Below are 72,089 nucleotides of genomic sequence, written 5' to 3'. Positions count from 1 at the left end.
CTGACATTGAATAAACGTCAAAAAGCATGTTGTTTCAACGTTGTATTTATGTTGTAGAGTATTGGTTGGGAAATGACCAAATTCAATGGTCAAATCAACGTCAGAACCCGACATTGATTAAACGTCGTCAAAAAGCATGCTGTTTCAACGTTGTATTTGTATTGTAGAATATTGGTTGGAAAATGACCAAATTTCAATGGTCAAATCAACGTCACAACCCAACATTGATTAAACGTCGTCAAAAAGCATGTTGTTTCAACGTTGTATTTATGTTGTAAACTATTGGTTGGGAAATGACCAAATTTCAAAGGTCAAATCAACGTCAGAACCCAACATTAATTAAACGTTGTTAAAAAAGCATGTTGTTTTAACGTTGTATTTGTGTTGTAGAATATTTGTTGGGAAATTACCAAATTTAAATTTCAAATTTCAAATCAACATCAAAACCCGACATTGATTAAACGTTGTCAAAAAGCATGTTGTTTCAACATTGTATTTGTGTTGTAGAATATTGGTTGGGAAATGACCAAATTTCAATGGTCAAATTAACGTCACAACCTGACATTGAATAAACGTCAAAAAGCATGTTGTTTCAACGTTGTATTTGTGTTGTAGAATATTGTTTGGGAAATGACCAAATTTCAATGGTCAAATCAATGTCACAACCCAACATTGATTAAACGTGGTCAAAAATGCATGTTGTTTAAACGTTGTATTTGTGTTGTAGAATATTGTTTGGGAAATGACCAGAATTCAATGGTCAAATCAACATCACAACCTGACATTGAATACACGTGGTAAAAAAGCATGTTGTTTCAATGTTGTATTTGAGTTGTAGAATATTGGTTGCGAAATGACCAAATTTCAACGGTCAAATCACCGTCACAACCTGACATTGATTAAACGTCGTAAAAAAGCATCTTGTTTCAACGTTGTATTTATGCTGTAGAATATTGGTTGGGAAATGACCAAATTTCAATGGTCAAATTAACGTCAGAACCTGACATTGTATAAACCTAGTCAAAAAGCATGTTGTTTCAACGTTGTATTTGTGTTGTAGAATATTTGTTGGAAATGACCAAATTTCAAAGGTCAAATCAACGTCAGAACCCAACATTGATTAAACGTTGTCAAAAATCATGTTGTTTCAACGTCAGGTTTGAGTTGCTCTACGTCAGGACCTAATTCAACAAGTTCTCAACGTTGTTTCAATGTCTTGTGCCTGCAGGGTTGGTTGTGGTTTGATATGAGGAGGATTACTGGCAAGCTGGAAATAACATCAGCAAATCTTGTCGTTTTACAAGAATGAAGAAGAGAAAAATATAAACATTTCCCCAAAAATTGTAATTAATTTTTGCAGGGGGGAAATGTAAATTTTACAGGTAAATAAAGAATGTTATGAGTATAAAGTTGCTAAACATGATAATTTAGGAGAGAATCAAGTCACAGTATTAGGTAAGAATAACGTTTTCATATTGCAACATTTTTTTCCCCACGTTTTACATGAATAAAGTTGAAATACTACAAGCTACAATTTGAAATTAAAGTTAGTATTTAACAAGGGTCAAAGGTAATGTGTAAAAATAATAATTTTACAAGACAAAAGTTATAAAAATGTGAAATCTGATTTTTTTTCTCACAATAAAGTCTGAATATTACGAAAGAAAAGGGAATTTTAAAGACGATACAACTTTTTTTAACTTGCGTAACGATAATAAAAATAACTACAGTGTTTATTTGTTTGTTGTTCCATCCATCCTATTTCTACCGCTTGTCCCTCTCGGGGTCGCGGGGGTTGCTGGAGCCTATCTCAGCTGCATTTGGGCGGAAGGCGGGGTACACCCTGGCCCCCTCATCACAGGGCCAACACAGATAGACAGACACTATTCACACACTAGGGACCATTTAGTGTTTTTGTTTGTTGTTGTTTAATATTTTTAATCACTGTTATTGATGTTATTATTATTATTGATACTAAATTCATTTGTTTGTCCTTTTTGTGTTGTATTTATATTGTCTCTTCAATTGTTCTGTGGATTGCTATTCGCAGTGTTCTTTTATTCATTATTCTTTTATTCAAACGACTAATATTTTGTTTGATTTTTGTAAACACAATTTTTAAAATATTTTTACCAATCCAAACAAAATACATCTAATTTTAAGACACTAAAAGTGCAAAAAAAAAAGTACATTTTACAATAATAAAGCCAAAATATAGTTCTTAATTATTTTTATTAGAAATTATTTTTGGGGGCTTTTTAAGGGCGGTACTTCAGAAATACTATATCCCTTTGGGGAGGAAGCATGCAAGTTTACTTTTGAGAATCAAACATCCATCCATCCATCCATCCATTTTCTACCGCTTGTCCCGTTCGGGGTCGCGGGGGGTGCTGGAGCCAATCTCAGCTGCATTCGGGCGGAAGGCGGGGTACACCCTGGACAAGTCGCCACCTCATCACAGGGCCAACACAGATAGACAGACAACATTAACACTCATATTCAACAAAATATGTGTTATTTTTTACCAGCTAGGTGACGTCTTGGCCTAAGTGAAGATAAGTCCCACTCCCAGCAGATGGCACTGTGATGGGGGCGCCCGTGCCCCGTGAACAGGCGTCTGGTGGCGTCTGTCCAGCGAAGACAGCAGATCTGAAGTCGGAGTCACAACACAAAAAGTCTGCGGGGTATTTTTCACAGCGCTCAGTGCTTGGGTCAACTTTAGAGCACCTGGGAGTTGCTGTCTGCAGAAGTCACACAAGTCGCTGACTCCGTGTCCCAAATCCGAAGCTTCCCGTCTTTCCATCCTCCACCTGTGGCAATCATCTTTCTCTGCCATGGACACCATCCCATTGCCTAAGAATGAACGCAATATTTTACGACATTACGCACATTCACTCTTCCTGTACACTGTTTTGATGGACGCCATCACCTTGACAGCGCTTGGTTGCTGCATTGTGGCGACTGGCTGATGTGACCCTGCGAGGCCCATGATGTCATCCCAAACGTGCAGGAGGCCATCAGGGGACCCACTCGCCAGCCACTCGTCACCCAGTGACCATTCAAGGCTGCACACGCCCCCCTGCTGGACGACAGCGCCCACTGGAAGAGCTGGAGCCCAAGGGTCATGATGATGGATGTTTCCCAGGGCCGATCCACTGCCAAAGCATAAAAACACAAATAATTTAATCAACCCATTAAATCCAATCACAGCTTTACAATACTTTACAAAGCAACTGAGTATACATACTAATACAATACTAAAAAAAAGGAAAACCCCAAAAAAACATTTCAAATAATATTATCAATAGTAGTTAATAAATGCTATTAATCCAAAAATGTATCCTTAAAAAATATATTTCTAATATATGTATACATATATATATATATATATATATATATATATATATATATATATATATATATATATATATATATATATATATATATATATATATATATATATATATATGTGTATATATAAATATTATACTTTTGAAATATTTTAACCCTTAATATAATCTAATAAAGCAACAAATATAAATATTACATTTTAAAATATAAACCTTAATCTAATATTGCAACAATATACTTGTTTTGTTTTTTTAAATCTTTTAAACCTTAATATTATCTAATCATGCAACAAATATATTATTTTTTAAATCTTTTTAAACCTTAATATTATCTAATAATGCAACAAATATAAATATGATATATTTAAAAAAATATTTTAAACCTTAATCTTATCTAATAATGCAGCACATAAATATTTTACTTTTCCATCCATCCATCCATCTTCTTCTGCTTATCCGAGGTCGGGTCGCGGGGGCAGCAGCCTAAGCAGGGAGGCCCAGACTTCCCTCTTCCCAGCCACTTCGTCCAGCTCCTCCCGGGGGATCCCGAGGCGTTCCCAGGCCAGCCGGGAGAGATAATCTTCCCAACGTGTCCTGGGTCTTCCCCGTGGCCTCCTACCAGTCGGACGTGCCCGAAACACCTCCCTCGGGAGGCGTTCGGGTGGCATCCTGACCAGATGCCCGAACCACCTCATCTAGCTCCTCTCGATGTGGAGGAGCTGCGGCTTTACTTTGAGCTCCTCCTGGATGACAGAGCTTCTCACCCTATCTCTAAGGGAGAGCCCCGCCACCCAGCGGAGGAAACTAATTTCGGCCGCTTGTACCCGTGATCTTGTCCTTTCGGTCATAACCCAAAGCTCATGACCATAGGTGAGGATGGGAACAAAGATCGACCGGTAAATCGAGAGCTTTGCCTTCCGGCTCAGCTCCTTCATTAACACAACGGATCGATACAGGGTCCGCATTCCTGAAGACGCCGCACCGATCCGCCTGTCGATCTCACGATCTACTCTTCCCTCACTCGTGAACAAGACTCCGAGGTACTTGAACTCCTCCACTTGGGGAAAGATCCCCTCCCCAACCCGGAGATGGCACTCCACCCTTTTCCGGGCGAGAACCATGGACTCGGACTTGTAGGTGCTGATTCCCATCCCAGTCGCTTCACACTCGGCTGTGAACCGATCCAGTGAGAGCTGAAGATCTTGACCGGATGAAGCCATCAGGACCACATCATCTGCAAATAGCAGAGACCTAATCCTGCAGCGACCAAACCAGATACCCTCAACGCCCTGACTGTGCCTAGAAATTCTGTCCATAAAGGTTATGAACAGAATCGGTTACAAAGGGCAGCCTTGGCGGAGTCCAACCCTCACTGGAAACGGGTCCGACTTACTGCCGGCAATGCGGACCAAGCTCTGACACTGATTATACAGGGTGCGGACCGCCACAATAAGACAGTCCGTTACCCCATACTCTCTGAGCACTCCCCACAGGACTTCCGGGGTACACGGTCGAATGCCTTCTCCAAGTCCACAAAGCACATGTGGACTGGTTGGGCAAACTCCCATGCACCCTTAAGGACCCTGCCGAGAGTATAGAGCTGGTCCACAGTTCCACGACCAGGACGAAAACCACACTGTTCCTCCTGAATCCGAGGTTCGACTATCCGGCGTAGCCTCCTCTCCAGTGCACCTGAATAGACCTTACCGGGAAGGCTGAGGAGTGTAATCCCACGATAGTTGGAACACACCCTCCGGTTCCCCTTCTGAAAGAGAGGAACCACCACCCCGATCTGCCAATCCAGAGGTACCGTCCCCGATGTCCACGCGATGTTGCAGAATCTTGTCAAACAAGACAGCCCCACAGCCTTAAGGAACTCTGGGCGGATCTCATCCACCCCTGGGGCCTTGCCACCAAGGAGCTTTTTAACTACCTCGTCAACCTCAGCCCCAGAAATAGGAGAGCCCACCACAGATTCCCCAGGCCATGCTTCCTCATAGGAAGACGTGCTGGTAGGATTGAGGAGGTCTTCGAAGTATTCCCTCCACCGATCCACAACATCCGCAGTCGAGGTCAGCAGAACACCATCCCCACCATACACGGTGTTGACATTGCACTGCTTTCCCTTCCTGAGGCGTCGGATGGTGGTCCAGAATCGCTTCGAAGCCGTCCGGAAGTCGTTTTCCATGGCTTCCCCGAACTCCTCCCATGTCCGAGTTGTTGCCTTCGCGACCGCTGAAGCCGCACACTGCTTGGCCTATCGGTACCTGTCCGCTGCTTCCGGAGTCCTATGAGCCAAAAGAGCCTGATAGGACTCTTTCTTCAGCTTGACGGCATCCCTTACCGCTGGGTCCACCAGCGGGTTCTAGGATTACCGCCACGACAGGCACCAACCACCTTGCGGCCACAGCTCCAATCGGCCGCCTCGACCAGTGTAACGCCGTTAGTTTCGGCGGTAACTAGTAATCTAACGCGTTATTTTTTATATTCAGTAACTCAGTTACCGTTACTACATGATGCGTTACTGCGTTATTTTAAGTTATTTTTTATGTAGTATCGGCTACAAAAAGAAGATCTGAGTGTGTTTTATTGCAGCGCTGCAGTGTCGTGCTTCTAAATCTCTTGTGTCACAAGAGGCGCGCTGTGTGTGTGTCTGGGTGTGGGGAGGGGGGGTGCGCAGTACAACGTAAACCGTTGGCCAACCAAAAAGTAACCACAGAACACTATACGGTATAGTGTTCTGTGGTTACTTTTTGGTATAGTGTTCTGTGGTTAATTTTTGGTTGGCCAAGCGGATGTGACGACAGGCTGTCCTCACTCAGGTCCATGCGGACCTGGAGGGGGCGTGCCTTAAGTCCAGCTGGAAATCGAGAGAAATTCGGGAGAATGGTTGTCCCGGGAGAGGCACTGCAATTCAGAAGGGTTGGCAAGTATGAGATATTCTCACTTCTTTTCTTTTGTCGAGCACAAAGAAAAGAACATTTTAGTTAAATGTAAGTTGTGTCTTGGATCAAAGATCCCGTCTACTGCCCAAAACAACAATTCAAATCTGCCTGGTTAGGCTTTGTGTATGTCACGTGTGCCTTCCTTAGGTGAAGCCAGGATTACAGCTATGTTGTTATTATGCTGTTTGTTACTTATGTATGTTATGTTGCAGCTATTTAAAATAGTTTTATCAATTTGTTCTGGCCTGAAATAAATTGTCCCTTTGAAACATATATTTGTCTTTGTGTGTTGTATGTAGACCACATTGCTTAGCAGAGTTCAGTGAAGCAAATGCATGTCAAGTTGATCAACAGATTGTATTATTCTCCAGTGCAATAACTGAAATGAAGGCTAAAAGGGCATTAATGGGAGCTTTTAAAAAAAAACTAAAACATTACTTTTCACAGTAACGCATTACTTTTTGGTGTAAGTAACTGAGTTACTTTTGAAATAAAGTAACTAGTAACTTCATCGTCCACTCGGACTCAATGTCCAGCGCCTCCCTCGTGACATGTACGAAGTTCTTCCGGAGGTGGGAATTGAAACTCTTTCTGACAGGAGACTCTGCCAGGCGTTCCCAGCAAACCCTCACAATGCGTTTGGGCCTGCCAGGTCTGTCTGGCATCCTCCCCCACCATCACAGCCAACTCATCACCAGGTGGTGATCGGTAGAAAGCTCCGCCCCTCTCTTCACCCGAGTGTCCAAAACATGAGACCGCAAATGCGATGACACAACTACAAAGTCGATCATGGAACTGCGGCCTAGGGTGTCCTGGTGCCAAGTGCACATATGGACACCTTTATGTTTGAACATGGTGTTTGTTATTGACAATCTGTGACAAGCACAAAAGTCCAATAACAAAACACCACTTGGGTTCAGATCCGGGCGGCCATATATATATATATATATATATATATATATATACACAGTACAGTATGCAGAGATCTTCATGGAATGGGTTTCCATGGCCGAGCAGCTGCATCTAAGCCATACATCACCAAGTCCAATGCAAAGCGTGGGATGCATTGGTGTAAAGCACGTCGCCAATGGACTCTAGAGCAGTGGAGACACATTCTCTAGAGTGATGAATCACGCTTTTCCATCCGGCAATCTGATGGACAAGTCTGGGTTTGGAGGTTGCCAGGAGAACGGTACATTCCGGACTGCATTGTGCCGAGTGTGAAATTTGGTGGAGGAGGAATTATGCTGTGGGGCTGTTTTTCAGGAATTGGGCTTGGCCTCTTAGGTTCAGTAAAAGGAACTTTGAATGCTCCAAGATACCAAAACATTTTGGACAATTCCATGCTCCCAACCTTGTGGGAACAGTTTGGAGCGGGCCCTTTCCTCTTCCAACATGACTGTGCACCAGTGCACAAAACAAGGTCCATAAAGACATGGATGACAGAGTCTGGTGTGGGTGAACTTGACTGGCCTGCACAGAGTCCAGACCTGAACCCGATAGAACACCTTTGGGATGAATTCGAACGGAGACTGAGAGCCAGGCCTTCTCGACCAACATCAGTGTGTGACCTCACCAATGCTCTTTTGGAAGAATGGTCGAAAATTCCTATAAACACACTCCGCAACCTTGTGGACAGCCTTCCCAGAAGAATTGAAGCTGTAGTAGCTGCAAAAGGTGTACCCACATCATATTGAACACTATGAGTTAGGAATGGGATGGCACTTCAAGTTCATATGTAAGTCAAGGCAGCTACTTCCCACCCCAGTGGGTCTGCAACAGACGGCACCATCATCTCCGGTGGGCCAGCAGACGCCGCCACCATGCAGTCCGGTGGGCCAGCAGACGCCGCCACCATGCAGTCCGGTGGGCCAGCAACAGATGGAGCCATCCTCTCCGGTGGGCCGGCAGATGCCACCATCCTCTCCGGTGGGCCGGCAGACGCCACCATCCTCTCCGGTGAGCCGACAGCAGAGGGCGCCACCATCCTCTCTGGTGGGCCAGCAGCAGAGGGCGCCACCACCCTCTCCGGTGGGCCAGCAGCAGAGGGCGCCACCAACCTCTGGTCGTTTCATGGGCGACCGCCTCACTAATTCAATTCAACTCGCCGTCGCCACCTGACTCTTCCTCGCTGATTGCGGGGACACTTGGCCTGGCGGCCCACCACCTTGTCCTCCCTCCACCCTCCCGTGACTTTGGACTGTTTTTTTTGGGGGGGTGGGGGGGGAGTTTCTAGAACGTCTGGTATCCGTTATGGGAAGGGGGGCTATGTCAGGCTTGTCCCTGACAGTTTGGTTATCTTAGTTTTTCCTCTGTGTTTGTCTTAGTTTCCTGTCAGCGCTCTTATTTTGGTTGTTTCCTGCTATTATCCCTGAGTGCTGTTTTCCCTCGGCTGTGGCTGATTGGCACCTGGCCACACCTGGTGTCAATCAGCCAGATGCTATTTAAACCTGCCTTGCCAGCCAGTCTGTGCTGGAGTATTGTCATTATGATTGTCAATGTCATTAATACTTATCGTTGTAGCTGTGTCTACTTCTGTTCACTCTGCTCATGTCATAGTTCCTTCGTGTCACAGTAAGTGTTTTTGTTTCCTGTCCCAGTTAGCCTTTGTGCTAGTTTTTGTTCATAGCCAAGTTTGTATTTCCGCCTTGGGCGCGCCTTTTGTTTGTACCCTTTTGTTTGTTTTTTGCTATAGTGTTAAATTAAATCATGTTTTCCTGCACCAAACCTGCCGTCTCTGCATCTTGGGGTTCGTCACCAACATCCTGTGACAGACATACCCCAATCTAAACTTTAAAATTACAAATTATTGATAAACCGTGGTAAGACTCCTAATTAGGGATGATATTCATTAAGTAATTATCGATGTCGATGCCATTATCGAATCCTTTTATCGAACCAATTCCTTATCGAATCTCTTATTGAATCCAGATAGGTTGTTGTGTGTGTACCTTGTGTGTGCACTGAGTTCCAAAAGCCGTAGATGTTATGTGACTGGGCCGGCACGCTGTTTATATGGAGGAAAAGCGGCCGTGACTGAGGACAGCATGCGGACGTTAAAGGGTGAAGGTTTCAGGAGAGAGAGGACGCTAAAGGCAAGCCCCCAGTGAGCATGTAGTGCTGCTATGTGCGTTGTAAATAAAAAAAATGCCGACAAACACATTACCAACATGGACGAGGTGCCGCTCACTTTCGACATCTCGGTGAAGCACACTGTGGAGAAGAAGGGGACCAGCCCCACAACGCACAACGGGGAAGAGAAGTTGGCTTTTACTTTTTCCGAGGAGCCCCACGGCAACGAGACTGACTTTGAAAATGAGGAGAGGGAATCTGGCGTGTTTGATGGAGAACTTGCCCAGCATTTCATTTCGGACACAGAAGATGAGGACTTTGATGGATTTGTGGATGAGGATTGATCAAAAAATAATGTGAGTACATTGATAAATACTTCAATAAAGTACAACCCAACTCTGCTTTGCTCCTGCTGCCTTTTGAAAACAGCGTCTATGCATGCTAGCGTATGTTTTAAGCTAGCGTATGTTTTATGCTAGCGTATATTTAACCATGCCTGCGCCCAAAAATACGCTGCGCCCTATTTATGCGTTAAATACAGAAATTGCACCCATAATTGACACGGCGCCTTTTAATACGGTGCGCCATATTGTCGCGAAAATACGGTATAGTGGCTTCGGGAACCGGTTCTCAAAAAGAGATTCGAATCCATGGAATCAGTTCTTTTCTTATCAAAGCATCGGGAGAACCGGTTTTCGAACATCATCCCTACTCCTGATGGTTAGTTTTACCATTTTATAATAACATTTTCGTGAAACCGTGATTGATAAATCGCCCTTTAATAAACATAGCGCTAGCTAGCTTTTTAAGCACAATACCGTGATAGTAATGATAACTGTGATCATTTTTGTCACAATAACGGTGAAATATTCAAATTTCCCATTGTTACAGTCCTACAACAGTTCTACAATGTCACAGTTACTATCAAATGACTTCTCGCAGTTACCACAATAATATTTACGGGAAATGCTTTGTTGCTATTTTAACTGCTGAGAAGCTGCTGTTTCCAGGAAAGCGCTCGGACAACGGACAAGTGCGAGGGCAGAGTTCTCACCTTTTGCCTTTGTTCAACGTCCCACAACTAAGGTGTCAGAGAGGAAGACAATGCTGATTCATCCACCATGATGCGTCCAAATATCAGATGATATCGGCTTGCAGTTATTTGATATGAAAATTATTATGAAACCTTTTTAGAACAAGTTCAGGTTACAAAAACTCCTCCTGGCTGCTGATGTTTAATGTATTCGCATCAAAAACGTCACAGGTTAATGTTTGAAAATGTAATCTTAAAAAAATAAATAATAAAGAAAACAAATTTTTTTAAGCTATTCTTGAAAATTATGAATCAGTTTAGAATGAATAAATATAGATTTTTTTTCAGCACTTTTAATGAAAAACCTATACATTTTATTAGGTTTTTTTAATACCTGTTTTATGGTTTAATGCCCCTTTTTACATGAACTTAAAACATAAAAACTGGAAAATGGAAAAATACAAAAAGTTTTCAGGATGGCGGTTTGCTAAAACACATAATCCCGATATCTTGGAAGTAGAGAATTACATTTAAAGTAGAGGTGTTACCATCCGATATTGATACCGTGAAGCATAAAAAAAACAAGTACTGAATGATATCGGCCTGCATCAAAAATCTCCTACATTAGCTCTGATACAAGCAGTCCTGCAAGCGTGTTTACTTGTACTAAGCTGGGCAGCCAGGTAACATCTAGTCAAGTCAAGTCAACTTTATTTATATAGCACGTTTACGACAACTTTTAAATTGAACCAAAGTGCTTTACAGGTTAGATGTCCTCCAATAAGCACACCAGATTGCTCTTTTCTTCTAATTTAGTCATTTACAAATGGGTAACATTTGCGATTATTTATTTACACATATATATATATATATATATATATATATATATATATATATATATATATATATATATATATATATATATATATATTTCTTTTTTCTCATATATATATATATATATATATGAGAAAAAAGAAATATATATGTGTGTGTCTATATATATACAGTATATATATGTATATATACAGTATATATATATTTATGTGTGTATATATGTGTGTGTATATATATATATGTGTGTGTGTGTGTGCATATGTATATGTGTGTGTGTGTGTGTGTATATATATATATATATATATATATAATATATGTGTGCGTGTGTGTGTGTATATATACATATATATATATATGTGTGTATATATATGTGTATATATATAAATATGTGTGTGTTTATATATATGTATGTACAGTATGTATATATGTATGGATATATGTATGTATGGATGTGTATATATGTATGTATGTATGTATATATGTATGTATGTGTGTGTATATATATATATATATATATATATGTATTTATGTATATATGTGTATATACCTGTAAGGATGTGTGTATACATTCAGAGTGTGCGTGTGTGTGCGTGTGTTTTATATATATATTGTGGAGCATCACAATACCTCCGAACAGGTGAGACTGGGCAGAGGGCCAGCCATCACAGTGAAAGCATGCACCAGGGGGTCAAACTACGCCACTCTTTAGGTGTGGTCATTGAAGGCAAGTACATCCCTAATTTTATCCTCAATCAGGCTGATGTGTGGCCACCTGCCCCAAGGCAGCTGTGTCAGGTTGGCAATCACTGTTTGAGTTAAACAGCACCTCAGTGTTTGACTCATTGTGGGGCTGGCTCCCTGCTGGGAAAGGTCTGCTTTCATCGGGTGGTAAGTGTGTTGCTCCACTGAAATATAGTTTGTAAATTAGTCTGCTAAATGTGTAAGATGTTTGATTCATTGAATGCTGTGTTTTATTGAACTTTGCACTGATCAGAGGTTTCTCTGCTATATGTTCCAGGCAATATAGGAGACATGATCAAGACATGGAAAAAGTGACAATTTGTTTGTTTCAATGGAAGCCCCAATCGGGAGAACTTTACGTTTACCTTTTATTCAGAAAACTGACTGAATAAAACAACGCTGCGGCGTTTGAACTTTAAACAGAACTGTCTCTGGGAGGTTGGTTTGGGACCGCACATCACAATATATATATGTGTGTGTGTGTGTGTGTGTGTGTGTGTGTGTGTGTGTGTGTGTGTGTGTGTGTGTGTGTGTGTGTGTGTGTGTGTGTGTGTGTGTGTGTGTGTGTGTGTGTGTGTGTGTGTGTGTGTGTGTGTGTGTGTGTGTGTGTACCGTATTTTTCGGACTATAAGTCAGTTTTTTTTCATAGTTTGGTCGGCGGTGCGACTTATGTGTGAAATTATTAACACATTACCGTAAAATATCAAATAATATTATTTAGCTCATTCACGTAAGAGACTAGACTAGACCTAGGCATTCTGCGGCCCGCGGGCCACATCCGGCCCTTTGTACGTCCCTGTCCGGCCCGCGTGAGGCCAATCATAAATTACAAAATCAATTTTAAAAAGTATCTATCTCGAGTGTGCAATACATCGGTGCTGCTTTTGTTTTGAAAAGCGTTATTTGTATTACTTCCGTGTGGACGTATGCTCGTGCGCGATTGTGAACAGCGGCAATCACAAATTACTAAATAAATTTAAAAAAACATCTACGTCGTGCGTGCAATACAACTGTGCTGCTTTTATTTTGAAAAGTGTTATTTATGGGCGTATGTCCGTGTGTAACCTGTGAGTGAAGGTGTACAGAGACAAGTGATGCCCGGTTATCCCCGAGACGCTAAAAAAAGAAAAGTTGATGACGAATGGCGTGTTTTCAACAAGACATGGACTGCCAAGTATTTCTTTACAGAAATTAAAGGTAAAGCCGTGTGCTTAATTTGTGGCACACAGGTTGCTGTGTTTAAAGAATATAGTGTAACGACCTGCTGAAGTTGATGTTGTGTTCTTTAGTTGCGGAAATGAGGAGTGAGGATAGACGTGCGTGTGGAAGGAACGAGATAAGTTGAGCTGTGTTAGTATAGGTTGCTCAATAAAAGTTTAAAATGAGCGTCAGACTTGGTGTGCACTTCTTCTGGACGATACAATTGGTGTCAGAAGTAAAACTTTGCGCATACTGCCGCTGCTTGTGTGAGCATACTGCGCTGCTTGTGTGCTCAGCCTGCTAAAAAGATGGATGGATATATATATGTACACTTTTTTTTAAATTGTTGATGTAGTTGGCCCTGCGATGAGGTGGCGACTTGTCCGGGGTGTACCCCGCCTTCCGCCCGATTGTAGCTGAGATAGGCTCCAGCACCCCCCGCGACCCCAAAAAGGGAATAAGCGGTAGGAAAATGGATGGATGGATGTAGATGCCCATATCCAATGTACAGATTTTACTTAAAAAAGAGAAGTGTTGGATAATTCTCTTGTTGCCTTATTTGTATTTGACTTTATTAAATGTTTGGGTAGCATTTTGTTAAACAAAACCAGTTTTCTATTAAGTAATATAAAAATATATCAGAGCTGTTTGTCTATTTTATGGAAGAATGTAGTTAATTGTATTAAATGTTATTAAACAAGTATTGATTATAAATCGAGAATCGATTCTGAATCGAATTGTTACCCCTAAGAATTGAATCGAATTGAATCTTGTGGTGCTCAAAGATTCACGACCCTAGTAAACATGGTAGGCTATAGGCTACTCAGAGCGAGCAGCTGCACAACAGCTAAGCACATAATAGCACACAAGTCCTTCATTGAACAATATTGCGGTCTAAAACACAACATTTGTCAAAGTATAAAATAATTATAATTGTATATTACTTACAACTACAAAGTCTCCACTGTGGCTACTAGGTTTTGGCAAAAAAACAAATTACCACTCAGCTTCAATTTAAAGATAGCATACGTCTGTCACAAGGTTAGTTTTTTGTATACCTACCACTGTTCTCTGAGTAATATCACTTGATCAAACTTGTTCTAACATTCCACACAACAAAATAATAAAAGTATGTATTATGATTCGTGCTGATATTGTGTCAGATTAATGAGTATCGATCAATACACAAGGCTACAATATCTAAATCGTATCGCAACACCCCTACCTTTTACACATCTGGTCTCCCAGAGAGTAAGAGGACAAAGCAGGAGGGATCATTGTTGCCAATTTAGCAACTTTATCGCTATATGTAATTTTTTTTTAAAAGCGATATCTCCCGATTTTTGAAAGGAACACAAAAAACGCTCCTGTTAACGAGCAGCGGGTCCTGCTGTGGGCTGTTCAATTATGCAAATTACACGATAAAGTAATTAACCTCACAACCCTCACCGTCTCCCACAGCCACAAATAGATTACAGTCCTGTGGGAAACACTGACTTGTTAGCTTAGTAGCACAGATATATTCTTACAGTAGTCGTTTACCAGGGATGGTGCGGCCAACCTTAGTGCTGACTTTCCTTGTGCATTCGCCAAAGACGTGTTCAGAACACAAAATGGCTTAGGATCAATTTGACTTTCTGCACAATCTGCGAAAAAAAATGTATATGTATGTTATTAGTCGAATAAAGTCTTTAAATATTGCGTGTTTTAGAAGTGTGTAAATACCAGTTGACTGTTTATCTTCATGAACACCCCAAATCCATTCCTGCAAAGTAAAAAAAAAAAAAGTATAAACATATATATTTTACACACACATACATACACACACACACACATAATTGTATATATATATATATATATATATATATATATACACACACACACACACATTATATATATATATATATATATATATATATATATATATATACACATGTACATACATACTGTATATAAATACACATATATGTATATATGTACACACAGTACATATATATGCATATACCGGTATATATGTTTATATGTATATATATATATATATATATATATATATATATATATATATATATATATATATATATATATATATATATATATATATATATACACATACATACATATATACACACACACACACATACATACATATATATACAAACACACACACATACATATATGTATATATATAATATATACACATATACATATACATACATATCCATCCATCCATCCATTTCTACCGCTTGTCCCTTTTGGGGTCGCGGGGGGTCGCTTGAGTCTGTCTCAGCTGCATTCGGGCGGTAGGCTCACTCACATTCACACACTAGGGCCAATTTTTTTTAGTGTTACCAATCAACCTATCCCCAGGTGCATGTCTTTGGAAGTGGGAGGAAGCCGGAATACCCGGAGGGAACCCACGCAGTCACATGGAGAACATGCAAACTCCACACAGAAAGATCCCGAGCGCAGGATTGAACCCAGGAACTTCGTATTGTGAGGCAGATGCACTAACCCCTCACCCACCGTGCTGCCCATAGATGTATATGTATATGTGTGTATATATATATATATATATATATATATATATATATATATATATATATATATATATATATATGTGTGTAACGGTACATGTATTTGTATTGAACCGTTTCGGTACGGGGGTTTCGGTTCGGTTCGGAGGTGTACCGAACGAGTTTCCACACGAACATATTAAGTACCGGTAGCCACCTCCGCTTCCTTCTGCGTGTCTCAGTCAGTACTCTGCACAGCACCCAGCATTGTCCCACCCACACAACCATCTGATTGGTTACAAACAGAGCGGTAACAGCCAATCAGCAGTACGTATTCAGAGCGGTAACAGCCAATCAGCAGTGCGTATTCAGAGCGCATGTAGTCAGTGCTTAGCGTTTAGCAGGTAAGCATCAGGCAGCGGACTCTCCCCAAATTATAATAAACACCTCCCAGTCAAATACTGGTAACATCACAATGAGCCCGTTGACCTTCTAGAAATATAAAAGGCAGCTCAGCTCGCTCTCAGTCCTGGCTTGAGGTGAAGGCTAATTCGCTTTTAGCGTAACGTTAGCTCATTTTGCGGTGTGTGTGTGTGTGTTACGGACAGCAAAGCCCTGTCTGTCTGTTATTTCACTTTACCTTTTTCTGTGTTGATTGAGCTGTGTTGAAGCAGCAAAAAAGGACATTATGTTAAATGAAGAGTTTCTGTATCTGATAGTTGATATACCGTATTTTTCAGATTATAAATCGCAGTTTTTTTCATAGTTTGGCCGGGGGTGCGACATATACTCCAGAGCGACTTATGTGTGAAATTATTAACACATTAGCGTAAAATATCAAATAATATTATTCATCTCATTCGCGTAAGAGACAAAGCAAATGTCAGCAATAGTCACACACACGTCAACTAATAAGAATTCGGTGGGGGCGGGTCATGGCAGAAGTGCATTGTGGGTCATGGCAGAAGTGCATTGTGGGTCATGGGATGCTACATGCTACTATGTCCGTAGCTATTAAAATGGATTATTTCAACATTGGCGGTAATTTATAAAAACTGTGAAGGGCTGAACAAAAATGGCACCAGAAAGGAAATTATATACTGCAGATTACAAGCTGGACGTAGTGAAATATGCAGCAGAAAGAAAGGAAGCGGCGCATACCAGGAGCGACAACGAGGAAGAAGATTTCATCGGATTTAGCTATCAGGAGTGACAGATTGTTTGGTAAACGTATAGCATGTTCTATATGTTATAGTTATTTGAATGACTCTTACCATAATATGTTACGTTAACATACAAGGCACGTTCTCAGTTGGTTATGTATGCGTCATATAACGTACACTTATTCAGCCTGTTGTTCACTGTTCTTTAGTTATTTTAAATTGCCTGTCAAATGTCTATTTTTGGTGTTGGATTTTATCAAATAAATCTCCCCAAAAAAATGCAACTTAAACTCGAGTGCGACGTATATATGTTTTTTTCCTTCTTTATTATGCATTTTCGGCCGGTGCGACGTATACTCCGGAGCGATTTATAATCCGAAAAATACGGTAATAATGTAACTGCATCATTAAGCCTACATGAACTCCATGGTGTTCAGGGATGAATAGTCTCTCCTATTACTATTGTACCATTTTTTCAGCTATAGTTACGTACATGTATTATATTATATAATAGAAATGCAGCAGCCTAGTTTTGAATGGCAGGGTCCCTGCTATCATATGTTGATAAAAATATAACATTTATAAAAATCAACTACAGGCTTCCCAAATGCTGTAATAAATTAAGCATGATGAGTTGACTTGAAACTGTTTAATGTTGCACTTTTTATATGTAGAAGAAAAGTTTTGTCATTGTATTTAATCTGAGCAACAACTTGAGGCAGTTTAATGTTGATTAACGTGGGCAGAATTATTATAGTGTTCCCAATGTTAAAAGGATAAAGCCATTGTTTACAAATTTGGTAAATAAATAACCAAAAAATTTATATTTTGTTGTTTTCTTACTGTACCGAAAATGAACCGAACCGTGACCTCTAAACCGAGGTACGTACCGAACCGAAATGTTTGTGTACCGTTACACCCTTAATATATATATACATATATATATATATATATATGTATATATATATATACATAAACACAAATATATATATGTATACATATATACATTTCCTTATGTCTTTTAAGGTTGTGTGCACTTTTAACTTTTGTCAACAAACCTGTTCTGAAGCTTTAATAGTGAATACTTGTTTCTGTGAGCTTGCAATGCTTTGTGCTTTTGGTCCCGTTTTAGGCTCACAGAGAGCAATGTCTCCACTTAATGTTGAATCTGTAAAATCCAAAAAATTGTATATATTACACATGTGAACTCATTAATAGACAGTGAGTATTTCTGCCAATGCAAGTCAATTTAAAAAAAATATTTCTTTAGATGTGCATTGTTTTGATGTTAATATAGGATATCGGTCCGATATCAGCAGAAAAAACATGAATACTTAAAAATCTGCTTGTCACCCATACTTACAATTTCAAAGCAAGTTGTAGGTCAAAAAAATATATAATATGGTTCATAGTTTAAGTTTATTTCGAACATGCATACAGTTACAACATAATACATCACAATTTCCAGTTTGTCTTTACAACATGTCCGAAAAGGAGTAGGAAGAAGCAGAGCTTATTTAATCCTAACTATTTTCCATTTTATAGCAATTACTAACCCATTTGTTCATTTCCTGTTCTAAATTCGTCCATCCATACATCCATACATCCATTTTCTACCGCTTATTCCCTTTGGGGTCGCGGGGGGCGCTGGAGCCTATCTCAGCTACAATCGGGCGGAAGGCGGGGTACACCCTGGACAAGTCGCCACCTCATCGCAGGGCCAACACAGATAGACAGACAACATTCACACACAATTTAAAACCATGAATAAAACATAAAAAAGCTCTTAAGAAAATAAATAGTTGAATAGGTTGTAATTACCATAGTGAGATGGGTGTGATTATCTCATTTTCAATAAGGTTCAAAATGTTTATCAGAGTTCTACTTCTTATTTGTACTTAGTAAACACCTTGAGTTTACGGTAATAATATCATGAGGTGACTATACATATATTTACTGTTACAGACAGCTTTCTCAGCACAGCCATAACTGTGATGTGGCCCTCAGTAGAAAAAAGTTTTACACTCTGAATGTAAGCTTTAGGCTACTAGGAGCTAGCAGCTACACAACAGCTATGCACACACACAATAGCACACAAGCTAAGACATATGTAATAATTAATTGAACATATCTGAATTATTATGTAGAAATATGGGGAAATACCTACAAAAGTAGGCTTCATTCACTAATCGTGTTACAAAAAAAGATCAGTTACAGTAATACATAAAGTTGGATATAAAGAGCACACAACCCCTTTTTTATTGAACCAAAATTATTGAAATGTAATGATTTTGAGCATACTATAACCTGCTACCCAAGAATGTACAACAATTATTCTCAACAACAGATGAGAAATATAACCTTGGGGAAAATGTAACTTAAAACACTTGTATGCACGTAGAACAATTAAAACCTTTAGTATATCAATATGTGGAATTACAATTATGAAAATTATTAATAAACAACATACTAATATGATCAAGTTTCAGAAACTGTTCAAACTCACTGTTAACAAAGTCCAAAGAAGAAGAATTCTTATAAACATTTTGTGTTACGAATTGAGAACAGTAAGTGAACAAATGTGTTAGTAATTGCTATGAAGTGAAAAATGTGTATAATTAAACAAGGTTGGCTACTTCCTCCTCCTTTTTGAACATGTTGTAATGAAAAAATGGAAATATGTGAAATATGGGATGTTTCATATTGTAACTGTATGTTCAAAATAAACTTGAACAACAACAATATTGCAATGTAAAACAGCACATTTGTCAATATAAACAAGTATCAAATAATTATAGATGCATATTACTTATACAAAGTCTCCAAGGTAGGAGCGTATTAGAAAGTATCCAGAAACAAACGTGTCCGCATCAATCAACTTACTGCATCATGATCTTAACTTCACAAATTATTGTGGGCACTAGGTGTTGCCATCAAACAAATTACCACTCCACTTCATCTTAAAGACAGTACAAGTTTTTTGTTTTTTTTAATTACAAGTCCACGTCAATATAAAGTGGATCCATGATGATTTTGATGTAGAGTTCAAACACTACCATGTTATCTATATAAACTTCAACTTAAAGACAGCATAAATTAATCCCAGACGGTTAATAATAAATAAGTTAGTGTGTTTCATACCTACCAGTGTTTAAATAATTTTACTTTGTCAAACCTTTTCTAACCATTCCACACTACAAAATAATAAAAGTATGTACGATTCACGCTGTTATTGTATCAGAGCCTTCTCGTTATCGGCCAATATTCAAAACTCCAATATCGGTAACGGAAGTGAAAAAGTGGACACCCTTACTTTTTGTCCACAAGAACGTCTATCATTCAAACTGGCAAAAAGATGTGATGCATCTGACAGTTGAACCCCAAAGATCACGGTGTGATGTTCATCACTATCACAACTACTGGTACAAACATATTAGAGGTAAAGACTGGAAGTGGACCCACACAGTTGATGTGAGGGATATACAGGTATTTTATACCAATGGTCTAAATGTTGATTACATATTTTCTTAATAATCGATAACGTCCACAGAAATAAAATAAAAACACAACCTTCTGCTCTAGTCTGTGCTGCTCCATGTTGTCTAGTGGGAGAGTCCAGCTGCAGCCTCTGGCAGACAGCGTCAAATTCAAAGTTGGGCTTACAGCGACGCTTAGTGGTGAAAAGTGTACTTGCAGCAGGACTCTGGCAGCCGTGCATGTGGATGAGCTGCATCCGAAAGCGTTTGTATGGCGTCACATATGCCTCATTTTCACGCTGTAAAAACATCAACATGCATACAATAAACACACTCAAGTGAGTCCACAATGTCCCAAAGCAAAACATTTTGTTTGCATGTTGTCAAACTCATAAAAACACACAATTGTAAATATGCCACTAACTAATTACTGCAATTACAGTAGCCTACTTGCCATTTAAGTTCTTGGGGGAATTTTGCATCATTCACTTCTTTTATTTATTTCAACATTAAAATAGTAATCTCCGTTCCTAAAAACAAAGCTTAAAATGCAGCGCTACATTAAAAAAAAAAAAAAACTACGCATATACCGACACATTTGTCCCTCGCACCAATAAATGTCCTAATGAAAATATCCATTTATGATCATGTATCTTAAGTTCACAGTGTTTCTTAACCCATTGTTGGGCGAGCACCCCATTGAGGGCCGCCAAGAAAGATGTTTCTCAGCTGTGGTCCGTATGGGCCGCAGCAGGTACTCAGTTGTAATACATCTTTCCACCACTGGTGGCAGTAATGACAATATTAAACAAACAGAAGAAGTCTGGAGTTTCTTAAGCGCAAAAATTATGACTAAAGTAGTGAAGCTCTATATTCATCCATCCATCCATCCATTTTCTACCGCTTGTCCCTTTTGGGGTCGCGGGGGGTGCTGGGGCCTATATTCATATGCACTCAAATTGTATTGACAGTTTAAGAAACATACTGTATATACTATTATTTATTATTAATTTACTTAGAATGATTTTATTTTAGCACTGAGTTATTGCATGTCAGTTAACATGTTTAAATGTTTTTGAAATGTCAGGTAAATTGATGATGTAAATCCTTTCTTTTACAGACTAAAAACAATATTAGTAAGTTAGTTGATGTATATATTTTTTTTATTTTCTTTAATGTTAATATGGAATCAGTGTTATGCAGAGGTGTACTTTTAACAATTTTAGAAACAAACAATACTATTTATAGTCAGGGCGGAGAGTGCATGAGGGGGGCACAAAATGTTTTCCTCTTCATCGGGGAGGCGTAACAAAAAAATAATTAAGAAGCACTGCTCTTAAGTAACAGTACTTTTGCTTGAGTGCATTTTTTGGCTCTGCTGGCAACCAAAAGTCATCTGGGATAGGCTCCAGCTCAACCTTGATCACACTGAGGATAATAAGAATAGCAAATTATCTATTTGTTTAGAGTGGGTACAAAATAATATGTATTTTACAGCACTTTTAAAGAAGCTTACATTTCTCTGTGGTCTGGGTCAAAGGTTAAGGTTTAAAATAATTTACATTTATGAAATACAATAGTGCAATTGATTTTCATACAACACGCTTCCGGTTGTAGTCTTATTTTGAAGAGTGGTCGCACACAAGTTCCGGTGTTTTCTCGCTAGTTTAACTCACCCCCACCCCTCGGATTAGTATTTTTCCCCCTCCAAGATGGAGGCCTTAGGGGGCTACCCCGCCAAGTCCTCCGGACCCAAAGTGAAGAAGTTGACGGTTCTGCTGAGCATGACGGTCGGCGTGGGGTGCTTGTTCCTACTACAAACACAACTGGTCAAGCCCCGAAAACCGAAGGACTTTTATTCCTTCGAGGTGAAGGACGCCAAAGGCAGGGCTGTTTCTCTGGAGAAGTACCGAGGAAAAGTAAGTCCACATCATCAAGTGGCGTTGCGACGTCCGAGCAAACTTTTACTTGCGTTTACTTCAAGCATTGTTAAATAGAATAACTATTAAACAAGCGGTAAAATGCATGGATGGATAGATATGCCTTTTAGAGTGATGCTAAAGGGTTTCCCTCCATGCAGGCTTCTCTGGTTGTAAACGTGGCGAGTCACAGCGAGCAGACGGAGACTGCGTACAGGTCACTTCAGGAGCTCCACAGGGAGCTGGGAACGTCTCACTTCAACGTCCTGGCCTTCCCTTGTGGACAGTTTGGCGACACCGAGACCGGAACCAGCCGGGACATCGAGGCCTTGGCCAAGTCCACATACGGTGTGACGTTCCCCTTCTTTGGCAAAATCAAAATAATGGGCTCCGAGGCTGAACCGGCCTTCACATTCCTGACAGGTATGAGCACTTGAACGCACCATGGCAATGGCTGTGTTTTGATTTGTTAGTGTTATTTTTAGTGCTGTCAAATAAAAATTATTTTTAAATCTGATTAATGCCTGAGTTTTCATTTGGCTTAATCGTGAATAATCGCAGGTTGTTACCCGCTTGCATAATTTAAATTAGCTTAAAAATGACCTTATATTTGGACATAATGGAATTGTATATTCAGAATATCATACAGGAACTTTTTTAAAGTGTTTGACTTGAATTTATTTTCACAAAAATTATTCTAAATAGTTTTATCTAAAGTCATGTACAGTCCAAAAAATTGCGCGATTAATATTGCATGATTATTGCAATATTTTTTTGTGATTAATCACATGAGTTAACTTTTTTTTTTGACAACCCTAATTAATTTTACTTTTAAAAGTGTTGCTTTTATGGTGAACTCGTCTGAAGAAATCAGTTTAAGGACTAATATATAATCTCTTAATAAAACAGATTATTATAGGTTATGGAGAGAAATGTGTCTTTTTATGCAACCAAACCAAAATAAATAAAGAAGTATAATAAAGAATAAAACAAAAATAATGGATTTGCAACCCAAAAAGATGTACAAACAAAACAGAATCTGAAATTAAAAATGTATATGTATTTTTTTAATAAACAATACGTTTTGTTGCAAATTTCTGACTAATAAAAAGGCTTCTAACATATTGTCCACAGTCTTATTCACGTGCCTCCACTTCAACAGCGTCTTCTCCCCGTCATCTTTGTTGCACCGGTAGTTTTTAGCGCCTCCATAGCGAGTCTACTGACCGATGTAACTTACAACTGTACGCTAGTTTATATTAGAAATGGCAACAGTGGAGGATGAATGCCTCACAACAAGAGGATAGAGAAAAAGAAAGAGCTCATTGACTACCGCACGGACTACAATGGCAGACCTGCGCACAAATCAGTTTGGGTAAACGTCTATGGATAATCCGCTGACGTCAATTAAACAGGTGTCATCCTGCAGTCTACACGTATCTCTTAGTGTGACTGCTATCTACTGGTCAAACTTATCATAACACTATGTACCAAATTAAATTGCTTCAAGGTCGGTAAGCACGACCAGAATTAATCCGTACATTAGGCGCACCGGGTTGCAAGGCGCACTGTCAATTTGTGAGAAAATTGACATGCGCCTTATAGTCTGAAAAATATGGAATGTGTGTGTGTATATATATATATATATATATATATATATATATGTATGTATGTATGTATCTATATGTGTGTGTATATATATATATGTATATATATATGTATATGTGTGTGTACGTATGTATATATATACACGCATATGTATATATATATGCATATATAATGTATGTGTATATATATATCCATCCATCCATCCATTTTCTACCGCTTATTCCCTTCGGGGTCGCGGGGGGCGCTGGAGCCTATCTCAGCTACAATCGGGCGGAAGGCGGGGTACACCCTGGACAAGTCGCCACCTCATCGCAGGGCCAACACAGATAGACAGACAACATTCACACTCACATTCACACACTAGGGCCAATTTAGTGTTGCCAATCAACCTATCCCCAGGTGCATGTTTTTGGAGGTGGGAGGAAGCCGGAGTACCCGGAGGGAACCCACGCAGTCACGGGGAGAACATGCAAACTCCACACAGAAAGATCCCAAGCCTGGGATTGAACCCCAGACTACTCAGCACCTTAGTATTGTGAGGCAGACGCACTAACCCCTCTTCCACCGTGCTGCCTATATATATATATATATATATATATATATATATATATATATAGAGGCAGACGCACTAACCCCTCTTCCACCGTGCTGCCTATATATATATATATATATATATATATATATATATATATATATATATTAGGGGTGTGGGAAAAAATCAATTTGAATCGCGATTCTCACGTTGTGCGATTCAGAATCGATTCTCATTTTTAAAAAATTGATTTATTATTTATTTTAAAAAAAATTTAATTAATCAATCCAAGAAAATAATACACAGCAATACCATAACAATACAATCCAATTCCAAAACCAAACCCGACCCAGCAACACTCAGAACTGCAATTGAGAGGAGACACAAACACGACACAGAACAAACCAAAAGTAGTGAAACAAAAATGAATATTATCAACAACAGTATCAATATTAGTTACAATTTCAACATAGCAGTGATTGAAAATCCCGCATTGACATTATCATTAGACATTTATAAAAAAAATTAAAAAAAGAACAATAGTGTCCCAGTGGCCTACACTTGCATCACATCTCATAAGCTTGACAACACACTGTGTCCAATATTTTCACAAAGATAAAATAAGTCATATTTTTGGTTCATTTAATAGTTAAAACAAATTTACATTATTGCAATCAGTTGATAAAACATTGTCCTTTACAATTATAAAAGCTTTTTACAAAAAATCTACTGCTCTGCTTGCATGTCAGCAGACTGGGGTAGTTCCTGCTGAAATCCTATGTATTGAATGAATAGAGAATCGTTTTGAATCGGGGAAAAAATCGTTTTTGAATCAAGAATCGTGTTGAATTGAAAAAAAATCGATTTTGAATCGAATCGTGACCCCAAGAATCAATATTGAATCGAATCGTGGGATCCCCAAAGATTCACAGCCCATCCATCCATCCATTTTCTACCGCTTATTCCCTTCGGGATCGCGGGGGGTGCTGGAGCCTATCTCAGCTTTCCTAATATATATATATATATATATTAGGTCTGCAACTAACGATTAATTTGATAATCGATTAATCTGTCGATTATTACTTCGATTAATCGGTTAATAATCGGATAAAAGAGACAAACTACATTTCTATCCTTTCCAGTATTTTATTGAAAAAAACCAGCATACTGGCGCCATGTTCTTTGAACTTGCCAAATAAAACAAGGAAAATGTTACAAAACAGACACCCCTGCTATAGATAATAAAAATTAAAAAAATCTGATAAACCTATGGATAAAAGCAGAGCCTGACGACGCATGCACGTTTATCACAACTCTCTTGCTCTCTCTGTCTCTCCCCCTCCCTCACGAATGCTGCTTTGCGCACAATTTGTTTTGTTTTTAACCTTCTTAACCCTGAACGTACATTGAAAATACACGCAACCCTAACTCAAAATGCTGGACATTTGAGGCATTTAAGAAACACCATCCGGACAGCCCCGCAAAAGAGGACATGTCCGGTGAAAAGAGGACGTATGGTCAGGACCTAGCCCGGTCGGTTTCACCGGACATGTCCTCTTTTGCTAGCATGCTAGCAGCTAACGGGCTACGATAGACTGACCATACGTCCTGTTTTCATTGGACATGTCCTCTTTTGCGTAGCTGTCAGGGCGGAGTTTCTTAAATGCCTCAAATGTCCGGCATTTTGAGTATTGTTTACACAACGTGCAGTACGCTACTTAATATGTCCGTGTGGAAACTCGTTAGGCACACCTCCGCACCGAAACGAAACCCCCGTACCGAAACGGTTTGATACAAATACACGTACCGCTACACCACTATTATTTTGATTATTGTTTCTCAGCTATTTGTAAATGTTACAGTTTATAAATAAAGGTTTAAAGAAAAAAAAACGTAGCCTCAGCGCATGCGCATAGCATAGATCCAACGAATCGATGACTAAATTAATCGGCAACTATTTTTATAATCGATTTTAATCGATTTAATCAATTAATTGTTGCAGCCCTAATATATATATATGCATATATATACACACATATGTATGTATATGTGTATGTATATATATATATATATATATATATATATAAATATATATATGTGTGTATATGTATGTATGTGTGTGTGTGTGTATATATATGTATGAATGTGTACATATATATGTATGTGTGTGTATATACATATGTATATGTATGTACAAACCCCGTTTCCATATGAGTTGGGAAATTGTGTTAGATGTAAATATAAACGGAATACAATGATTTTCAAATCCTTTTCAACCCATATTCAATTGAATGCATTACAAAGACAAGATATTTGATGTTCAAATTCATAAACTTTATTTTTATTTTTTGCAAATAATAATTAACTTAGAATGTCATGACTGCAACACGTGCCAAAGTAGTTGGGAAAGGGCATGTTCACCACTGTGTTACATGGCCTTTCCTTTTAACAACACTCAGTTAACGTTTGGGAACTGAGGGGGCAAATTTTTTAAGCTTCTCAGGTGGAATTCTTTCCCATTCTTGCTTGATGTACAGCTTAAGTTGTTCAACAGTCCGGGGGTCTCCGTTGTGGTATTTTAGGCTTCATAATGCGCCACAAATTTTCAATGGGAGACAGGTCTGGACTACAGGCAGGCCAGTCTAGTACCCGCACTCTTTTACTATGAAGCCATGTTGATGTAACACGTGGCTTGGCATTGTCTTGCTGATAATAAGCAGGGGCGTCCATGGTAACGTTGCTTGGATGGCAACATATGTTGCTTCAAAACCTGTATGTACCTTTCAGCATTAATGGCGCCTTCACAGATGTGTAAGTTACCCATGTCTTGGGCACTAATACACCCCCATACCATCACAGGTGCTGGCTTTTCAACTTTGCGCCTAAAACAATCCGGATGGTTCTTTTCCTCTTTGGTCCGGAAGACACGACGTCCACAGTTTCCAAAAACTATTTGAAATGTGGACTCGTCAGACCACAAAACACTTTTCCACTTTGTATCAGTCCATCTTAGATGAGCTCAGGCCCAGCGAAGCCGACGGCGTTTCTGGGTGTTGTTGATAAACGGTTTTCGCCTTGCATAGGAGAGTTTTAACTTGCACTTACAGATGTAGCGACCAACTGTAGTTACTGACAGTGGGTTTCTAAAGTGTTCCAGAGCCCATGTGGTGATATCCTTTACACACAGATGTCGCTTGTTGATGCAGTACAGCCTAAGGGATCGAAGGTCACAGGCTTAGCTGCCCAAGACATGGGTAACTTACATATCTGTGAAGGCGCCATTAATGCTGAAAGGTGCATACAGGGTTTGGAGCAACATATGTTGCCATCCAAGCAACGCTACCATGGACGCCCCTGCTTATTTCAGCAAGACAATGCCAAGCCACGTGTTACATCAACGTGGCTTCATAGTAAAAGAGTGCGGGTACTAGACTGGCCTGCCTGTAGTCCAGACCTGTCTCCCATTGAAAATGTGTGGCGTATTATGAAGCCTAAAATACCACAACGAAACTTAAGCTGTGCATCAAGCAAGAATGGGAAAGAATTCTACCTGAAAAGCTTAAAAAATGTGTCTCCTCAGTTCCCAAACGTTTACTGAGTGTTGTTAAAAGGAAAGGCTATGTAACACAGTGGTGAACATGCCCTTTCCCAACTACTTTGGCACGTGTTGCAGCCATGAAATTCTAAGTTAATTATTATTTGCAAAAAAAAAAAAAAGTTTATGAGTTTGAACATCAAATATCTTGTTTTTGTAGCATATTCAATTGAATATGGGTTGAAAATGTTTTGCAAATCATATTCAGTTGAATATGCTACAAAGACAACATCTTTGATGTTCAAAAAAATAAACTTTTTTTTTTTTGCAAATAATCATTAACTTTAGAATTTGATGCCAGCAACACATGACAAAGAAGTTGGGAAAGGTGGCAATAAATACTGATAAAGTTGAGGAATGCTCATCAAACACTTATTTGGAACATCCCACAGGTGTGCAGGCTAATTGGGAACAGGTGGGTGCCATGACTGGGTATAAAAACAGCTTCCCAAAAAATGCTCAGTCTTTCACAAGAAAGGATGGGGCGAGGTACACCCCTTTGTCCACAACTGCGTGAGCAAATAGTCAAACAGTTTAAGAACAACGTTTCTCAAAGTGCAATTGCATCTACGGTCCATAATATCATCAAAAGGTTCAGAGAATCTGGAGAAATCACTCCACGTAAGCGGCATGGCCGGAAACCAACATTGAATGACCGTGACCTTCGATCCCTCAGACGGCACTGTATCAAAAACCGACATCAATCTCTAAAGGATATCACCACATGGGCTCAGGAACACTTCAGAAAACCACTGTCACTAAATACAGTTTGACGCTACATCTGTAAGTGCAAGTTAAAGCTCTACTATGCAAAGCGAAAGCCATTTATCAACAACATCCAGAAACGCTGCCGGCTTCTCTGGGCCCGAGATCATCTAAGATGGACTCATGCAAAGTGGAAAAGTGTTCTGTGGTCTGACGAGTTCACATTTCAAATTGTTTTTGGAAATATTCGACATCGTGTCATCCGGATCAAAGGGGAAGCGAACCATCCAGACTGTTATCGACGCAAATTTCAAAAGCCAGCATCTGTGATGGTATGGGGGTGCATTAGTGTCCAAGGCATGGGTAACTTACACATCTGTGAAGGCACCATTAATGCTGAAAGGTACATACAGGTTTTGGAACAACATATGTTGTCATCTAAGCGCCGTCTTTTTCATGGATGCCCCTGCTTATTTCAGCAAGAAAATGCCAAGCCACATTCAGCACGTGTTTCAACAGCGTGGCTTCGTAAAAAAAGAGTGCGGGTACTTTCCTGGCCCACCTGCAGTCCAGACCTGTCTCCCATCGAAAATGTGTGGCACATTATGAAGCGTAAAATACGACAGTGGAGACCCCGGACTGTTGAACGACATAAAACAAGAATGGGAAAGAATTCCACTTTCAAAGCTTCAACAATTAGTTTCCTCAGTTCCCAATCGTTTATTGAGTGTTGTTAAAAGAAAAAGTGATGTAACACAGTGGTGAACATGCCCTTTCCCAAGTACTTTGGCACGTGTTGCAGCTATGAAATTCTAAGTTAATTATTATTTGCAAAAAAAAATAAAGTTTATGAGTTTGAACATCAAATATCTTGTCTTTGTAGTGCATTCAAATGAATATGGGTTGAAAAGGATTTGCAAATCATTGTATTCCGTTTATATTTACATCGAACACAATTTCCCAACTCATATGGAAACGGGGTTTATATATATATATATATATATATATATATGTATATGTATATATATATATATATATATATGTATATGTATATATATATATATATATGTATGTGTATATATATATATATAAAGGGCAGCACGGTGGAAGAGGGGTTAGTGCATCTGCCCCACAATACGAAGGTCCTGAGTAGTCGTGAGTTCAATCCCGGCCTCGGGATCTTTCTGTGTGGAGTTTGCATGTTCTCCCCGTGACTGCGTGGGTTCCCTCCGGGTACTCCGGCTTCCTCCCACCTCCAAAGACATGCAACTGGGGATAAGTTGATTGGCAACACTAAATTGGCCCTAGTGTGTGAATGTGAGTGTGAGTGTTGTCTGTCTGTCTGTGTTGGCCCTGCGATGAGGTGGCGACTTGTCCAGGGTGTACCCCGCCTTCCGCCCGATTGTAGCTGAGATAGGTTCCAGCGACCCCGAAGGGAATAAGTGGTAGAAAATGGATGGATGGATGGATGTGTATATATATATACACATGCATATATATATATATATATATGTATATATGTATGTATGTATGTATGTATGTGTGTGTGTATGTATATGTATATATATACACATACATATATATATATATATATATATATATATATATATATATATATATATATATATATATATATTGGGGGCGGCATGGCGTAGTGGGTAGAGCAACCGTGCCAGAAACCTGAGGGTTGCAGGTTCGCTCCCTGCCTCTTACCATCCAAAAATCCCTGCCGTTGTGTTCTTGGGCGGTACACTTCACCCTTTGCCCCCGGTGCGACTCACACCGGTGAATTGAATGATGAATGATAGGTGGTGGTCGGAGGGGCCGTTGGCGCAAATTGCAGCCACGCTTCCGTCAGTCTACCCCAGGGCAGCTGTGGCTATGAAAGTAGCTTACCACCACCAGGTGTGAATGAATGATGGGTTCTACATGTAAAGCGACTTTGGGTACTTAGAAAAGCGCTATATAAATCCCAGGTATTAATATATATATATATATATATATATATAATATATATATATATATATATATATATATATATATAATGTGTGTGTATATATATATATATGTGTGTATATACATATATATATATGTATGTGTATATATACATATATATGTATGTGTATATATATATATATATATATATATATATATGTATGTGTATATATATATATATATGTATGTGTATATATGTATGTATGTCTATATATATAGATAGATACTTTAGATGGATAGTACTTTATTGATATGTATATACAGGTAAAAGCCAGTAAATTAGAATATTTCGAAAAACTTGATTTATTTCAGTAATTGCATTGAAAAGGTGTAACTTGTACATTATATTTATTCATTGCACACAGACTGATGCATTCAAATGTTTATTTCATTTAATTTTGATGATTTGAAGTGGCAACAAATGAAAATCCAAAATTCCGTGTGTCACAAAATTAGAATATTACTTAAGGCTAATACAAAAAAGGGATTTTTAGAAATGTTGGCCAACTGAAAAGTATGAAAATGAAAAATATGAGCACGTACAATACTCAATACTTGGTTGGAGCTCCTTTTGCCTCAATTACTGCGTTAATGCGGCGTGGCATGGAGTCGATGAGTTTCTGGCACTGCTCAGGTGTTATGAGAGCCCAGGTTGCTCTGATAGTGGCCTTCAACTCTTCTGCGTTTTTGGGTCTGGCATTCTGCATCTTCCTTTTCACAATACCCCACAGATTTTCTATGGGGCTAAGGTCAGGGGAGTTGGCGGGCCAATTTAGAACAGAAATACCATGGTCCGTAAACCAGGCACGGGTAGATTTTGCGCTGTGTGCAGGCGCCAAGTCCTGTTGGAACTTGAAATCTCCATCTCCATAGAGCAGGTCAGCAGCAGGAAGCATGAAGTGCTCTAAAACTTGCTGGTAGACGGCTGCGTTGACCCTGGATCTCAGGAAACAGAGTGGACCGACACCAGCAGATGACATGGCACCCCAAACCATCACCCAACCATGCAAATTTTGCATTTCCTTTGGAAATCGAGGTCCCAGAGTCTGGAGGAAGACAGGAGAGGCACAGGATCCACGTTGCCTGAAGTCTAGTGTAAAGTTTCCACCATCAGTGATGGTTTGGGGTGCCATGTCATCTGCTGGTGTCGGTCCACTCTGTTTCCACCATCACTGATGGTGGAAACTTTACACTAGACTTCAGGCAACGTGGATCCTGTGCCTCTCCTGTCTTCCTCCAGACTCTGGGACCTCGATTTCCAAAGGAAATGCAAAATTTGCATGGTTGGGTGATGGTTTGGGGTGCCATGTCATCTGCTGGTGTCGGTCCACTCTGTTTCCTGAGATCCAGGGTCAACGCAGCCATCTACCAGCAAGTTTTAGAGCACTTCATGCTTCCTGCTGCTGACCTGCTCTATGGAGATGGAGATTTCAAGTTCCAACAGGACTTGGCGCCTGCACACAGCGCAAAATCTACCCGTGCCTGGTTTACAGACCATGGTATTTCTGTTCTAAATTGGCCCGCCAACTCCCCTGACCTTAGCCCCATAGAAAATCTGTGGGGTATTGTGAAAAGGAAGATGCAGAATGCCAGACCCAAAAACGCAGAAGAGTTGAAGGCCACTATCAGAGCAACCTGGGCTCTCATAACACCTGAGCAGTGCCAGAAACTCATCGACTCCATGCCACGCCGCATTAACGCAGTAATTGAGGCAAAAGGAGCTCCAACCAAGTATTGAGTATTGTACATGCTCATATTTTTCATTTTCATACTTTTCAGTTGGCCAACATTTCTAAAAATCCCTTTTTTGTATTAGCCTTAAGTAATATTCTAATTTTGTGACACACGGAATTTTGGATTTTCATTTGTTGCCACTTCAAATCATCAAAATTAAATGAAATAAACATTTGAATGCATCAGTCTGTGTGCAATGAATAAATATAATGTACAAGTTACACCTTTTGAATGCAATTACTGAAATAAATCAAGTTTTTCAAAATATTCTAATTTACTGGCTTTTACCTGTGTGTATATATATGTATATGTATATATACAGTATATATATATATATGTACTGTATATATATATATATATACATATATATATGTATGTGTATATATGTATGTATGTGTATATATATAGATAGATACTTTATATACTTTAGATACATAGTACTTTATTGATATGTATATATGTATATATACAGTATATATATATATATATATATATATATATATATATTCAATACCACCAACCTGTGTGCCATGGTTTCTTCATGGCGATATATTTGAATATTTTTCAGATTCCGTGAAGAAAATTCCCAAGTGGAACTTTTGGAAGTTTCTCGTGAATCCCGAGGGCAAGGTGGTCCGCTTCTGGCGAGCCGAGGAGCTGATGGAGAGCGTGCGCCAAGAAGCTGCGACGCTGGTGCGAGATATCATCGTCAAAAAGCGCGTGGAGCTATGATGATCGATTTGTAGTCACAGTTTCGATGACACCTGCTCCGTCAATGCATTCGTCTTGTGCCATGGCGACGAGGACTGACAGGACTTGAACTGTTGGAACGCCACTCCAAACATTTGTTTTTTTAGCCAGTAGATGCCACATAGATTGTGTGTTTAGGTGTGACCATTGGCTGCATTTCATGCTGGAAATAATGGCCAAGACCAAAAAGTCCACCAATTTAGTCATGCCAGGCCTCTGCTGTGAAACATGCCCATGTTTTGTATTAAAATGCCTTTCTACATTGACGCAACATGATATGTAACGTGGTGTACTTTACGTATAACTCGAAACCCTCACTAACATGGAAGTATAAAGTGGACACAACAAGATAATATGACGGAATAATGTCGGCACTCAGCATCAAGGGTTGGAATTGGGGGTTAAATCACCAAAAATGATTCCCGGGCGCAGCCACCACTGCTGCTCACTGCTCCCCTCACCTCCCAGAGGGTGACCAAGGGGATGGGTCAAATGCAGAGGACAAATTTCACCACACCTAGTGTGTGTGTGACAATCATTGGTACTTTAACTTTAACTTTAACTTTAACCTTTGTTTTGTTGCCGTATTACTGACTCAAGGCATTTTTAGCAAGGTAAAACATTTTTTTTACATATTTCAAGGTTTTATTTACAGCTGAGATAGGCTGCAGCACCCCCCGCGACTCCGAAATGGACAAGCGGTAGAAAATGGATGGATATTTCATTGCAGTGACGTCAACTGAAGAGCCTGCTGTGCACTACCGCTTGCCACCACATCCATTTTCTACCGCTTATTCCCTTCGGGGTCGCGGGGGGCGCTGCAGCCTATCTCAGCTACAATCGGGCGGAAGGCGGGGTACACCCTGGACAAGTCGCCACCTCATCGCAGGGCCAACACAGATAGACAGACAACATTCACACTCACATTCACACACGAGGGCCAATTTAGTGTTGCCAATCAACCTATCCCCAGGTGCATGTCTTTGGAGGTGGGAGGAAGCCGGAGTACCCGGAGGGAACCCACGCAGTCACGGGGAGGACATGCAAACTCCACACAGAAAGATCCCGAGCCCCGGATTGAACCCAGGACTATTCAGGACCTTCGTATTGTGAGGCAGACGCACTAACCCCTCTTACACCATGCTGCCCTGAGCCTATGAGTTATATTTGTCAAATAATGGTGGTATTTTACTGGAAATGGATGGATGGATGTAGTCTTGCTACACCGTAAAAAAGTTTTTTTTAAATCAATAGATTTTTGGTAAAAAGCTACCAGCTCAGTTGCCAGAATTTTATTGTAAAAATAACTGTACTGTTTTTCCATTTACAGTAATGCACTGTAAAAACGACCATAGATATTATGGTAAAAATTTGGAAACTCACTCGCCAGAATTTTACCGTGAAAATACGTTTCAGCCTACTGCTTTTCCATTAGCAGTAACTCACTGTAAAAACAACCGTAGACTTTATGGTGAAAAAAAAACTAGCAGCTCATTCGTAAAGATTCTAAAGTTAAATTTTTTTACTGGTTTTCCATTTACAGTAATGATTTTATGGTTAATCAACAACTAGAAGCTCATTTGTTAAGATTTTAGAGTAAAAATAAGTGGTACTGGTTTTTTTTTCATTTACAGTAATGCAGTATAAAAATGCCAGATTTAAAATGAAAAAAAAGCCTAAATTTTACTGTTAAAAAAAACAATGCTACCTTTCTTCCATTTACAGTAATGCACTGCAAAAATGACGACAGGAGATTTAATATGAAAAAAAAAACGCCAGAATTTTACTGTAAAAATAGCAATTGTACTGTTTTTCCATTTACAGTACTGACAAAAATTACAGTAGATTTAACTTGGGGAAAAAAACTGCCAGAATTGTACTGTAAAAATAACAGTTGTACTGTTTATCCATTTACAGTACTGCACTGAAATAACAACCGTAAATGTTGCGGTTATAAACTGGCAGCTCAGTCGCCAGAATTGTATCATTAAATCAACAGTGGTACAGTTTTTTTCCATTTACAGTAATGCACTGAAAAAACGACTGTAGATATTCCATCCATTTTCTACCGCTTGTCCCTTTCAGGGTCGCGGGGGGCGCTGCAGCCTATCTCAGCTACAATCGGGCGGAAGGCGGGGTACACCCTGGACAAGTCGCCACCTGATCACAGGGCCAACACAGATAGACAGACAACATTCACACTCACATTCACTCACTAGGGACCATTTAGTGTTGCCAGTCAACCTATCCCCAGGTGCATGTGTAGATATTATGGTACAAATTTGGAACCTCACTCACTGGAATTTTACAGTGAAAATAAGTGTTGCCATACTGCTTTTTCATTTACAGTAACTCACTGTAAAAACAATCATAGAGTCTATGGTGTGAAAAAAACCTAGCAGCTCATTCGTTAAGATGCTAAAGTAAAACATTTTTTACTGGTTTCCATTTACAGTAACTCATTGTAAAAACAACCGCAAACTTTATGGTGGAAAAAGAATCTAGCAGCTCATTCATTAAGATTCCAAAGTAAAAAAAAATTGTTACTGGTTTTTCATTTGCAGTAATGCCCTGTAAAAACAACCGTAGATGTTATGATTAAAAAACAACTAGCAGCTAATTTGCTAAGATTGCAAAGTAAAAATAAGTACAGTAATGCACTATAAAAATTGTATTTAATATGGAAAAAAATGGCAGTTTACTGTAAAACTAACTATTATACTGTTTTTCTATTTACAGTAATGCACTGTAAAAACGATGACAGTAGATTTAATATGAAAAAACGCCAGATTTTTACTGTAAAAATAACAATTGTACTGTTTTTCCATTTACAGTACTGAAAAAATGACAGTAGATTTAACTTGGGGGAAAAAACCTGCTAGAATCGTACTGTAAAAATAATAATAATAAATAATAAATTTACAGTAACTCACTGAAGAAAAAAACGTAGACTTTATGGTGAAAAACAAACTGGCAGCTCATTCGTTAAGATTCAAAAGTAAATAAAAAATTTTACTGGTTACTGTAAAAATAACAGTTGTCAGTTGCCAGAATTTTTTCGTAAAATTAACGGTTCCGTTTTTCCACTTACTTATGCACTGTAAAAACGACTGTTGATATTACGGTAAAAAACTGGCTGCTCAGATGTGGGAATTTTCCTGTGAAAATAACAATTGTTCCGTTTTTCCATTTACAGTAATACATTTTTAAAATGACTTTAGATTATATGGTAATAAACTGGCAGCTCAGTAGTCGGAATTTTATTGTAAAAACATGTGTTACTGTTTTTCCATTGACAGTAATGTGCTGTAAAAATGACTGGCAGCTCAGTCGCCAGAATTTTACTGTAAAAATAACAATGGTACTGTTTTTTTCCATTTACAGTAATGCTCTGTAAAAATTACTGTAGATATCATGGTCATAAACTGGCAGTTTAGTCAGAATTTTATCGTAAAATTAACAATGGTACCCTTTTTTTCATTTACAGTAACACACTGTAAAAATGACTGTAGCTATCATGGTAATAAACTGGCATTTTAGTCAGAATTTACAGTAAAAATAACAATAACAATGGTACCCTTTTTTTCATTTACAGTAATGCACTGTAAAAATGACTGTAGAGATCATGGTGATAAACTGGCAGTTTAGTCAGAATTTTACCGTAAAAAAAACAACGGTACCCTTTTTTTGATTTACAGTAATAAACTGTAAAAAATTACTTTAGATATTATGGTAATAAACTGGCAGCTCAGTGGTTGGAATTTTACCGTAAAAACAAGTGTTTCTGTTTTTCCATTTACAGTTATGCAGTGTAATAATGACTGGCAGCTCAGTCGCCAGAATTGTAAAAATAACAAAGGTACTGGTTCCCCCCGCCCCCCCCACCCCCCATTTACAGTAATGCACTGTACAAATGACTGTAGATATCATGGTCATAAACTGCCAGTTTAGTCAGAATTTTACCGTAAAAATAACAGTGGTACCCTTTTTTTTTTTTACACTGTAAAAATGACTTTAGGTATTATAGTCATAAACTGGCAGCTCAGTGGTCGAAATGTTACCGTAAAAACAAGTGTGACTGTTTTTCCATTGACAGTAATGTGCTGTGAAAATGACGCCCAAAATGCATAAAACTCCAAGTAAATCAAAAGTATGGGGACAAACTTCTCACAAGATTAGAAATTGTCCTAAGGAATAAATAAAAATCTATTAAAATGTTTTTGACCAATCAGCTAATGAGCTGATGAGCTGACAAGCTCACCTTTTGTGCCTGTGTTTCAACCACTGTTTGTGTCTAAAAGTCCTTCACCATGGTCGTCGCCATGGTTACAGCCACACAGGGTATCCATGGTTCTTGGATTGCAGCCGTCTGTGTTTGCAGGTGAGGTGGGCACGGTCGTTGAGCAGTCGCAGGTAAGCTGGCACGCAAAACAAACCAGCTAACGAGACACTGCCTTGCGACCATCCACAATCACAAGAACTTCCCTTGCCGTTCAAAGTACAATAAGTTGTTAGCCTTTTTGAGGTGAATTGTACATCGTTTTTGTCACATTTTAAAGAAATATCCCAACACACATAAGAAATCATGTCATGTGAGTTCATACTCCGGTTAAAGCTGTTGTCGTGAGCATTAGGACACCTAAAACATGCTCAAGTTAAAGGAAAAGTGCATTTTTTTCATATTTTGCCTTTCATCCACAGTTCCTTTGTGAGACAGGAACACACATCTCATATGTCCACTTATGTGCGTTCTAAATAGTAAAAAACTGCTAATACCAGGCGGCTAAAGACATAGGAAATGAGTTCTATAAAGCACTCTAAAAACATCGAAAAAACCACCAACAATGCTTTATTTACCTGCATATTAACCAAGCTGTATAGCGACATTGTTATTGTTTGAGCTAGGACAGAAGAACTACTTTTCTGACTTGATACTATATGGTTCTCAGCAAATGTAACACAGCATAAGATCCGAGGACATTGTTAGAAAGTTTTTTCATCACAGGACTGAGGATTATTCGGAATGTACCAGCTCGAGGACAGCACCAGTGCCGAAAGATACAACCATCAGTACGTCACTGCTTTAGGTTCCTAATTGAAACGTCCGGCATTAGTGCTACATGATAACGCTTCCAGGTTTTCACAAATTGCGCCATGATTAGCGAAAGGTTTGCTGATTTTGTCAACAGAGGTAGCCGTCAATTTAAAAAAAAAGATAATATTTTTATTTGCTAAATTATTAGATAATATTAAGGTTTTAAAGATTTAAAAAATATATATTTTTTGCATTATTAGATAAGATTAAGGTTTAAAAAGATTTTTAAAATTATAATATATTTGTTGCTTTATTAGATAATATTAAGGTTTATAAGATTTAAAAAAATATTTACATTTGTTGCAATATTAGATAAAGGTTTAAAAGATTTAAAAATATAAGATTTGTATTTGTTGCATTATTAGATTATATTAAGGTTTTAAAAAAATTAAAAAGTATGAGGTAACGGACTGTCCTATTGTGGCGGTCCGCTCCCTGTATAATCAGTGTCAGAGCTTGGTCCGCATTGCCGGCAGTAAGTCGGACCCGTTTCCAGTGAGGGTTGGATTCCGCCAAGGCTGCCCTTTGTCACCGATTCTGTTCATAACTTTTATGGACAGAATTTCTAGGCGCAGTCAGGGCGTTGAGGGGATCTGGTTTGGTGGCTGCAGGATTAGGTCTCTGCTATTTGCAAATGATGTGGTCCTGATGGCTTCATCTGGCCAAGATCTTCAGCTCTCACTGGATCGGTTCGCAGCCGAGTGTGAAGCGACTGGGATGAGAATCAGCACCTCCAAGTCCGAGTCCATGGTTCTCTCCCGGAAAAGGGTGGAGTGCCATCTCCGGGTTGGGGAGGAGATCTTGCCCCAAGTGGAGGAGTTCAAGTACCTCGGAGTCTTGTTCACGAGTGAGGGAAGAGTGGATCGTGAGATCAACAGGCGGATCGGTGCGGCGTCTTCAGTAATACGGACGCTGTATCGATCCGTTGTGGTGAAGAAGGAGCTGAGCCAGAAGGCAAAGCTCTCGATTTACCGGTCGATCTACGTTCCCATCCTCACCTATGGTCATGAGCTTTGAGTTATGACCGGAAGTACAAGATCACGGGTACAAGCGGCCGAAATGAGTTTCCTGCGCCGGGTGGCGGGGCTCTCCCTTAGAGATAGGGTGAGAAGCTCTGTCATCCGGGGGGAGCTCAAAGTAAAGCTGCTGCTCCTCCACATCGAGAGGAGCCAGATGAGGTGGTTCGGGCACCTGGTCAGGATGCCACCCGAACGCCTCCCTAGGAAGGTGTTTCGGGCACGTCCGACCGGTAGGAGGCCACGGGTAAGACCCAGGACACGTTGAGAAGACTATCTCTCCCGGCTGGCCTAGGGACGCCTCGGGATCCCCGGGAGGAACTGGACGAAGTGGCTGGGGAGAGGGAAGTCTGGGGGTCCCTGCTTAGGCTTCTGCCCCCGCGACCGACCTCGGATAAGCGGAAGAAGATGGATGGATGGATGGAAAAGTATAATATTTATGTGCTGCATTATTAGATCAAATTAAGGTTTAAAATATTTTTTTAAATATATTATCTTTATATTTGTTGCATTATTAGATAATATTAAGGTTTAAAAAGATGTAAAAAATAATATATTTGTTGCATGATTAGATAATATTAAGGTTTAAAAGATTTAAAAAAACAAAACAAGTATATTGTTGCAATATTAGATTAAGGTTTAAATATTTTAAAATATAATATTTATATTTGTTGCTTTATTAGATTATACTAAGGGTTAAAATATTTAAAAAGTATAATATTTATATTTGTTGCATTATTAGATAAAATTAAGGTCAAAAATATATTTTTTAATATATTTATATTTGTTGCATTATTAGATTATACTAGGGTTTAAAAGATTACAAATATATAATTATATTTGTTGCATTATTAGATTATATTAAGGTTTAAAAGATTTAAAATATATACAATATATTGCCAAAAGTATTTGGCCACCCATTCAAATGATGAGAATCAGGTGTCCTAATCACTTGTGTATAAAATCAAGCACTTAGGCATGTAGACTGTTTCTACAAACATTTGTGAAAGAATGGGCCGCTCTCAGGAGCTCAGTGATTTCCAGTGTGGAACTGTCATAGGATGCCACCTGTGCAACAAATCCAGTCGTGAAATGTCCTCGCTCCTAAATATTCCAAAGTCAACTGTTGGCTTTATTATAAGAAAATGGAAGAGTTTGGGAACAACAGCAACTCAGCCACAAAGTGGTAGGCCACGTAAACTGACAGAGAGGGGTCAGCGGATGCTGAAGCGCATAGTGCAAAGACTTTCTGCACAGTCAGTTGCTACAGAGCTCCAAACTTAATGTGACCTTCCAATTAGGCCACTTACAATTTCATGCTCCCAACCTTGTGGGAACAGTTTAGAGCGGGCCTCTTCCTCTTCCAACATGACTGTGCAATAACTTAATTACATATATAATATTTATATTCTACATATTTTTTTCTCTGTCAAAATTGAAAGAACTTTTAGTAAGAAAAGATAAGATACTTTTATATTATTTCAAGGCTTTCTCAGGCGAGGCCACATTAAATGATGTGGCAAGCCAGATCTGTAAGCTTGACACATTTCACACTATGAAATAGAAAAGTATATTCATACCAAAAGATCAGACTATCACTCTGATCAACGCTAAACAGTCATATCGTTAATTTAAATAATCTGTCACTGTGAATGTACTAACTCATGCTCACTTCATCGTCCTTTCGCTCCATTCACCAATGCACTGTTATATTATTAGCCTTGCACATGTTGGTTATATTAGTATTTGTTTACATTTTTTTGTTAATATTTATTGTTTGCATTGAACAAAAAGAGCGCAGTCAAGTCACATTCCTTGTGTGTTGAACATAACTGGCCAATAAAGCTGATTTTATTATAAATGCCCATAAATCCAACATAAAGTGTCTTAAAGTGAAAGTGTAACTGTTGGGGCAGCAGAGCAGTGTGAGCTGACGGTACGTAGCAACATCAGCTAACATTACACTGCCTCCCAACCAGTCACTAACATGGTGCAGGCACTTGTGTGTGTGTGTGTGTGTGTGTGTGTGTGTGTGTGTGTGTGTGTGTGTGTGTGTGTGTGTGTGTGTGTGTGTGTGTGTGTGTGTGTGTGTGTGTGAGATGAGGTGTCGTCGGCAGCAGCAGTGAGGAGAGTGCAGCTGACGGCTGTCAATCAAAGGACCCAGCCTGCAGCAGGACACTGCCACACTGTCACAGCCCTGCAGCTCGGTAACGTTGGAAACCAACACAACTTTTTGTGTTTCTTTTACCTGGAAAGGGTCGTTTCTTTTCCTTCTTGCTGCCTCTGGCTTCATTGTCGTCATGTCGTGGTTCTGCATGCATGTGCACAAATGTTAGAATTGCACAAATGTTAGAATTGCACAAATATTACAATTGCACAAATTTACTGAAACATCAACACCGCCGCTATCAGATCTTTACGCTCTATTATCGATTATCAAATCAAAATATCCATACTTTTGATACTTAAGTTAAGGGAGGTCCAAAAAAATTTTACACCAAGGGCCGCATACTGAAAAGTCAAAGTATGCGGGGGCCATATTGATATTTTTTATTTAAAACAATAAGATGCTAGGAACAGATATTGTGTCAGCTAAGCAAATTATTACTATTAATTATTAGAACATTTCAGCTTTTTCTCATTACATACCAATTTTTTCAATCTTTTTTCTTACATTTTTAGTGTTTTTTTTCCCATGTAAGAATACAATGAAAAATTATAATAAAAAATAACATTTAACAGTGTTTATTATGGTTTTAATTGTTCACATCAGTTCATAAGTTATTATTTTATATTGTAGCTGAGATAGGCTCCAGCGCCCCCGCGACCTCAAAGGGAATAAGCGGTAGAAAATGGATGGATGGATGGAAGTATTTTTTTTTATTTTTTTTTTGAGAGTTTATAATATTTTGGTGTCTAAACTTTTTTTCCCCACCAAGGGCTGCATACTGATTAAGTCAAAATATGCGGGGGCCATATTGATATTTTTAAATAAACATTTCAGCTTTTTCCCATTACATATCGATTTTTTTGCTCTTTTCCCTTACAATTTTACTGTTGTTTTTCCCCCCATGTAAAAATAAAATTAAAATAATAATAATACGATCGTGTAACTGCATAACCAAGTGTGTGAAGAATTCTGCCTGTACGAATATATTACGGTTGAGTTACACATTTAACAGTGTTTATTATGGTTGTTTAAATTTTTCTAATGTATTCATAAGTTAATATTTTATTTTTATTTAACTAACTAAACTTTCTTTATATTATTTGGGGTATATTAAATGTTTATTTTGAGAGTTTCCAATAGTTTACATCAGGGGTGTCTAAACTTTTTCCACCAAGGAAAAGTCAATTATGTGGGGGCCATTTTGGTTTTTTTTTTTTTTTTTAAATTGTACTAAAAACAGATATTGTGTCAGCTATGTATATTGTTATTATTAGAACATTTCACTTTTTCTCAATACATACCGATTTTTTGTTCTTTTTTTTTACATTTTCAGGTTTTTTTCCACATGTAAGAATAAAATAAAATAAATAATATTAATACAATTGTGTAACTGCATTGTCAATAATTATGCCTGTATGAAAATATCAATGTTCAGTTACACATTGAACAATGTTCATTATGGCTGTTTTAATTGTTTAAATTAATTCAGTTAGTGTTATTTTAGTTTTTATTAAACTAACTAAACTTTTTTTTAATATTTCCTGGTAAAATGCTGTAAAATTTTACCGTAAAAAACAATGCTACTGTTTTTTCCATTCATGGTATAATGCTGTATAATTTTACAGTAAAAACAGTGCTAATACTTTAAGATTCATGTTAAAATGCTGTAAACATTTTACAGTAAAAACAGTGCTACTGTTTCTCCATTCATGGTAAAATGCTGTAAATTTGTACAGTAAAAACAGTGCTACTTTTTTTTTTCATTCATGGTAAAATGCTGTAAAATTTTACAGGAAAAAACAGTGCTACTGTTTGTCCATTTATGGTTAAATGCTGTAAAATTTTACTGTAAAAAACAGTGTTACTTTTTTTCATTTATGGTCAAATGCTGTACAATTTTACCATAAAAAAGTAGTGCTACTGTTTTTCATTCATGGTGAAATGCTGTAATTTTTCACTGTAAAAAACAGTGCTACTGTTTTTCCATTGATGGTAAAATGCTGTAAAATTTTACATTAAAAAACAGTGCAACTGTTTTTCCTTTCGTGGTAAAATGCTGTATAATTTAACATTAAAAAACAGTGTTACTGTTTTTCTTTTCATGGTAAAATGCTGTATAATTTTACCATAAAAAAGTAGTGCTACTGCTTTTCATTCATGGTGAAATGCTGTAATCTTTAACCGTAAAAAACTGTGCTACTGTTTTTCCATTGATGGTAAAATGCTGTAAAATTTTACATTAAAAACAGTGCTACTGTTTTTCCTTTCATGGTAAAATGCTGTAAAACTTTACATTAAAAAACAGTGCTACTGTTTTTCCTTTGATGGTAAAATGATGCATAATTTAACATTAAAAAACAGTGCTACTGTTTTTCTGTTAATGGTAAAATGCTGTATAATTTTACAGGAAAAAAAAAACAGTGCTACTGTTTTTCCTTTCATGGTAAAATGCTGTAAAATTTCACCGTAAAAAACAGTGCTACTGTTTTTCCATTCATGGTAATATGCTGTATAATTTTACAGCAAGAAACAGTGCTACTGTTTTTCCATTCATTTTAAAATCCTGTAAAATATTTCCGTAAAAACAGGGCTACTGTATTTCCATTCATGGTAAAATGCTGTATAATTTTACAGTAAAAACACATTGCTTCTGTTTTTCCATTCATGGTAAAATGCTGTAAAATTGTGCAGTAAAAACAGTGCTAATGTTTATCCATTCATGGTCAAATTCAGTAAAGGTTTACAGTAAAAAACAGGTAGCATTTTTTTCTATTTACAGTAAAATGCTGTCAATTGAGTTGCTATTTTTTACCGCAAAATGTACAGATTTTTTTAGTGTACTTTAAAAAATAAATAAATAAATAAGATTTAATTTTGAAAAAAACAAGATTTGGTCCACATTGGCCTGTAGTGTAAACATAGTCTTGAAAACTACGAGGATGATGGTTTAAGGGAAAGTGGAATGCAAAGCTGCTAAAGGTGCAATACCACTATTGGGTTTATAAACTGAGCAAGCATCTCGAATGAATGAATGATAAACAAATGCATATATTTCAGTCCAAGTTATGTCTTCACTTGCAGTTGGTTCCGTCAGGATTGCCACAACACCTATTTACTTTATTCCCTTTGAAAGAGCAATCAGCTTTCATTAACCGATGCTAGCAGATTCACCTAAGAGGCCTTTCCCTGCTGCTCCTCTGCAGTCGTCACCCAAATAGTTGAAATTAGACAGTCTTAAAGTAGAGAGGGATTATTTTCCCTCACTGAAAAAAAAAAAAATATATATATATATATATATATATTATATATATATAAAATAATAAAATGTATAGGCAATGCTTAATAATATTATGAGGCGAATCCTTATACACTCATATTCAGGGCCGGCCCGTGGCATAGGCCGTATAGGCAAATGCTAAGGGCGCCGTCCATCAGGGGGCGCCACGCCAGTGCCACAAATGTTGGAGAAAAAAAAAGAAAAGAAAAAAAGTTGGTACTATTATTTCTAAATACAAAAAATAATCCCACGTTAATTAAAATGCAAAGTAAAGCCTATTTAATAGAAATATTATTTGTTACAACATTACGCCCCCCCGTCCCCCCGCACGGTGCGCCCCCTCCCTTCCCGTATCATGACTCTTTTTGGACGTCACCACATCAAAAAATCAACACAAGATGTCAAAACGGCCAAAACTGTCAGGTGCTCAGGGAAGAAAAAAGAGAAAAGAAGAGGAGGAGAAACGTGAGGTAGCAGGTAGGTGAGCCGAACATGAAATTATTTGTCTGTTACAGAATGTGATAGTAACCCGCCTTTTAGCATTAAGCTAATGTCACATGATTCGGCAATTGCTAATCAATAAATAGCTAGTTCTGTTTTAACGTCGGGTTAATATTGTGGAGGGGGCTAAATTGTTATGGAAAATAATAATGTAACGTTAGGTACCGGTAATTACAGCACTCCCACCTTACATTTTTCAGGGACATTTGTCTTAGATCTTTTAAGCAGCTGTTTATTGTTTACATTGTTATTGCCTTCTGGTTAGCTATGTTTGCCCTGCAGGTAATAGTCACTTTTCCACCCCTTTATATATTAGGTATAGTTGTAAGTAAAAAAAAAAAAAAGGTCAAAGACAAAGCTATTCGGTTTCTTGTGAGTATATACACTTCACTGCCGATGTGGGGGGGCGCCACCTAAAATCTTGCCTAGGGCGCCAGATTGGTTAGGGCCGGGCCTGCTCATATTCATATATTCAGTGTTACATTGGGCCCTCGCTGCGATGTGGCCCCTCAATGAAAACAAGTGTGACACCCCTGGTTGAGCTCCACTCTGATCGCTATATTTATTCATATCAATAAATATATTTATGATCTGTTTATTACCACTTGCAAAGACATATTCATTTAGCTTGTTAAAGAGACTTCTCTGTTTCACCAGTCCAACGTAAGCACCAGTGACCTTTGACTCCCTTTCGCCAATCAAACAGAGCTTGGCAGTCACATGACCACGCTCAACACTATAAAACGTGACATGACGTCATAACTTTTCAATGTTTACTTACAAAGTATGAAAAATAACATTTATATCATCATGTGTGTCAGTAGAAATGTTCACATTTTAGCCTACAAGAAGTGTACTTCCAACTAGAGACAACATGCTGTAGTTGTAGACATTTTTTTAAAATGTTTTAGCAAGCAAATGCCAACATCAGCCATGTTATAACGTCATGAGTGAGTGTAAAATGTATATCTTGTGTAGTTCATGTAACACACACCAACTACAGTTGCAGTACAAGTACCATTAAAATAACTACTAAATAAGCCAAAAGTTATTCACCAGTTACTCAGTACTTGAGTGTTTTTTTACTGAATACGCTATTTCAATTAAATATTTGGATGCATTTTTTTTCTCCTTGAGTCATGTTACTCTAAAGCAGGGGTGTCCAACTCATTTTAGCTCAGTGGCCGAATGGAAGAAAATATGTGCAGACAGACTATTAAAATCATGGCATTAAAACTAAAAAATACTCATACTCAATACTTACTTTGGTCAAAAATAGAACAAGCACATTCTGAAAATATAACAATAAAAATATAGAAGAAAATACCGGCAAGTTTAGATCCATGAAGGAAAGAAGAAAATGAATGAATGTTTATAACTGAATACATTTACATATGCATAAAATGTGTTTTCTTTTGTATTGTTTTTTTTTTAATGAATCAAGTAACGTTTATGACAACCTTTTTCCAAAAAACAATATAGAATGTGAGATATAACAGGATCATGCATACATTTATCATTTGTTTTCAAAACGCTTACAAAAAAGTGGGACCCCAAAAATGTACTGTGGGACCCCATTTCTATGACTTGAAAATTCCTAGCTCCAACACTGATGGAATATAGGTGCGTGCAAAACAGCAGCAGGCGGCTGTAGCTTGCGGGCCGGTTTTAATACTAATCAAATATCATCCCGGAGGCCATAGATCGTTCATCTGGCCCGCGGGCCTTGACTTTGACAATACACTATAATACACAATCTTACAGTATAAAAACACTTGCATGAATTTTTACGTTAAAAAAACAGTGGTCCAGTTTTTCAATTCCATTTAATTTAATTCCATGTATTTTTACATTTTGTATCCTCTAAGAAGAAAAAAACTTGCAAGTATTACTAATATTAATAATATTAATAATATTGGTTTTGTACATTTATACACGTTTTATTTTATATTCATACTGTATATTATTCACTGTTAAAAGTGGCCCTCTGACTGCGATGTGGCCCTCAATGAAAACGAGTTTGACACGCCTGTTCTATGGATTGCTGGCTGAATATGTCTGCGTGGGATAGCGTGGCATAAGTTCACGTGACCGACAAATATCGAAGCCATCATGAAGGATGTTGCTCACCCATTTATTTGCTGCCTGACAGATGCATGCTCGATGAGGGCAGCTCTCCTTGCTCCTCGTGTCGTGTCGTGTCGTGTCGCGTGTCTTCTGCAGCAGGACACACCTGACTCTAAATAGTCCCACGGGCGCACAGTGTGGCGGGAAGCATCCTCCTCTGTGATTGGCAGCCTCACCTTTTTTTTTTTCTTTTTTTCTCATTAAGCGCGCCCTCTTTCGCACCGCTTCCCTCCGCGTCTTAGTTTCCACTGGTGACAAATGAACTCTGTGTGAAAAACAAAAAACAATGGCTTTTGTGTCAAAGTTTACCCGCTTTAAAAAGCAGCCGATCAATAATGATTAGGTGATGGTGTAAATATGTACTAATAAATATTCCCCTCCGTCAACAAGGAGCGTGGATTGCGCCACCGTGTGAAGGCCGCGGTGGCGCTAAGTGGGCTAAAAGGCGCGAGGGGATGCGCGCTCCCGCGTGCCACCTGCCACCTCCATATGTGCACCAGCACGGTTAAGGTTTTTTTTTTTTTTCTGTTTTTTTTTTTCACAAACGTGTCCACAGTTGGAAGTCAATTGGGAGAAAAACCGACATAGCGCCCACGGTGCGTGACGTCACAGTATGCAACTGACAGTGTTAGTTTATTTTGTTATGATTACAATGCGATTCATCACCTGTTCCCAGTTTCTCATTACCACGTGTCCGAAAAGGAGTGGGCAGAACCAGATCTATTTAATAATACAGACCATTTCCCAAAAATTTGAATATCATTGAAAAGTGTATTTATTCCCATAATTCCATTCAAAATGTTAAACTTCCACATAGATGATAGATTCTTGGCCCACAACTTCAACGATTTCAAGTATTTTGTTGTTTGTTTGTACATCATTTGGGCTTCCAGCTCATGAAACCCACGAAAACAGGATTTTAAAAAATGACAATACTGTGAAGAAATCACCATTTACTTCTCAGTTTTTGCGGAAAAAAAGGAAATTCTGATCACATCAAATCAATCACAATATAGTCTGAATGTAGTGGTTTTTGAAGGTGCGACTCCCACCTAGTTCCGCTCTTTCTGGATCTTTACTTGAAATAATTTCAGTTTTGGGCTCCAAATCTATAATCTATAGAAGTTTAATGTTTTGAATGGAATTATGGGAATAAATACATTTTTCCATGATATTCTTATTTTTTGGAAAGGGTGTATTTACCCCTTTTTGTTTCATACAATTTCTAAAACATTTGTTTGTACTCAATCCGTAACACAACAGCGAATAAAAGAGCAAGTAAATACATTTTCACTACATAAATAAACAATAAATAAATAATAATTATTATTATTAATTATTGATATTAGTTAATGTTATTGATAAAAATGTAGGTTGCATAGTGGTGCCTGTAATTTATCTCACAAGTTATTGCTTATTGAGTCCAATCATTATGTTCCACAAAACCATTTATTCTCACTGCTCTTGTTGTAAAACTATAAAAGTATATTGCACTTCATATTTTAGTATTAGGTCACCGTGTCCCCAAGCCAGTGCCTCTCAATTATTTCCCACAAGGGAAAAAAACAACATTTTGCAACCCTCCCCAACTTTCCCAACTGTCGTATCATTTGTCTATAAAATTGTAGTAAGTACACCTCTGCATAACATTGTGTACTTACTGTATATTAAAATGGAAGGAACAGAAAATTAAAAATTGAAAAATATATATCTGAAAAGTCAAAGTATGCGGCGGCCAAATTGATATTTTTTATTTAGAATAAATATGCTAAGAACAGATATTGTGTCAGCTAAGTATATTATTACTATTGATTATTAGAACATTTCAACCTTTTCTCATACATTTTTTCAATCTTTTTTTTTACATTTTAATGTTGTTTTTTTCCCTATATTAAAATACAATAAAAATAATAATACAAATAACATTTAACAGTGTTTATTGTTTAAAATTTTCCACATCAGTTCTTAAGTTAGTATTATTTATTATTATTTATTTTATTAAGTAAGTAAGTTTTTTTAATTTTTATTTTGAGAGTTTCTAATATTCTGGTGTCTAAACGTTTTTTTTCCCACCAAGGGCCGCATATTTTTAATTAAACATTTCAGCTTTTTCCCATTGTGTATCGATTTTTTTGCCCTTTTTTTTCTTACATTTTTACGGTTGTATTTTTTTCCCTATCTAATAATAAAATTAAAATAAAAATAATAATACGATTGTGTAACTACATAACCTAGTGTGCCTCTACGAAAGTATTAGGTTCAGTTACACATAGTATCATTTGTTTATAAAATAGTAATAAGTACTGACCGACAAAGAAAAGGTGGTGGAGTGGCCATATATATTAAGCAGAGGTTTGATGTTAAATTAGTGCTCTCTGAATCAGTAAGTAAAGAACTTGAACTGTTAGCACTTGAAATTGAATTAGCTAGAAATCACCACATAATGGTAGTGGGGTGTTATAGGCCTCCATCTGCCCCTAGTAATTCCCTATCTACTCTTGTGAAGCTTCTGTCTCAACTGAAATACAATGAAATAGTGATGGTTGGTGATTTGAACTGGGACTGGCTCACATCTGTGTCTGACTCTTTGAAAGCACAGTGTGAATCTCTAAATTTAACACAGCTACAAGACCTAATCCTAAATGCCCTCAAAAAGCTACACTCATTGACTTAACTCTAACAAATATGCCCTTTAAATGTGTTGCATCTGGTGTTTTCCCTAATGATGTGAGTGATCATTGTGTGGTTGCAGTAGTGCGAGACACAAGGATTCCTAAAAGCAAGCCTCGTCTTGTTGAAAAACGTAATATGAAATTATTTGAGACGCAAGCTTTTTTACATGACTTACATCTTTTTAATTGGGATAGAATTGCTCTTTTTGATAATGTTGAACTGGCTTGGAAATATTTTCACAAAAACTTCTTGAGTATAGTGAATAAACATTCCCCTTTTAGAAAATGTAGGGTTAAAGGACGTGACAATCAGTGGTTTACATCGGACCTGTCAGATGTATTGCACGAGCATAATGCTGCTTGGGCCAGGGCACGCAAGTCATGGTTAGAAGCAGATTGGTTGAATTTTAGACAATTAAGAAATCAATTTACCTCTCTCCTTCGGAAAGTCAAATCAGAATTTTATTTCTCCACAACAACTGAAAATCTCAAACACCCAAAGAAGTTTTGGAAATTCATCAAATCTTTGTCCGGCTGCTGTAATTCAGTCAATCTCTCTCCTAGTATACTTGTTGATGGTGTCAGAGTAAGTGACAGAAGAGAAATGGGTAGTCATTTTAATAATCATTTTATTTCCTCTGGTTTTCTCTACAATTCTGACAACTCTACTGAAGAACCGTTGAAAATACCCAGGTTTTTAACTTTACGCCCTTTACCACAACAGAGGTCACGAGGGCTCTAAAACAACTTAAACCTAGAAAGCCAGCTGGCTCAGATAAGTTGGAGTCGCTCTTTTTAAAGTTGGCAGCTGAAATTATAGTTGAACCACTGACTCACATTTTTAACCTTACTCTAATTTCAAATGAAATCCATTTGGATTGGAAATCTGCCCTTGTAATCCCCCTATTAAAAGGAGGTGACCCTAGTAATCTAAATAATTACAGACCGATCGCTAAACTCTCTGTTCTGGCAAAAGTGCTTGAATCCCTTATCAGTGAACGGATAAAAGACTTTTTGGACACCAATTTTATTCTGTCACCATTTCAGTCAGGTTTTCGCAGACATCACAGTACTGTTACTGCTGCTATGAAGTTTATAAATGATGTAACTGAAGCTCTTGACAAGAAGCAGTGCTGTCTGTCCCTCTGTATTGACTTTTCAAAGGCATTTGATACTGTTGATCATGTCATTTTAATCAAACGTCTTTCAGCTATTGGTTTTTCTCAGCAAGCAGTTGGATGGTTTGCAAATTACCTCACAAGTAGAACTCAGGATGTTCAGATAGAAGGTTCCTCCTCGGACGTACTGCAAGTGAAAAAGGGGGGCCCTCAAGGTTCTGTGTTGGGCCCCTTATTATTCACTATTTACATAAATAATCTTGGACAGAATATTCCGAACTCAACTTTCCATTTCTATGCTGATGATACTGTCATATACTGCACAGCACCCACTCTTGCTGAGGCTTTTAAATATCTACAACATGCATTTGACAGAGTACAAGAACAACTTTGCTATCTTCAACTGGTTTTAAATGCAGAGAAAACAAAGTGTATGCTCTTTATCACATCAAAAACTGTAAGATCAGCACTGTGTGAGAACATTTTAACAAGAAATGGGCAACAAATTATGTTAGTATCTGCTTTTAAATATTCAGGATTTTTAATTGATGACCACTTGAGTTTTAAGGAGCACATTCAGTATGTTGTAAAATAACTGAAACTTTTACTGAGATTTTATTATAGAAACAAGTCTTGCTTTTCTTTTACTGTGAAACAGAAATTGGTGGAAACAACCTTTTTACCTGTTATTGACTATGGAGATGTGTTGTACATGAATGCTACTGCTGGTTGTCTCCACAAGCTGGATAGTGTGTACCACGGGGCACTGAGATTCATCACCAACTGCGCTCCCCTTACTCACCATTGTGTGTTATACTCAATGGTTAACTGGACATCTTTATGTGCTCGACGCCTCAATCATTGGTATGTTTTCATCTACAAAACCATTCTGGGTATCACTCCATCTTATCTGTCTTGTCTTTTAACAAAGAAACAAGGAAGTCACAATCTTCGTTCAATGAATGTTCTGCAATTTGTCGTCCCCAAAGTAAGAACTGAACTGGGCAAGAAAGCATTTAGGTTTTCAGCACCGAAGGCTTGGAATAACCTACAATCGAATATTAAACTTCAAACCCTAGTTACGTTGAATGAGTTTAAAGCTTCTGTGAAAGAACTGCAGTCTACCTTGTCTGTATGCACATGTGTCATGTGAGCAAGTTTTAATGTTGTAAATGTGATGTTTTATGTATTTGTTTACTGTTTTTAATGTAACCTTGCTGCTGCCCTCTTGGCCAGGTCTCCCTTGGAAAAGAGATCTTTGATCTCAATGGGATTTTACCTGGTTAAATAAAGGCTAATAATAATAATAAGTACGCCTCTGCATAACATTGTGTACTTATATAATAAATACTTATAAACTCAAATCATGCATGTTTATATTTTGGTTATTACTGGACACTTACAATAAACCGTTTTTTTCTTTTATTTCATCTGCAGGTCATGTGTTGCCACCTTTTTCTCACCTCACGCTGCCCGCTCTACTCCAACTGCTTTGGGCAAGGTTTGTTTTTTTGTCTCCTTAGAAACCCATTGTGTGTGTGTGTGTGTGTGTGTGTGTGTGTGTGTGTGTGTGGTGTGTGGTGTGTGTGTGTGTGTGTGTGTGTGTGTGTGTGTGTGTGTGTGTGTGTGTGTGTGTGTGTGTGTGTGTGTGTGTGTTTGTGTGTTTTGCTTTCCCCTCCCGCATGATCCCCTGCAGTTTGGCGGTATATAGAGCTTAACCGGTCAAATGTGTCCCAGGCAGCTTGAACAAAGCACGACCTGCTGTCCGTGACAAAAACGTTTGTTTGCTGCTATAAAGTGGCTTGCCAGCCAAGTAAGTGCGTTTTGTGGCACTGGAGTTGATTGGCAAGGGCGGTTTAAGTCGTTAAACGGGAACTACATCATCCAGCTCTGTCTATTGTCCTGCTGGTGTGTTGCACAGAATGACAAGGTATTGCCGCTTGCACCCACGGCGTCAGTGTATAAAAGGAATGATATCCAATATAATGTATAATTAATAATATCCAATATTATGTATAACTAGATGAGCCAATTCCTGATGGAATTGCGTGTGAATGCTCCAATGCTGAAGTTGAAGTGAAATACTAACAGAAGTATGAATGTAAGAATAGTTTGAATGTTGAAGAGTTTGAATTTCCAGGAAAAACGGATTTTGGTTTGGAACTTGGGAAAGTGTTCTTTTGAATGTCCAAGATGAGTGGAATGTGTTGATGTTGGAATGGTTTGAATAGGTTGAAAAATGAAATCCGGGAGTTTTAAAATAATTGTTGAAGTAGAGCACACAATTCCTAAAGAGGCTGAATACTTTGAAGTTGAAACGCTTTGAATCGGATAACAAATTTAGGAGTTGTGGAACTTAGAAAAATGTCCCATTGATGTCAATGGGAATTTCATGAAAATTTGGAAATTTCAGGAAAAGCATGATATTTTTTTTTAAATGGTAAAAAAAACTTGAACGTTCTGAATGAGTTGAAATGTTTGGTGTTGAAATTTTTCAAAACGGTCGAGAAATGTTGACGTAGTAAAATTTTTAATTGAGAAATGGTATTACGGAATTCCTGGAATTTCCGGAAACCGTGAATTTTTCCAGTTTAAAAACAACTTTGTTTTTTGTCCTGATTAAGAGGAATGTTTTGACATTGGAACGGTTGAAGTGGGTTGAAAAATGTGGAAGGAGTAGTCGACAGAAAAAAGGGTGAAAATAGTATTTGGAAAACTGGAAATTCTGGGAATTCCTGTAATGTTTTTGAACTTAGAAAAATTATAATTTAAATTTCCAGGATGAGTGGAATATGTTGAAGGTAGAATGGTTTAAATCAGTTGAAAAATGTGGAAATGGTGGAAGCTTGAAAAATGGCCAATTAATTTTGAATGGGAAAAATGTCCGAAAAAACCTGTAAATCGGGGAATTTGGGGAATTTTTCAAGGGAAAGCCCACTATTCCCGTATAGGCTGAAAAGTTTGAAGTTGGAACGGTTTGAACTGGATGAAAAATGTATAATTAATAATTTTGGTGTAGAAAACCATATGTGTAAATGCTTTGGAGCATTCACACAATTAATACTCATCTGAAGTTGCATGCATGAAATGTCAATGTCGCTTCATGTAACAACTGTCAGTTATTTTTGATTGACAGGTCCTGTAAAAATACTCAATAATGCTGTACAGTTGAAGTTTACGGCAGGGGGTTCTGAACCATTTTGACCCGGGGGCCCAACATTTCCACAACAGAGGGGCACCGGGACGCACTCAAATAGTAACACTACATTAGGGTTGTCTCGATACCAATATTTTGGTACCGGTACCAAAGTGTATTTTGATACTTTTCTAAATAAATGGTACCACAAAAAATGGCATTATTGGCTTTATTTAAAAAAATAAAAAAAGGGGTTCAAGATATTCATCATAATTCTTGTTCTGTGTACTTTGTGAACACTTGTAGTTTGAACAGTCTCTTAATCTGGATCATATTAATGCTTTGTTTGATTTCTTTGCTTAATCTATTCCAAGTTTTAATTCCACATACTGAAGGTTTTAAGTGTTGTACAAGTAAATTAGATTTACCTCTAAGGTTATATTTCTCCTCTTAAACCTCTTTTGTTGAGAAGAATTGTTGTACATTTTTGGGTAGCAGGTTATAGTTTGCTTTATACATAATTTTAGCAGTTTGCAAACGCACCAAACCACTGAATTTCAATCATCGTGATTCAATAAATAAAGGGTTTGCATGTTCTCTTTATCCAACATGCAGCCCCACGCGCTGCTCTTGGACTATCAGATCACGTGATGGTGCACTTAATCCCTTCATACAGACAGAGACTGAAACTGGCTAAACCTGTTATGAGGACCATTAAGTGTTTCACCGCCGAGTCTGTGGAAGAGCTGCGTGCATGTTGGGAGACGACAGACTGGGAGGCAATTGGAGCGGCAAAGAACAATCTGGACGAGTATGCGGACACTGTGACCTCATACATTCAGTTCAATGAGGTGCGCATCATTCCAAAGCCCTGGTTCACACCCAAGCTCCGACAGCTGCGCAAGAAAAAGGAGGCTGCATGGAGAAGCGGGGACCAGAGTACCTACAAAGAAGCAAAGTATCACTTCAACAGGGAAGTGGAGAAAGCTAAATCTGTGTACTCTAACCATCTACAGGAACAGTTCCGCTCCAATGATTCTGCGGCCGTTTGGAGAGGGCTAAGGGCCCTTATGAACTATAAGCCCAAAACCCCCCAGGCCCTGAGCGAGAGCCTGAATGACCGGACTCTCGCTCAGGGCCTCAACACACATTACTGTCGTCATGAACGGCCTCCATCTCATCAAAGCTCTGCTCCCCCCACCATCACCCTCCCCACCAACGCCAGCACTTCATTAAAGGAGTTAAAGGACTCAAAGGACTCCAAGGACATCACAGGACTCCAATAACATCATAGGACTGTAAAGGCCCTCTCCATCCAAGAGGAAGATGTACGCCGGCAGTTCTTGAAGTTGAATACACGGAAGGCCCCCGGGCCGGATGGTGTCTCCCCCTCCACTCTCAAACACTGTGCGGACCAGCTGGCTCCTGCCTTCGCTGACATTTTTAACACCTCTCTGGAGCTATGCCGCGTACCGTCCTGCTTTAAGACCTCCACCATTGTCCCTGTCCCCAAGAAAGCACGGACCCACTGCAGTTCAGCTACAGAGCCAACAGGTCTGTGGATGATGCAGTGAACCTGGCCCTCCACTTCATCCTGAAGCATCTGGACTCCACAGGAACCTACGCTAGGATCCTGTTTGTGGACTTCAGCTCTGTCTTCAACACCATCCTCCCTGGACTGCTACGAGACAAGCTCTACCACCTCAGCGTGCCCGACTCCCTCTGCAGTTGGATCAATGACTTCCTGACAGACCGAAGACAGCACGTGCGGCTGGGGAAGATTGTCTCGGACAGTCGAACCACGAACACTGGTATTCCTCAGGGCTGTGTACTCTCCCGATGGCTCTTCTCCCTGTATACAAACTGCTGCAACTCCAGTAACCAGTCCGTAAAACTGCTCAAGTTTGCGGATGACACTACCCTCATCGGGCTCATCACGGATGGCGATGAGTCCGCCTACAGGAGAGAGGTGGACCGGCTGGCGTCCTGGTGCAGCCACAACAACCTGGAGCTGAACGCCCAGAAAACAGTGGAAATGATCATGGACTTCAGGAAAGTCACAGCCCCACCATCCCCCTCACCCTGATTGACTCTCCCACCCCCGTCTCCATTGTGGACTCCTTCCGTTTTTTGGGGACCACCATCACCCAAGACCTCAAGTGGGAGCCGACCATCAGCTCCCTCATCAAGAAGGCCCAGCAGAGGATGTACTTCCTGCGGCAGCTGAGGAAACTTAAGGTGCCGGCCGAGATGCTGGTGCAGTTTTACTCAGCCATCATCGAGTCCATCCTGACCTCCTCCATCACCGTGTGGTTCCCCGGCGCCACAGTCTATGATAAGCATCGACTGCAGCGCATCGTACGTGCTGCTGAGAAGGTGATTGACTGGAAGCTCCCATCCCTCCAGGACTTGTTCTCCTCCAGGACCAGGAGGCGTGTGGGTCGGATCACAGCTGACTCTTCTCACCCTGGACACACAATATTCTCCCCTCTCCCCTAAGGCAGGAGACTACGGTCCATCCAGACCCACACCTCCCACGACCTGAACAGTTTTTTCCCCTCGGCTATCAGGCACATGAACAATAACTCCTAACAGTAGCTCCTTTGAATTCCTTCCAAGTCTATAACAAGATCTGATAGCTCAGTTACAGCTCTTGTTATTACCAAATCTGTGTTATATGTGTTTTATGTTGCACGATTGCACCAAGAAAAATTCCTAGTTTGTGAACCCGTTCTCAAACAATGGCAATAAAACGATTCTGATTCTGATTCTGATTCTGATTCTGATTCTGATTCTGATTATGTATTATTCTAATTGATCTTTTTTGTAAGACCGTTAGTGAATGAAGTGTACTTTTGTAGTTGTTTCCCATATTTCTAGACAACAACTCAGATATGGTAACACTAGCGAGCAGTAGAGAATATGAAGTGATTTTTGGTCCAGAACATGTTTTGCTTTATTCATTATTGACATGTTTCTTGCTACTTTATGTTATATATTTTTTACATGAGATTTCCAGTTCATTTTATCATCTATTATTACACCCAAAAATGTGTTTTCTCTTACCCTTTCCAATATCTACTCCGTCTATTTGTATTTGTGTTTAACTTTCTCCTCTACCAAATAGCATTATTTTAGTTTTATTGAGATTCAAAGAGTCTGTTTTTGTCAAACCATCTTTTTAATTTGTTAATTTATTCTGTTATTATTTGTAATAGCTTCTGTGTTCTCTCCTGAACAAAATGCAGTTGTATAATCTGCAAATAATACTAACTTTAAGTCCTTTGTAACTTTACAAATGTCATTTATACAGAGATTGAACAATTTTGGTCCAAGTATTGATCCCTGAGGTACGCCACAAAATATTTTCAGCTCTGTAGAAGTGTGTTCGCCTATCTTCACGTATTGCTTCCTGTTAGTTATGTAGCTTCTAATCCAGTTTAATACCAACCGTCTGATTCCATAACATTCTAATGTGTTTATTAAGATGCTATGATTAATTGTGTCAAATGCTTTAGTTAAATCCATAAACACTGCAGCAGCACATTTTTTGCTATCTATTGCATTTGTGATCTCTTCCGTTATTTCGATTAATGCCATTGATGTTGAGATGTTGGTTCTGTGTCAGTAGTGGTTGTCTGTGAGTGTTATGTTTTTATTTATGGATTTGTCTAATCTGTTATTAAACAGTTTTACAATGATTTAAAAAAATAGTGGAAGTAGAGAAACAGGTCTGTAGTTTGTAAACTGGTGTTTGTCTCCAGTCTTATAAATCGGTACGATTTTTGCTATTTTCATTTTATCTGGGAATTTGCTTGTTTGAAATGATAGGTTGCTGATATACAAACCCCGTTTCTATACAAGTTTGAAATTGGGTTAGATGTAAATATAAACGGAATACAATGATTTGCAAATAATTTTCAACCCATATTCAGTCGAAAATGCTACAAAGACAACATATTTGATGTTCAAACTGATAAACTTTTTTTTTTTTGGCAAATAATCATTAACTTTAGAATTTGATGCCAGCAACACGTGACAAAGAAGTTGGGAAAGGTGGCAATAAATACTGATAAAGTTGAGGAATGCTCATCAAACACTTATTTGGAACATCCCACAGGTGTGCAGGCTAATTGGGAACAGGTGGGTGCCATGATTGGGTATAAAAACAGCTTCCCAAAAAATGCTCAGTCTTTCACAAGGAAGGATGGGGCGAGGTACACCCCTTTGTCCACAATACGTTAGCAAATAGTCAAACAGTTTTAAGAACAACGTTTCTCAAAGTCCAACTGCAAGAAATTTAGGGATTTCAACATCTACAGTCCATAATATCATCAAAAGGTTCAGAGAATCTGGAGAAAGCACTCCACGTAAGCAGCATGGCCGGAAACCAACATTGAATGACCGTGACCTTCGATCCCTCAGACGGCACTGTATCAAAAACAGACTTCAATCTCTAAAGGATATCACCACATGGGCTCAGGAACACTTCAGAAAACCACTGTCACTAAATACAGTTCGTTGCTACATCTGTAAGTGCAAGTTAATGCTCTACTATGCAAAGCGAAAGCCATTTATCAACAACATCCAGAAACGCCACCGGCTTCTCTGGGCCCGAGATCATCTAAGATGGACTGATGCAATGTGGAAAAGTGTTCTGTGGTCTGACGAGTCCACATTTCAAATTGTTTTTGGAAATATTCGACTTCGTGTCACCCGGACCAAAGGGGAAGCGAACCATCCAGACTGTTATCGACGCAAATTTCAAAAGTCAGCATCTGTGATGGTATGGGGGTGCATTAGTGCCCAAGACATGGGTAACTTAGTATCTGTGAAGGCACCATTAATGCTGAAAGGTACATACAGGTTTTGGAACAACATATGCTGCCATCTAAGCGCCGTCTTTTTCATGGACGCCCCTGCTTATTTAAGCAAGACAATGCCAAGCCACATTCAGCACGTGTTACAACAGCGTGGCTTCGTAAAACAAGAGTGTGGGTACTTTCCTGGTCCGCCTGCAGTCCAGACCTGTCTCCCATCAAAAATGTGTGGCGCATTATGAAGCGTAAAATACGACAGCGGAGACCCCGGACTGTTGAACGACTGAAGCTCTACATAAAACAAGAATGGGAAAGAATTCCACTTTCAAAGCTTCAACAATTAGTTTCCTCAGTTCCCAATCGTTTATTGAGTGTTGTTAAAAGAAAAGGTGATGTAACACAATGGGGAACATGCCCTTTCCCAACTACTTTGGCACGTGTTGCAGCCTTGAAATTCTAAGTTAATTATTATTTGCAAAAAAAAATAGAGTTTATGAGTTTGAACATCAAATATCTTGTCTTTGTAGTGCATTCAATTGAATATGGGTTGAAAAGGATTGGCAAATCATTGTATTCCGTTTATATTTACATCTAACACAATTTCCCAACTCCTCTCTGAGCTGCCACCCTCCTCTCTGAGCTGCCACCTTACCGTGGTAGAGGAGTTTGCGTGTCCCAATGATCCTAGGAGCTATGTTGTCCAGGGGCTTTCATGCCCCCTGGTAGGGTCTCCCAAGACAAACAGGTCCTAGGTGAGGGATCAGACAAAGAGCAGCTCGAAGACTTCTATGGGAATGAAACAACAAAGACTCAGATTTCCCTCGCCCGGACGTGGGTCACCGAAGCCCCCCTCTGGAGCCAGGCCCGGAGTTGGGGCACGATGGCGAGCGCCTGGTGGTCGGGCCTGTCCCCATGGGGCCCGGCCGGGCACAGCCCGAAGAGGCAACGTGGGTCACTCCTCCAATGGGCTCACCACTCATGGGAGGGGCCATAGAGGTCGGGTGCATTGTGAGCTGGGCGGCAGCCGAAGGCAGGGCACTTGGCGGTCCGATCCTCGGCTACATAAGCTAGCTCTTGGGACGTGGAACGTCACCTCGCTGGGGGGGAAGGAGCCTGAGCTAGTGCGCGAGGTAGAGAAGTTCCGGTTAGATATAGTCGGACTCACCTCGACGCACAGCAAGGGCTCTGGAACCAGTTCTCTCGAGAGGGGTTGGACTCTCTTCCACACTGGCGTTGCACGCAGTGAGAGGCGACGAGCTGGGGTAGCAATTCTTGTTTACCCCCGGCTCAAAGCCTGCACGTTGGAGTTCAACCCGGTGGACGAGAGGGTTGCCTCCCTCCGCCTTCGGGTGGGGGGGACGGGTCCTGACTGTTGTTTGTGCTTACGCACCAAACAGCAGTTCAGAGTACCCACCCTTTTTGGATGCACTCGAGGGAGTACTGGAAAGTTCTCCCCCGGGTGATTCCCTTGTCCTACTGGGTCACTTCAACGCTCATGTTGGCAACGACAGTGAAACCTGGAGAGGCGTGATTGGGAAGAATGGCCGCCCGGATCTGAACCCGAGTGGTGTTTTGTTATTGGACTTTTGTGCGCGTCACAGATTGTCCATAACAAACACCATGTTCAAACATAAGGGTGTCCATATGTGCACTTGGCACCAGGACACCCTAGGCCGCAGTTCCATGATCGACTTTGTAGTTGTGTCATCGGATTTGCGGCCTCATGTTTTGGACACTCGGGTGAAGAGAGGGGCGGTGCTTTCTACCGATCACCACCTGGTGGTGAGTTGGCTGCGACAGACCTGGCAGGCCCAAACGCATTGTGAGGGTCTGCTGGGAACGTCTGGCAGAGTCTCCTGTCAGAGAGAGTTTCAATTCCCACCTCCGGAAGAACTTTGAACATGTCACGAGGGATGTGCTGGACATTGAGTCAGAGTGGACCATGTTCCACGCCTCTATTGTTGAGGCGGCTGATTGGAGCTGTGGCCGCAAGGTAGTTGGTGCTTGTCGTGGCGGTAATCCTAGAACCCGTTGGTGGACACCGGCGGCGAGGGATGCCGTCAAGCTGAAGAAGGAGTCCTATCGGGTTCTTTTGGCTCATGGGACTCCGGAGGCAGCGGACAGGTACCGACAGGCCAAGCGGTGTGCGGCTTCAGCGGTCGCAAAGGCAAAAACTCGGACATGGGAGGAGTTCGGGGTAGCCATGGAAAACGACTTCCGGATGGCTTCGAAGCGATTCTGGACCACCATCCGCCGCCTCAGGAAGGGGAAGCAGTGCACTGTCAACACCGTTTATGGTGCGGATGGTGTTCTGCTGACCTCGACTGCGGATGTTGTGGATCGGTGGAGGGAATACTTCGAAGACCTCCTCAATCCCACCAACACGTCTTCCTATGAGGAAGCAGTGTCTGGGGTATCTGTGGTGGGCTCTCCTATTTCTGGGGCTGAGGTTGCTGAGGTAGTTAAAAAGCTCCTCGGTGGCAAGGCCCCGGTGGTGGACGAGATCCGCCCGGAGTTCCTTAAGGCTCTGGATGCTGTGGGGGTGTCTTGGTTGACAAGACTCTGCAGCATTGCGTGGACATCGGGGGCGGTACCTCTGGATTGGGAGACCGGGGTGGTGGTTCCTCTCTTTAAGAAGGGGAACCGGAGGGCGTGTTCTAACTATCGTGGGATCACACTCCTCAGCCTTCCCGGTAAGGTCTATTCAGGTGTACTAGAGAGGAGGCTACGACGGATAGTCGAACCTCGGATTCAGGAGGAACAGTGTGGTTTTCGTCCTGGTCGTGGAACTGTGGACCAGCTCTATACTCCGGAAGGCAAAGCTCTCAATTTACCGGTCGATCTACGTTCCCATCCTCACCTATGGTCATGAGCTTTGGGTTATGACCGAAAGGACATGATCACGGGCACAAGCGGCCGAAATGAGTTTCCTCCGCCGGGTGGCGGGGCTCTCCCTTAGAGATAGGGTGAGAAGCTCTGTCATCCAGGGGGAGCTCAAAGTAAAGCCGCTGCTCCTCCACATCGAGAGGAGCCAGATGAGGTGGTTCGGGCATCTGGTCAGGATGCCACCCGAACGCCTCCCTAGGGAGGTGTTTAGAGCACGTCCAACCGGTAGGAGGCCACGGGGAAGACCCAGGACACGTTGGGAAGACTATGTCTCCCGGCTGGCCTGGGAACGCCTCGGGATCCCCCGGGAAGAGCTGGACGAAGTGGCTGGGGAGAGGAAAGTCTGGGCTTCCCTGCTTAGGCTGCTGCCCCCGCGACCCGACCTCGGATAAGCGGAAGAAGATGGATGGATGGATGGAATTTCCCAACTCATATGGAAACGGGGTTTGTATATTAAAGGTTCTGAGATCTCTTCAAAAACCTTTTTTATCGTTTCCATATCAATTTCATTGCAATCAGTTGAGGTTTTGGATTTACCTTTTTCCACAATATTGATTATTTCCTCTTTTGTCACTCCTTCTAGGAATATGATATATTATCACATAAAAATCTGCTTCCGCATCTGTTAAAGTACTTTCTATTCTATTCTATTCTATTGCTGACACACGCGATTGGGGCTGGCTGCTCTGAAAACAAACCCCGCCCACTCTGCTTTGTTCCTTGTCAGAGCTGCTGTGACGTAGATTACCATAATAATTCCTATAACACCCAAAAGTGCAGATTCCAACCATTTAAATACTTTCTATAGTTCAAGACTTACGGTCATTTAAAAACACCACTGCACATCATAATGGCGGTGACAGTTTTGATGTTAAAGGTCTAAAAAAATGTAAGTAGAAAGTCCGGCGGGCCTGATTGGAAATCTTAACGGGCCGCTTGTGGTCCGCGGGCCGTATTTTGCCCAGATTTGTCCTATAGTATTGTCTCGTGAAAAAAATCCACTGTGTACTTCACTTCTGTTATATACTGCAGTTAAAAATGTAAAATACAACGTTGTCATTCTCTCAGACATGCAATAATAATGCAAATGAGATAAAACCGTCTTTTTCATGGGACACAAGTACTTTTTCCAGTAACATTTATCTCACAGGCTGTGCATACTTGTCAACCCTCCTGTTTTCCCCATGAAACTGATGAACAAAAACCCAAACCCAATCAATTTGGCACGTTGTGTAATTCGTAAATAAAAACAGAATACAATGATTTGCAAATCATTTTCCACTTATATTCAATTGAATAGACTGCAAAGACAAGATATTTATTGTTCGAACTGGTAAACTTAATTTTCTTTTGCAAATAATCATCAACTTTGAATTTAGTAGCAGCAACACATTGCAAAAAACATATGATGGCATCATATGTTGCTCCAAAACCTGTATGTACCTTTCAGCATTAATGGTGCCTTCACAAATGTGTAAGTTACCCATGCCTTGGGCACTAATACACCCCCATACCATCACAGATACTGGCTTTTCAACTTTGCGCCTATAACAGTCCAGATGGTTAGAATAGAATAGAATAGAATATATCTTTATTGTCATTGTACATTGTACAACGAAATTGTATGCAAAACTAATTTAGTGCAAATTCATAATAACACATAAAAACATAAGAACATAGATAAATAGATAAAAATACATAAAATACATAAAAATACCAAGCACACAGCTCACATGCACAGTCATTATTGTCTTGTGTTCAGCGACACTATTGCTCTCGGGTAAAAAGTGTTCTTAAATCGGTTTGTCTGGCATTTTATTGTGCTATATCTCCTGCCCGAGGGCAGCAGTTCAAAAAGTTTATGTCCAGGGTGAGTTGGGTCCCTTATGATGTTTTGGGCCTTTTTGAGGCACCTGGCACTGTACAGTTCATCTTTGGTCCGGAGGACACAATGTCCACAGTTTCCAAAAACAATTTGAAATGTGGACTCGTTAGACCACCGAATACTTTCACACTTTGCATCAGTCCATCTTAGATGACCTAGGGCCCAGCGAAGCCGGCGGCGTTTCTGGGTGTTGTTGATAAATGGCTTTGGCTTTGCATAGTAAGTTTTAACCTGGACTTACAGGTGTAGCGACAAACTGTAGTTACTGACAGTGGTTTTCTGAAGTGTTCCTGAGCCCATGTGGTGATATCCTTTACACACTGATGTCAGTTTTTGATGCAGTACCGCCTGAGGGATCAAAGGTCACGGGCATTCAATGTTACGTGCAGTGATTTCTCCAGATTCTCTGAGCCTTTTGATCATATTACAGACCTTAGATGGTGAAATCCCTAAATTCCTTGCAACAGCTTGTTGAGAAATTTTGTTGTTAAACAATTTGCTCAAGCATTTGTTTACAAAGTGGTGACCCTCGCCCCATCCTTGTTTGTGAATGACTGAGCATTTCATGGAGGCTGCTTTTATACCCAATCGTGGCACCCACCTGTTCCCAATTAGCCTGTTCACCTGTGGGATCTTCCAAATAAGTGTTTGATGAGCATTCCTCAACTTTCTCAGTCTTTTTTGCCACTTGTGCCAGCTTTTTTGAAACATGCTGCAGGCATCAAATTCCAAATGAGCTAATATTTGCAAAAAATAACAACGTTTTCCAGTTCAAATGTTAAGTATCTTGTCTTTGCAGTCTATTCAATTGAATATAAATTGAAAAGGATTTGCTAATAATTGTATTTTGTTTTTATTTACCATTTACACAACGTGCCAACTTCACTGGTTTTGGGTTTTGTATTTTGCCCTATTTTCCCAGCACCCTCTAGTTCAGGCATTTTTGTTCTTTCATGAAAAATAATGATCCCATCGAAGCGACAATCGGCATCCATATTTGCCTTCCTTTTTTACCCTATTTGCAAACGTTGACAGGTGGGGCTGGAAGGGGGGGTCATGCAGTCCATGCAGTCCTCATTTGGGACTGCATGGTTGCGTTGTAGAAGTGTGACTTGCTTGTATAAGGGTCTGTAGCGCTGCCTTCACTGACCTAAAGCAAACAGATTCAGGTGAAGGAAGTTTAAACAGGTGCCTGACCAGAAGTCCGACACTGTGCTCATCCACACTCACATCCTTGTTGCTATAGTGATAGAGGTATTCTTTTAGAGCCTATTGCTCATTTATTATTGATCTGCGGCTTATTTGAAACATGAAGTTAAACACTTAGAGGGGTTCTTAACCTTTTTGACCTCAGACCCCAACATTTCCAATACAGATGGGCCTGGGGCCCACTCAAATATGAACTAGTAATCGTACTCTTTATTTCAATCATATTAAAAAAATACATCTAACCTACTTATTACTGTTGAACAGGACAAACCTTGTGTTAATAACAAAGAATATTATCAAGGCTTCGGTCAGGCGGACTACAAAAATAAGTATTCATTAAAAATACTGCAAATAACAGACAAAAAAAGTTGGGGAACGCGGTAATTTTTTTGAAAATGTTAAAAAACTTGAATGGTCTGAATAAGTTGTAATGGTTGGTGTGGGAATTTTTCAAATCGGTCGAGAAATGTTGAAGTAGTAACATGTTGAATTGAGAAATGGTATTACGGAATTCCAGGAATTTCGGAAAACCGGGAATGTTTCCAGTTCAAAAAACAACGGTGGAAGTGGGTTGAAAAATGTGGGAGGAGTAGTTGCCAGAAAAAAAGGGTGGAAATAGGGCTTTAGAAAACCAGGAATTGTGGAAAATCCTGGAATTTTTTTGAACTTGGAAAAAGGTAGTTTGAATTTCCAGAATGGTGGAATGTGTTGAAGGTGGAGTGGTTTGAAACGGTTGAAAAATGTGGAAATGGTGAACATTTGAAAAATGGCCAATTCATTTTGAATGGGAAAAATGTCCCGGAAAACCTAGAATTCTGGGAAATCTGGGGACATTTTTGGAATTTGTCAAGGGAAAGCCCGCGATTGAAATTGGAACGGTTTGAATCGGATGACAAATGTGGAAGGTACAGCGCGCCAAAATCAGGAGAAGAAGAAGAAGGTTTCCTATTGTTTCTTGCCCTGATGTGGGATCTGATGTAATTGTGGCTTGTGCAGCCCTTTGAGACACTTGTGATTAAGGGCTATATAATAAATGTTGATTGATTGATGATTGAAGAAGAAGAAGAAGAAGAAATAGATGAATATTGGTGTAGAAAACCAAAGCATTAAGCATTCACACAATTATATATGTTTCTTAAATAAACTGTCAATACAACTAAAGTGCAAATGAAAACAGCTTCACAATTTTAGTTATATTTTTGGCGCTCAAGAAACTTCTCTATGACTTTAGCTCCAGACTTCTTCTGTTTGTTTGATATTGTCATTACTGCCAAAAATGGGACCTAGGATTAACAAACACTGCCCAAGAACACAAAGCTGAGCCTGTTTTTCTCTATTTGAATAAATCCCTCTGCTTAGCGTTTATCGACCTATGTATTAGAGTCCCCAAAGGAAAACTAAAGTTTTGTTAGAATTATGCCCATAATCCACAAACCCCATGTTGGACAAAACAAAAACTTTTCTGTGCCTTCTAAATAGTAAAAAACTGCTTGCACAAGGCAGCCAACAATGCGGGTAATGGGAATTGAGCTATCCCGCCTTTAAAAGCCCTCTTAAAAAACAGCCAAAACCTTCAACAAGGTTGTATGTACATGTGGTAACCATAGTAACTGGCACATTCATGATAATATTTAATATTTACAGTACTTTAGTCATTATTTCCTGGGCTCGATGATTTCACAAAGCCAATAGCAACAAACTACGTCCCTCAACAACAACAACAATTAATCATGGCAGACAATGACTATAAATGATGATCCACTTTATATTTTTGAGCCTGAATATACAGAGGATGAGCTACAAGTTTTAGAAGCCAGGTGCTAAGCAGATCCAGCTGTAGTGAAACACTAAACCATCATGTAGTACAATAGCTAAGTGCTAAAAGTTTCATAGACAAAAATATCAAAACCGTCACTAACAATGTCTACTCTCACTGGAATGTCGACTGATGGGATGTTTGTAGCTTTCAGCACAATGCTTGTGCTCCCCGCTGAGCTGGGCATAATCCTCACTCTACAGATAAAAAATGTTGGGAGAAAACGTGCGATGTCTCAACGTCTTCCTCGCCATGTCGTAGAGTTGAGAGTCAGTATATCCGCTGATTCAGTCGACTTTTAACCAGCAGCGTGGGAAATTTCTAAGTTTCAAACTTTTCTTTTTAAAGCAACAGCAACTCAAGTAGCGAGCATTACCTCTCGGCTATGGACAGTAGGTGCTGTGAGCAAGGCGCCAGAAAAGTAGTTCCTCTGTGTTAGCTCCTACAATAACAATGTCACTATAGCTTGATTATTATGCAGGTCACAGCATGCAAATGGTGGGTTTTGTAGGTAAAATAGGTAAATTCCCATTACCTGCATTGCTAGCTGCCTTGCGCCAACAGTTTTTTACTATTTACAACTCCCAGAAAAGGGGAAGACGATTGTTTTTGCCTCTCGTTATAACCCCAAAACCAGTGAAGTTGGCACGTCGTGTAAATGGTAAATAAAAACAGAATACAATGATTTGCAAATCCTTTTCACCTTATATTCAATTGAATAGGCTGCAAAGACAAGATATTTAATGTTCCAACTGTAAAACTTTGTTATTTTTTGCAAATACAGTATTAGCTCATTTGGAATTTGATGCCTGCAACATGTTTCAAAAAAGCTGGCACAAGTGGCAAAAAAGACTGAGAAAGAAACACTAATTTGGAACATCCCACAGGTGAACAGGCTATTTGGGAACAGGTGGGTGCCATGATTGGGTATAAAAGCAGCTTCCATGAAATGCTCAGTCATTCACAAACAAGGATGGGGCGAGGGTCACCACTTTGTCAACAAATGCGTGAGCAAATTGTCGAAACAGTTTAAGAACAACATTTCTCAATGAGCTATTGCAAGGAATTTAGGGATTTCACCATCTACGGTCCGTAATATCATCAAAAGGTTCAGAGAATCTGGAGAAATCACTGCACATCAGCGGCAAGCCCATGACCTTTGATCCCTCAAGTGGTACTGCATCAAAAAGCGACATCATTGTGTAAAGGATATCACCACATGGGCTCAGGAACACTTCAGAAAACCACTGTCAGTAACTACAGTTGGTCACTACATCTGTAAGTGCAAGTTAAAACTCTACTATGCAAAGCCAAACCCATTTATCAACAACACCCAGAAACGCTGCCGGCTTCGCTGGGCCCGAGATCATCTAAGATGGACTCATGCAAAGTGGAAAAGTGTTCTGTGGTCTGACGAGTCCACATTTCAAATTCTTATTGGAAACTGTGGACGTTGTGTCCTCCGGACCGAAGAAGAAAAGAACCATCCGGACTGTTATAGGCGCAAAGTTCCAAAGCCAGCATCTGTGATGGTATGGGGGTGTATTAGTGCCCAAGACATGGGTAACTTACACATCTGTGAAGGCACCATTAATGCTAAAAGGTACTTACAGATTTTGGAGAAACATATGTTGCCATACAAGCAACGTTATCATGGACGCCCCTGCTTATTTCAGCAAGACAATGCCAAGCCACGTGTTACAACAGCGTGGCTTCATGGTAAAATAGAGCGGGTACTAGACTGGACTGCCTTTAGTCCAGACCTGTCTCCTATTGAAAACATGTGGTGCATTATGAAGTCTAAAATACGACAACGAAGACCCCGGACTGTTGAACAACTTAAGCTGTACATCAAGCAAGAATGGGAAAGAATTCCACCTGAAAAGCTTCAAAAATTGGTCTCCTCAGTTTCCAAATGTTTACTGAGTGTTGTTAAAAGGAAAGGCCATGTAACACAGTGGTAAAAATGCCCCTTTGCCAACTTTTTTGCAATGTGTTGCTGCCATTAAATTCTAAGTTAATGATTATTTGTAAAACAAATTTAGTTTCTCAGTTCGAACATTAAATATCTTGTCTTTGCAGTCTATTCAATTGAATAAAGGTTGCAAAGAATTTGAAAATCATTGTATTCTGTTTTTATTTACGATTTACACAACGTGCCAACTTCACTGGTTTGGGGTTTTGTAGTTGTGGATAATGTGCCAAATGTATTTTTAAAAAAAGGTAGTTTTTCTTCATGAAGTAAAAGTGATATCCACATCCTACAATGCGTTGTGTGTGAGTGCTTGCATGGAAAAATACATGCTATTCGGTAAAGAAGTTCAAATGTCAAGAAAGATGTTGAGGGTGATGCATCATGACTCGGTGGTCCTTCTCAGACCACACATCCATGCAGACGCGGAGACAAAAGGGAAGGAAGTTTCCTTTCTCCTGGGCAAAGGTCATGGCAGGTTACATTTGTTTCGCTGCTCAAACAAGGAAAAGTTCACAAACAAATCAACTTTCTTACTCTTTCCATTTATTTACATTCCCCGAGTCCTCATTTCACAGTAACATCCCGTCCAGGGTGCGAATGTACCTTACAGGCCTGGAAAAAAAAATACTATTTCAATACAAAAATAAAAAAGCAAGGCAAATGGCTTGAAATTATTGCATTTGAAGGTGTGTAAACATCAACACAATGTAAACAAAAGCTCGGGCAGTGTTATTTCCTTTGTCAGGCCCCACCTGACTGATTAGCTTACACGCTACCTGAGGAAGACATCATGTAATCATTTACGGAGATTATAAGTTAAGCATTAACGTCACTCGCCCACCCAGACTTCCTTACAGTTCCGTACGTCTCACCCTCAGAAAATCGCAGGGGTGTCTTGATCCGATATCAGCAAACGAAACAAAAAAGTCTCGGATGATATCAACTTGCATGTAAAAGCTCAGTTAACATCGAAATGTTCTTCAATTAGCACACAAGGTTGCTCTTTTCTCCTATGTTGGTCCAGTCATTTAAAAAAGGTAAACATGGTAAGGCTATAGGCTAGCAGCTACACAACAGCTAAGCACACAATAGCACACAAGTTAGACAAGTATCCTTCATTGAACAATATTGCAGTCTAAAACGGCACATTTGTCAACATAAACAAGTAGGGTGCACACAAAAAATTCTGAATCAAATCATCACCCCAGGAATCAGAATCGGATCAAGTTGTTAGTTGCCCAAAGATTCACACCCCCTATAAACAAGTAGGAGTGCACAAAAAAAACACATTTACATTTGAAACGCGATTCATATTCCTCCTGCTTCTAAATATATTCATAATTTTCAAAAGCGATTTGAAAAAAAAAGAAATTACAAAAAACAAAAAAAACTAAATGAAAAAAAAAATTATATATATATATATATATATATATATATATATATATATATATATATATATATATATATATATATATATATAAATACATATACATATATATTTTTGTTGAGTTTGTTTTTGTTTTTAAATGTATTTTTTTTGTAAATACATATATACAGTATATATATATATATATATATGTATATATATATATATACAGTATATATATATATATATATATATATATATATATATATATATATATATATATGTGTATGTATATATATTTATATATATATATATATATATATATGTATTTTTTTTAAAATTATTATTATTATTTTTTATTTTTTATTTTTTTAATTAATTAATTTATTTTTTTATATATATAAGAAGCAATTTAAAAAAATAAGTTTTAGGCCATCTCCATGCAACCATAAACATTTTCCTAGCCTGTGTCCTGTTTTGAAAAGGTTTCAGTATAATTATGATACCAAATAATACATTGCGAATCGAAAATCGATTCTTCCAGAAATTATTCTGAATCGAATCGTCACCCCCATGAATTAGAATCAGATCGAATTGTTTGGTGCCCAAAGATTCACACCCTACTATAAACAAGTAAGGGCGCACAAGAAATATTTTTACATCTGAATCGCAATTCTTTTTCCTCCTGATTCTAAATCAATTCATAATTTTCAAAAATCCATAAACAAATACATATATATACATATATATATATAATAATTTTTTTTAAATACATTTTAAAAAATATGTTTTTAAGCCAACTCCAAGCAACCAGAAGGATCATTTTAACTTGTGTCCTGTTTTGAAAAAGTTTCATTATATTTATGATACAAAATAATACATTGCCAGAAACCGAGAATCGTGTTGAATTGAGAGTCGATTTTTTGAGAAACGATTCTGAATCGAATCAGGAAACGGAATCGGATCGAATTGTTTGGTGCCCAAAAAGTCACACCCCTATAAACAAGTCGGGACTATGCTTATTCCTTTTGATTCTAAATCGATTCATAATTTTCAAAAAAGTATAAAAAAAATTTTTTTTAAATGTATAAAAGATTTGTTATAAATATACAAAATAATGCATTACAAGAATCGGTTTGAATGAAGAATCGTGTTGAACTCAGAATTGATTCTAAATCAAATCGTCACCCTAGCAATCAGAATCGGGTCGAATCGTTAGCTGCCCAAAGATTCACACTACTGTAAATGTATCGGCAAATAATTAAATAATCATAGCTGCATTTTACTAATACATGCAAAGTCTCTAAGGCAGAGGCATACTAGAAAGTATCCAGTAACAAACGTGTTGGCATCATTCAACTTACTGCATTATGACCTTAATGTGATTAACTATTGTGACCACAAGGTGTAGCCATGAACAACAATTACCACTCCACTTCAACTTAAAGACAGCATAAGTCCATTCCAGATGGCTATTAATAAATAGTGTTTTTCATACCTATATATATTTAATAGGAGTATGTGTGATTCACACTGGTATTATATCAGATTGATATCGGCACAGGCCCCAATGTCGCTTTTGTATTGGGACACCCCGAAAAAGTGTGTGTAATTTTGCCTTCAGCTGTGGTTGGGGACCCAGCGAAAGCGGTAGCCTCCTTGCTGTGTGCTGGAGGTGAAGGCCCGACCATGGGGGAACACCTGCGTCCTCATCGTGCCGTGTTCTCGAATGCGAGTGCGGAAAGACGAGACGCTCTCTTCCGACTCGTCCGTCCTCGCGCCGCTTTCCCTGCCCACGGACGTCTGCAGGCCCGAGAAGGAGCCAAACATGGGGACGGCGTTCGAGTCCCGCGGT

General features: G+C 39.2%; 3 protein-coding genes across 3 annotated transcripts in view; 1 reads left to right on the top strand and 2 right to left on the bottom strand.

Moving 5' to 3' along the window:
* LOC133620628 (cell division cycle protein 20 homolog B-like) overlaps nt 1-3,875 on the bottom strand; it is a 4,441-nt gene extending 566 nt beyond the window's left edge. The window contains exons 1-4 of the mRNA XM_061982219.1: nt 3,773-3,875; nt 2,930-3,155; nt 2,728-2,853; nt 2,526-2,649 (exon numbers count right to left, since the gene is read on the bottom strand). Coding sequence (XP_061838203.1) covers nt 2,526-2,649; nt 2,728-2,853; nt 2,930-3,155; nt 3,773-3,792 — 496 coding nt within the window. The 5' untranslated portion in view covers nt 3,793-3,875. The remainder of the gene's footprint in view (nt 1-2,525; nt 2,650-2,727; nt 2,854-2,929; nt 3,156-3,772) is intronic.
* An 18,126-nt stretch (nt 3,876-22,001) lies between these two features.
* On the top strand, nt 22,002-33,436 carry gpx8 (glutathione peroxidase 8 (putative)). Its single transcript, XM_061981835.1, has 3 exons — nt 22,002-22,246; nt 22,408-22,669; nt 32,984-33,436. Exons 1-3 carry the CDS (start codon nt 22,040-22,042, stop codon nt 33,145-33,147), a joined length of 633 nt encoding a protein of 210 aa, XP_061837819.1. The 5' UTR covers nt 22,002-22,039; the 3' UTR covers nt 33,148-33,436.
* A 38,418-nt stretch (nt 33,437-71,854) lies between these two features.
* mcidas (multiciliate differentiation and DNA synthesis associated cell cycle protein) overlaps nt 71,855-72,089 on the bottom strand; it is a 6,295-nt gene continuing 6,060 nt past the window's right edge. The window contains exon 6 of the mRNA XM_061982129.1: nt 71,855-72,089. This exon is cut by the window's right edge and continues 170 nt beyond it. Within this exon, the coding sequence (XP_061838113.1) occupies nt 71,855-72,089 (235 nt within the window).

The sequence above is a fragment of the Nerophis lumbriciformis genome, linkage group LG24 (genome assembly GCF_033978685.3).
Source record: "Nerophis lumbriciformis linkage group LG24, RoL_Nlum_v2.1, whole genome shotgun sequence".
NCBI lineage: Eukaryota > Metazoa > Chordata > Actinopteri > Syngnathiformes > Syngnathidae > Nerophis > Nerophis lumbriciformis.
The sequence above is the reverse complement of the archived record's forward strand: the minus strand, read 5'-3'. Positions and strand labels throughout refer to the sequence as shown.

Bases quoted from the DNA above. Each gene is read 5' to 3' on its own strand.
- gpx8 (XM_061981835.1), top strand. From the start codon at position 22,040: ATGGAGGCCTTAGGGGGCTACCCCGCCAAGTCCTCCGGACCCAAAGTG. The intron at 22,247-22,407 runs GTAAGTCCACAT...CCCTCCATGCAG, and splicing joins TGGAGAAGTACCGAGGAAAA to GCTTCTCTGGTTGTAAACGT. The intron at 22,670-32,983 runs GTATGAGCACTT...AATATTTTTCAG, and splicing joins GGCCTTCACATTCCTGACAG to ATTCCGTGAAGAAAATTCCC.